We start from the raw sequence: 69,898 nt of genomic DNA on the forward strand, positions 1-69,898 counted from the left end.
CCACTCGTCAATGACATCATGTGTCAACAGGCCTGTTTGTTAGGCATTAAAGGCTGATCTCCAAATCTCCAATACATCTGCAAGTTACACCTACAAAATAAAGCAGTATTTGGCAAGCATATAGTGCTGTAATGTAGTGTTTTTGTAAAACAAACACAAAAAGTAACTGTATTTGTATGCTAATTAATGATAAATGTGTCTGCTACAGAACAAGTTCAAGTTACCACAACAACAACAAAAAAAAACACAAGTTGAGATGCTCTTAGCAATTGGGAAGTGAAAGTGAAAAGTGAATAACAGCCTATTACCATTTTTAGGAAACAATGGGAAGTTAAAGTTGAACTGAAACTGTGTAGATCACATCCTAATAAACTGATGCACTGGGGCAAAAACACTGACAGTGCAGTACGTTCATATGTATGTGTGAACAGTATAAGCCTATAATTCCAAGTGTTCCCATAGTATTAAGCCCGGGACCCCCTCTGGCCTGAAGAACAAATGTGATTCCAGAACAGCATGTTTTATCTGTATGAAACAAACCTTTGCTTGATTTAAAAGCACATTTTTTATTTCAGTGTTCAACAAAAACACATCATTCACAAAATAATTTCTTATAAAAAAAACTTTCTTCATTTCTAAAACCCAGGTCCATAAGTATTATCCTAAGCAGTGCACCATCCGGATCTTGACAGACTAAAAAAATTCTCCTTTGAACAAAGCACAAATGAAATGTAAACAATTAGGAAAAAATGCATTTCAGGAGCCTTTTATCACCCTTCTTTGTACTTTTTGGAACAGCCTGAGACAAAGGCTCATCTGCTTCTCCTTAAAAGAATTGTTTTAATAACAGCAGCAGAGTCTTCTGAGTCTTTGTGCTGATCTACGATCAGTTTTTTAGCTTTCAACAGAGAAACAATTACTCATCAGCTCTCATGATCCGCGAAGCACAGAAAAAAACTTTACATCCTTTTCCTTGATCAACATCGATACTGCACGTGCAGAATTTGAGAGAAGGATCACGTGAAGAATTTCCGATTAGTTACATATCCAGAGGTTAAACGGCTGTCCCTGAGCTTAAAGTGATTTCATTACTTGGAATATATATTGCCTTTTAAGATAACACATTGTAGAGCTAATCACTGGCACTTCGTGGTTAAGCAGAGAAATATGTACGGTGTACATGTGAGGTCATGTCAGTTAACACTTCATCAGGAGCCACTGCACTGAGGCAGACACAGTGATTATTATGTTCAATCAGTCAGTGATCAGAGGAAGACACGGGGCATGGCGTTTTCATCATCATATCCAGACCCCTGGAGTCTGCCACCTTTGTAGAACTGGTGATGGTTCAGTTTGGCGGGCGCAGACACATACCACATGACCACACCTGTGGGGTTCACGGACACCACGAAGCTGGTGGAGTCTTTCAGCACCATGGTCTTCTCAGTAAAGACATCGTAGATCTGAGGGAATTAAAAGGACAAAAAGTGATTCTCCAGCATATGTACGCACATTTGGTTAGCAAACTCCACGTTTATAACTGGTATTATTAAACCTTATGCAATCATATTTGTTTTTAATAAAAAAAGTGCCTTAAACCTGCATTCTATCTATCTGGGCGACATGTGCGGTTGCAAAAGGAGTTCGGATTCTGTAGAAGTCTATGAGAAAGTGACCCACTTCTCACTTGATTTATTACGTCGGTCGGTAAACATTTTCATAATGAGTTTATGGTCTCAATCGCTAGTTTTATGTCTTCTGCAACACAGAATTTTAAAATCGGCGATAAAGCAGGGGGTGTTTGGGCCGAGGTTGATGCTCACTTCAGGGCTAACCCCTTTCACTTCACCCCGCAGTTGGGAATCAAGACAGAGGAACTTTACTTGAGGCTTGAGGAGCTGCAGCATTTATTCATGGGCAAACTGAAAGCTACACTGTACATTTACTAACACGACACAACTCTACTTCTCTCCCTCCCTCGCTACACACTGAGCTATTCCTTCACACGAAATTGATACGTGAGCTAGTGAAGTTGATACAGAAATGAGTGAGCATGACGGGTGCTAATTTTGGATCAGGGTGCCATTTAAAGGTTTAATAGGTTTAATAGCACATAGTCACACAGAGTAGTGGAACTGGAGAATACTGTGTACTGTTCAGGTGTATTCCATGATTCAAGTGATAAAAGGTGGTGAAAGTATCAACAAATGGAATGCCAAGGGTAGTACAGTATCCTTTTGGCCAGATGTATAATTGGCGTACATACTGTAGCTGAATTTAATATCTTTAAAGCTATAGTGCCAAGTTTCTGTCTCCCCCATGAGGAATTCTAAGTAATGACAACATCACTGTTGTTGCATCCACATGATACAAGCCTTCAGTAATCGCGCACACGCCCCCAGCCCTCCTCCACACACAGGACACGGAGGTTTAAAAAAACAGGACTCTTTAGAAGAGGTAGTTATCGTCACTCAAGTTTCTGCGCGCAAAAGTTGCCGGACGACACCTCTTTCTAAACATAGCCATACTGAGAAATAGAGAGAGAGTTTTGTGAGTCTACAAGTCTTAATTAGCTTTGTATCAACTCATTTGGCAATGGCTTGAATGTAACGGACGTTCATTAATATAAAAAAAGTTACGCACTGAAGCTTTAAACTGAGAAGCCGGGAGTGGACCAGAGATAATACATTGCCTGTCCGAGTCTAGAAAACCTTAAAAGACATACCTTGTAGCTGCCGGTGGTGTAGTTGAGTTTGCTGAGGGTAGTCTGGTAGCGGTAGGGCATGTCATTACGACGACTGAAGAAGACCAATGCACTGGCATTGTTTGACAGGGGGCGCCAGAACACCTGAATTTGACTCTTCTCCTGGCAGAAAGAAAAGGGACAAGAAATTGTGAATAATGACACAAAGAATGAAAAGACATGTATATCGCAGGGTTCAAAATGAGCACAATCTACCAGCCAAATGCTGGTAAAATATACAAGTGGCTGGTAGATTTGCTTCACTCAGCAGCCAAAAAAAACCAACAATGGTAATATATTGAGTGGCTTGTAAAATTTGAACATTCACTAGCCATTTGGCTGGTGGACAAAAAGTTTATTTTGAACCCCATGTATGTGAACAACAGAGGATACAAAAAGAATTAAACACAAAAGTCAAAACTCTAACCAGCTAATTTCTTGCAAGAAGCAGCAAGATCCATGCAAAAGTGGGGCGGCCTCTAGCTCACCCAGTAAGAGTGTTCGCCCCATGTTGGCTGAGTCCTGCAGCGGCGCGGGTTAGAATCCGACCTGCTGCCCTTTGCTGTGTGTAATTCCCCCATCTCTCGCCCCCTTTCATATCTATCCACTTTCTAATAAAGGGAGAAGCCCCAAAAAAAAGAAATCTTAAAAAAAAAAAAAAAAAGATCCATGCAAAAGTGTGTCACCTTTAGAATGCGCCTTCCTTGGATGCCCATGGCGTCCTGGTTGATGCTGATGGCCATTTTGTTCTGCAGGATGCTGCGGGCCCCGCTGCTGATGGTACGCAGGTCATTGGACATGAAAAGAGGAGCAGCCATAATGGCCCACAGAGCCATCTGAGCCCGAGACTGCTCCATGCTGAGGCCGAAGTCGCCAGCAATCAGCTGTGGAGGTCAACGTCACACAATCAAGGAAGATGAAATAAGATTTTATACTTTTAGCGCTTTTTTTTTTTTTACGTGTACCATTGGTGCTTTCTAACCTCATTGACAGACCATACAGTAAATAGTAAGCAGTAAATATGTAAAAAATAATGCCAGTTATCACATCAGTTGAACAGACCATATCAGGGTCATTCCACTGTCCAGGACCAGCTGCAGGTATCAAGACATCCTGGTTTTCAAAGAACCAGTCAATAATGTTCAGGACACTGTCCCAAGAGTCCTGGATGTCGCCATAGTTACGCCACAGGTTGCAGATCTCGCCCAGCTGAGTGTAGTTTACCTGAAAACATATATCAGTTTCACAAAAATTTTAAAATATAAACTGTGGATTTAAAGTATTAGAACATAGTCCTGACTAGAGCTGAAGATCTTTGCCCGAACCCGACGGGACCCGACGGGACCCAACGGGTTCGGTCTTAATTTCTATTATTTTACACGGGCTCTGGCCGGGCTCGGGCTTGCGCTTCGGGTTGCATGGTAAATGAGCGCTCAGCTGATGCATTTCGATTAGCGTGAAAATGGATCCTGAGGAGGTGAAACGGAGGCTGGTCTCTGGAGGACTAACGGTTTCTTTGTTCCAACTTCCAAATGGCCTATAGCCTCCGTTAGTCATGAATAAATGATGTTAAAACATGTATAAATGACTCATTTTTTACGAAAGACAAAAAGGAGCTGTGTGCGTGCGGCGTTTCCAGTCGCAGTTCCGCATGAATTCACTGTGACTGGAAAAGAAAGATGATGGCTGCTGCTGCTGGCGAACAGCGGTCTTTCCAATCGACTTTGGCCGCGACTCTGGAAGACTTGGAGTTAATCGCTGAAGTCATTCTTAAAAAAGGAAGATGTGTTCGGAGTTTTGCCGACCGGATACGGCAAAAGGTTTAATCCATCAACTAATGTTGCTCTGGTTGGCTATGAGTGCAGAGGGAATTTGAAAGACAACAGTTTGAGCCCTGCCAATGGCGAGTTCCCAGACCCAACTCCTTGATGTGGGTCTGGCTTGTCAGGCTAATAAACTTTGACACATCCTGATTATACCTGAGGTGGCAGGCCACCCTGGTAGGCAGGCCAACTGCAGGAATAGCCAATGGGACGGCCAGTAGCATTTAAAGCCTTTGACATGAGCGGGTAACCTGTTCAAGAGAGGAACAAGAGTCAAATCAAGTCAGCAACATCTCAGTAACCACAGTGTAAAAGTCCCATCCTCCTTTCTTACCCTTCTCTTGCTCTGTGGCATTAGAATAACAGCCGTCAAACTTAAACATATCCACCTCCCAGTCAGCGAATGTCTGAGCGTCTATCTTGATCTTGTCCAGTGTTGTGCCGGGGTAGCCCCCACAGGTGTGTGTGCCCATGTCCCCGTAGAGGCCCAGCTTGAGACCCCTGTCATGCATGTAGCGTGCCAGTTTGTGGATGCCTCCTGGGAATCTGAGGCAGAGTGAGGAAGAAGGGCAGTTGTAATGTAATACCAATTCAGAAGACATTCAATTCAGTCACGAGCACCCCTTTTCTGCTGTATTCAAAAAACATCAACCAAACGTATAAAATCTTACTAAAAACCTTGTACATATTTACTGATACATATACCATATATATATGCACTCAAATAGTGAAGCTCTGAATCGGAAAAGTATACAGTGTTTCTTTAAAGGGCCAATGACATGGTGCTCTTTGGATGCTTTTATATAGGCCTTAGTGGTCCCCTAATACTGTATCTGAAGTCTCTTTCCCGAAATTCAGCCTTGGTGCAGAATTACAGCCACTAGAGCCAGTCCCACAATGAGCTTTCCTTAGGATGCGCCATTTCTGTGTCTGTAGCTATTGAGGAGGAGAGAGAGGGGGGGGGGGGGCAAGGTGGAGGGTGGGGGTGTGGCTTTGACCAACTGCCATGTTGCTCGTTTGAAAGCCATGATGTCTCTCTCTCATGGGTGGGCCAAATTCTCTGGGCGGGCAAAGCAGAGAAAGGGGAGGTAACCTCGCTTGTTATGACCTCATAAGGAGCAAGACTCCAGAACGGCTCATCTGAGCTTTCATTTCCTCAAAGGCAGAGCCGGATACCCAGGGCTCGGTTTACACCTATCACCATTTCAAGCCAATTGGGGACCATAGGCAGGCTGGGGGAACTCATATTAATGTTAAAAAACCTCATGAAGTGAAATTTTCATGCCATGGGACCTTTAAGATGAGGAGGAGTAGTGAGACTTTTTTTTGTGTGTGTTTTGTATTTTCACTTCCACCTCCCAGCAACATAAAGGTGAAGATAAAGGGGAAACCATTGCATGTATCATGTTTATGCTGATGCTGCATACATAGAGTATACACCGCACACAAGTTAAAAGTACCTACTACTAATGTTCTTAGTTAGTCACATGATTGCATGACTGTCACATTATTATCACCTTGTTTAACTGTTTTATTGACTTACAGGCTTCAAAGTTACAGATTAATGTTTGCAATGAGGAGCAACTGCTTCTCTCTCTGTGTGTGTGTGTGTGTGTGTGTGTGTGTGTGTGTGTGTGTGTGTGTGTGTGTGTGTGTGTGTGTGTTGTGTGTGTGTGTGTGTGTGTGTGTGTGTGTGTGTGTGTGTGTGTGTGTGTGTGTGTGTGTGTGTGCGCATACAGTACACACTGCACCATTACCTTTTAGGGTCAGCCTGCAGCCGTCCATTCTCGTCTCTCTTCATGGAGGACCAGCAGTCATCTATGTTCACATAGACGTAGCCAAGTTCCCTCCAGCCGTCCTCTGACAGTCTGTCTGCCATGTCCATGAACAGATTCTCACTGGAGGGAAGACAGAAATGTCTCATTAGAAGGTGGAATAGAGCCTATAAAGCTCTGTAAAGCTGAGGGGCGCTGCATATTCAGGGGATATATCTCCATGGGTCTTAATGATTTCAAATCCACACCTATACTAAAACAGGATGTTATTAGTTCATTACACCTGTAGCATTACCCTGAATGGCTGGCAGTATTGTTGGCCCACACCCTTTATTTCAAAATGATACCACAAATATAGTAATATAATAGTATACAGGGGCCAGTTCAGGGTGGTTTATTCAAATGGAGCAATTCCATCATTTGAAAAAGTTGGTGACAGTGAAAAAACACCTGCTTCTAAAGAGAAGCTCAAGTGAGATCCCAATGATATATGCATATTAAGTTGGCTTGCCTGATGCAGTTCTTGGGGTCGTGTTCACAGTCAATGTCACAGCGGAATCGTTCCCATGCCAACCAGCCCATTGGAGGGGTCCTCATCTCTCCATTGTCGAGGGCGAAGGTGGCCACAAAGAGCGCCGACGCAAACAGAAGCACCGCCAAATGCATTCCTGCAGAGGAAACAAACATGAAGGTGAATCCGATGTCTGTGCCGTATTCTGGGTGACATCTTCAGATTAAGGTGTTCTGACTGTACACAAATGTCTTTAATGTACAATGTTGTAGCGGTTTCTGTGTAATTTGTTTTTTTTTTACTTTTATTGAACATTTAAAAAATATTACAAACATAAGCATACAAATTCTCGTAGAGGATTCAATTAAATATTAATGAAAGAATATAACATTCAACCTTAAAGACAAGAAAATAGGTAAACACAAACAAGTAACTGAAAAAGGGATTAGGAGGGGTTAATGTACAAATAAAATTAAATATCTGATCAAACATAATCATAAATAAAAACCCAAGCACATAAAAATCTGGAAAATAACGGAGCAAGGACCTTATGATCCAAACCAAAATTCAAAACAGCAATACCTTTTTGCATTTTTCTTAGTGAACAGAAAATCAACTTAGTCGATTATTAACCAATTAAAGGAGGGCTTACTATTTCTCCATTTACTACAGTGAAGATATTTACCCAATAGTAGAATAATATGTATAATGTCAGAAACAGTTGTATTTAGATTATCCATATAATAGAGAATATGAGGGATATCAAACATTGGAATGTCATCAATCTTCAGCAACAACCAATGTCTTACCTCACACCAAAGTCTTTAGGAAGTTTCTATATATTTACGTACTGCATGACCTGCAGCAAAAATCCCCCTAACCATATGCTTTGTTAGAGCATTTTCACTAAAGCTGCTTTTTAATACAGCCACCCCATGAATACTGTCAAGTAACTGACGGGTTATCTCTTACACACCATATACACCTCCTGAGTCTCACCTGACTGGGTGTAACTGTGGCAGAAAGCAGCAACAACCTGCCAGGTGACTTCTCCCACTGACACACAGTCCTAATTAAACCGACTAAAGAACATACAGGTCTTACAACATGGCAGATAGAATACATGTTGAAATAAACCTGCTTAACATAAATTATGATTTCTGTAACATTCAATGTACATGGCACTAAACTATAACGCATAAAGTAACTTGGTGCCCAAATGTTGATAAAATAGATTAATTCAAGTTGTTATATAAGAAAAAATATATACAATGTTTGCTAGCATACATAATTTAATTAACATCGTGAAAAGTTAAACGTAGCGGTACTCACCTAAATTGAGGGACTTACTCTCAGTAACAGGGGAAGGACGTAAGATGGAGGAGGATGTGCTAAAGCTTCCTCAAATCTCTGCTTTTATCGTGTTCTTCCTCCTCCTCTTCTTCCTCTACTCCCCCTCCTACGTCTTCAGTTGTTTCTTCTGCTCTCTTAGCTTTACTTCGCTCATACTTTTAAACAAACCCCGTGATAAACAACCTCTCTGGCCGAGTTTTTTAAGAAAGCAAGTCAGCCGCTCCAATGGGAAAGGAAGCGACAGGCACGTGACAGCGGTTCAGTCAGCTGACTCCAGAGCAGGAAGTTGGAGGGGGGCGCGTCCCATTAATTATTTTACTCGCCTCGATTCCTTCCCTTCAATCGGTCCTTTCCCTACTTTGTCCTTGCAAATAACTTTCCATTACAACAATGAGTGACAGAGAGCTACATTCGCGTTTTTTCATGGTCTTGGATATGTCATTATTAGCCTATTACAGACATTGTGGTGCCACTTTCCGAAGGCATTTGTTTTTGTTTATTTTTGTTTAGTTGGTTTGTTCTTTCTTTTCCTCAAGACCGCGAAGGGTAGGGGGTGGGAGAGGGTGGTTGTTCCTGTTCAAGTGGGTTTGTTTGTTCTGGTGTTTAAAATTAAAAAAAATTTATCTTGTATCTGGGTTTATAAACTGAATGGCTTTATTAAATCATTTACTAATGCTTTATAGATCTGTTATAAGCCATTAATAAGAACACTCGAGTTTTCAGGTTGTGGAAAATCCACGTTGGGCATGAGTTGTTTTACAACTTTTACACTTTTACATTATAACAGCAACAATGCCAGAAATAGGACAGATTTACAGAAAATTTAAATTAAAACGAAATTAAAATTGACAACTACAGTCCACTGAAAAAGTCACACTGGTACATGGTAGGCTGATAAAGTGATCCAGGAAGGGTTGTCATGTCTTGTAGCCATAGAGCCCTGATAACGATATCTTAACTCCTCTAATTTTTAATGAGCTACTACTTCTCTGATCCACCGGGCATATGAGGGCAGAGCCCGATCCTTCCATTTAAAAAGAATGAGCCGAGGGGTCAGGAAGGAAGCAAGTGCAAGGGAGTTAGATTGGTAAATTGAAAGGGATATTCCCTCTGGAGCCACTCCAAACACCGCAGTTATAAGATTAGGTGGAATACTACAGGAATACATCCAGCATGCCACTAAACCATTAATTAAAGCTTATAGACCCTTTATAAATGTTGCCTTACTATGAAGTGGTACCACAATGTTTTTACTTTGATCTGGATTAAAAATATACCCAGCTAATTGCTGATAATACAATGCATATTTTTGTACAACAATGCACAGTGCAAATGAGTCTTACATAAAAGCTGAAGTAGGCCGATGTGCACTTACAAAACACTTTAAACTACATGAAGCGCAGTGAAAGCAAAATCCAGTCACATTGTTTCTGTGTGACTCACGATTTTCATGGATATGTCAACTTTGTCATCAGTGTGTGTGTGTGTGTGTGTGTGTGTGTGTGTGTGTGTGTGTGTGTTATTTCAACTATTCCAAATGAATTCCAAACTCTTTTCATATTATCACCTGAATTCTGTTTTTTTTTTCTCACTAACAAACAATAACAACAACAAAACAATTTTGCATTCATGCATTACAATGTGTTTACTGGTTTATATTTGATTGTGAAAACTGTATGTGATATGTGAGCTGCTAGTTAAGCCTCTGTAACACCTGCAAAGATGATGAGGGGTTAGGACGGTTTAGTCCAAACTTTTATATTTTGAAAGGAAATCTCTTTATCACTGCATTTATTTCAAATTGTGTTGAATATGCTGTACAGAACAGGCCAATACACTACTGGCTTTTCTGGTTGGTTCTGCCCTCTGTAGGTGAAAAGTGGCATCAAATAAAGAGGTGGAGCCTAATCCTGTGCCTAAGATAGATGCACACAGGCAGCCACAGGGAGCCATGGCAGAAACAAGCCTGGGTAAGATGACTTCAGAAATACACTGTAACCTACATGTGTTAAGCTTGAGATATTTAAGGCTCTATCAGGTATCCATACAGCTGATTAAATTTGCTGGATAGATGACTCAGATTTGATGTCTGAACAGAATCTAAAAGGTGCAGCCATGTCACAGAGTTGCTGATGTGATACCTAAAATGAACCAGAGTACAGACAGAGCATATATTCTGGGTTTTTTTGTGCAGGGAATCGGCCGCCCTGACGCAGGTGTGTAGGTAGTAAGATGGTCTGTTGAAATGTTTGTTGTATTTTCGTAGTTCAGACAGACTTCCTGGTTTTAAGTTTCAGGCATGGACTGATTCAAGTGGTTTCACTTTCCTCTTAAAGTGACAGGAGCGGTTCATAACATGTGGAGAACAGTCTGTAATAGATCTGCAATACCACAACATAAAAGTACTCCATTACACGTGAAAGCCCTGCATTTAAAATGTAGTTAATACAAGTACACATTTATATATATATATATATATATATATATATATATATATATATATATATATACATATATAATTGGATTGTTACAGATTGGTTAATATATAAAGCAACAGTTTAATGCGGCAGGTGGAGCTCATTTTAAATACTTTATAGTTGGGTAGTTTGATCCATAACAAGGCATCACAGTTTATAATTTGATCAAAAGTTTTCTTTGAAAATTCTAAGTAACTAATACCTATATAGCTGTCAGATAAATGTAGCAGGGGTAACAAGTACAATATTTAAATCTTAAATGAAAACACTTTTAGTTGTATGCTATATAATAATATAATATGATAATAATCATGATTATTTATATAGCACTTTGTGAATACATAGTGCTTTACAAAGGCCAGGCATAAAGAAGAGACTTCAAGTGAAAAATGTGAAAAAGTTGATCAAAAAAAGTAAATACAAAATAAAATAAATACATAAATAATTAAATAATAATGATAATAAACACTGTAGATTTAGCCCCAAAAACCCAGTATCCTACATTTCCCATTATGCTATCCTATCTTTTGATACACTTGCCACAGTAATGCAGGATTTCTGTTAAAAATGTAAAAAAGTACCAATGATATCATCAGGATTATTTTCTCAGGTTTTAGAAAGCTCGCTCCAGAAGCAGACATTATACTATATATCTCAAAATTGATGTTGGTATTGAAGTAACTGTACTTAGTTACTTTCAACCAGTAGTGACTCATAGAGAATATTTTTTACATCATTCAACAAATCCTTGTGTCCAGGTGTTTTTGGCATTGTGAAGACAGTCCTACAAAGTGCAGCAGCAGGTTTTGCTTTTGGAGAAGCTGCGTTATTTGCAGTTGAGCCCTCACTGACTGAAGATGGCGTCCTGCTGACTGCTGCGACTCTGGCTGCTGGGCGAGCCGGTTCCACAGGCGTCGGGGTGGTGACGGCATGCCTCGTGTTCACCTCAGTGCTCATTTCTCTGGGATGTGGTTTCCTCCTCGCTGCCATGGTGATGAAGCTGCTGACCAACGTTGGAGTGACGTTGCCGTGGTTAGTGGAGGCCACAACAGGAGCCTCTGTTGTGGTGGGAGCCGTCACTACAGGAGTGTTAGCGGGCATCCTTCCACCATGGATCTACATCGCAGCCCAAGGCATTCTGGTCCTTGTAGTCTACTCTTACTCCAATATTAATGACATGACCACAGCTCTGTTAATCATCTTCACCACTCTGTACCTCAGTGTCCTATACGGCAGAATGGGTATCATGGTTGGACTCTTCGTCGTGGGATTGACCATCTCTGTGCTTTGTGCCCTACGAAAGGCTCTGACAGAGAGGATGACACAAAGAACAAAATCTAAAACCGGGTGCAAACTTTTAGAGAGGATATTCTTCTACTCTGTTTTTGTGGGGATACTGGGATTTTCAGTAGGTTTGGGTGCAGGTGAAGCAGGAGAAGGGTCTGAAGCAGAGGTGGTTTTGATGCTGCAGTCGGTCCTCTGGATGGCGTTTCTGTCTGCAGGGCTGCTAGGTGCTGGCCTGGGAACTGTGGCCATGGTCGGGCTGGGGCCAGAGGTGGCTGGAAAGATCGCTGTGGGAGCTGCTATAATATCATCAGTTTCCCTGAGAGCCATTCTGCAATCAAGCTCTTCTCTGGGGACCCGAAGCAGCATAGGTGGAACGTTAGGAGCTGCTACAGCTGCAGGGGTGTCACTTGGAGCTGCAAGTGTTGCAGCAAAACAAGCGTTCGGGTCTAGAAACTCAACTTTAGCAACTTTAGGTTCAGTTGTTGTTGGTGCAATTCTGGCAATGCAAGGTGTAGCACTGAAAGTGACTCTCCTGACAACATCAGAACTTCTCACAATCACCCTTGTTGCAGTGGGGGCATTTGTTCTTGGTGCACCAAAGAGCCCATTCCACACTCAGGTGAATCTCCAAAGAGGCCTTCTCTCGGGGCCAGAGCTAATTAAAGGAATCGGCATGGAGACGGTCACCGCAGCAGCAGCACCTATCGGAGCCGGGGCACTCGGGGCTGCAGCATTGGGTACCGCAGCCCTGGGGAGACTGGGTACTGTGGGAGTTCTGGTGGCTATATTGTTGGCGTTGGGAAGTGCTCTTAGTGGCATGATAGGAAAATCACCGCCGACAACAAGCACACACAGAGAGTGATTGAAGCCTGGGTTTAGATCTCTGTCTCTGCATGCCTGAATACAAGGCCAGACACTAAAAAAAGAGTGCATACAGTATTTGTGCATGTTAACTAGATTGATGTGTTTGCATTATTGCACGTCTACACTGGCATACAAGTTATAACAACTTTCAAATTTAGCTTATTTGAATCTGATTTTTAAATTCAAAAGCGCATTTGCTTATTGATCAAATCTGACAATTGTCATAAACATGTTTTATTGTGGCTACCAGTGTTGAATAAAATAGATGATAAAAGTTATCCAAGCATGTGTTTTTGTATTTATTGACTAAAATATGAATATCTTAGTACTGATTACTGTAAGACACTGGGGGGTCAAACAAGTTGAATGCCAAAATAGCTGTAATGATCCCTTTTGCTCACCTCTTCACACCAGCATTGCCACATTTCCCAAGAGGTGATTGCAAGTTGCCAGTTACTTTGGTTTCATCTTAGCAACAGTAACAGAGGACTAGAAAAAGGAGGGGGAGTGGGAGGAGAGAGAAGCAAAGACTAACAGAAGACTGAAGAGCATCTTTGAGTAGAGTCTGTTGTGCAGACGATTAAGACAAATATAGACTCACACATCAAAATAACATTTTCTGCCTATATATATTCATATTACCCTTACTGAAAATATTATATGTTGCATGCGAATGGATATCCACCTGTGGCTCAGGGTTTTGTTGGTCTACCATGGCAGCACAAAGGACTGCAGCATCATGAACAAAGAAGTTTTTCCCACTGAAACAGCCTGGGGACAGAGCAGCAGCTCCAAGACTGTGAGACGCTCTCAGAATCTAAAATACTTCTAAGGAATTGTATGGCACCATAAAATGAAGAAACATGGTAATCGTTTTGAAAGGTAAGCACATTTCTATGGTGGATAAAGCCAATGGTGAAAGTCATTGGAACACTCTGGGATGTAATTAGTTTCTGCACTGCCATGTTTTTCATTGAGTTGGATTGAATTTTGCAACAACAAAAATGAAAAGTTTGACAATGTAATTATCTCCTAAAGTAGAACAAAGATGGGCTGCATCCCAACTTTTCCATGGATTTTGGCATTCTGCGCACTTCAGGATTAATGTAGGCCTACAACAGTATTACTCCATGAACCTTAAGAGAAGTAGGCTACCTTAATAGAAGCAACATGTCTCTTAACCGGGTCCATACAACAGACACGGAGCAGTCTGCAGAGTACTCAGTGGAGTATTCAGTTCGGGTTCCCAGTGATCCGGGTCATGGAGCGGGTCGGACGCGTGAAGTGGCCGTGCTCCAGTCGAGCTGCTGCCGCTGCCTGCCGCGCGCAATGCGCCTCACTTTTGCGCCAGAATCACTGGAGAGAATTTACCAGAACTACTTCTGCCGACAGAGACAAGAGAACATGCTCGTGCTGGTGATGTTTGCTGCTCTTTTCAACAGCTTCATCATCATCATGTGCGCGGTGGTGTACACTCAGGACAAACTGGCGATGGTGGTGGTCGCAGCTGTGGCTCTGGCTGCGGACATGGTGCTCTACGTGCTGTCCTGGCGACAGAAGCTCCCTGCGTCGCCAGTCTCACGCGCAGCAGTGCCGTACATACTGTGGCTGATGATCACCGTCCACGTTTTATGTTACATTTTTCTGAATTTCCAGCGTTTCCCCCATGCCAGTGACTCTGTGGGCTGGCAGGTCTTTTTCAGTTTCTCCAGCTTTCTGACACTCCCGCTGAACATGGTGCCGCTGCTCCTGCTCACAGCCCTCTCCTGTGGGATATACACCCTGGTACTGGGGCTGACCGTGGCTCAAACTTTACAGGACAACCTGCAGGGGCCCATGCTGGCGAGACAGGTAAATTTGGCTCTCAGTTAAGGGATAAATGACAAAGCACCCGTAACTTAGAGGTGTGCAGGTGTGTGCAGAGTGTCCACGCTGTAGGGCAATGGTCACAAGCCAAAGATGTTGGGAACCATTGTTTAAGGGAATACTACTACTACCCAGGTGATGTGTTGGCCTTGTCTCAGATTTGCCTGCGAAAAATGCAGTTGTTTGATTCTGTTTACACAATGTGTTTTGCGCATAACTTCTTTTTAGTGCCACACAATTCAGTAGGCTCTTATCACGATATGTGGAAGTGAAATTAGTCATATTTTCACATTCATTTGTAATAGTAATTTAATTACACTATAATTATAAAAAAAATAGAACATTTTGATAGCCAAATAAGTCACTGCTTGTGTTGCTTGACCCATCTCCAGGATGTGAATTATATATCATTATAACAAAGAATTTACACTTGTATCAGCCTGCACCTGTTTTTTCTCTGGAAAATGTGCCATCTTTTCCAGAAATTGTCTTCCCTAGAACAGTTGACTAAATCTGTTGCTATAAATGTTTGAGGCAATACATATACAGTCTCTGAATCCAGCGGATGAATCTGGAAACTCTAATACACAATTTAAAAGTTGATGTGCAAAATCTGAGAATAACAAACAGTGGTTACAAAGAGATAGTGTGAGGAAACTAACCACCACACATATAGTATATACAAATGCTTATCCTCTGTCCCTCTCTTAAGCTCCTAGCCAACGTGATGCTGTACCTGTGCGCAGCCACAGTGGGTGTGATGTCTTACTACATGGCGGACAGGAAGTACAGGACAGCTTTTTTGGAGGCCCGTCAGTCACTAGAGGTCAAACTCACGCTGGAGGAGCAGAGCACCCAGCAGGTAAGTGGGGGCACACACACACACACACACACACACACACACACACACACACACACACACACACACACACACACACACACACACAAACAATCAAATGTATACTTTTCTTAATGAGATAATGTATTTCCTTATTTGGGGCATACACACTCACACTCACACACACACACACACATGCACGCATGCACATGCACGCGCATGCACACACAATCAAATATATACTTTTCTTAATGAGATAATGCATTTCCTTATTTGGGGCATACACACTAACACTCACTCACTCTCTAACACACACACACACACACACACATACACATGCACACACACACATGCACAAACACACCTGTGAGGTAGAACACCCTGTGCTGCCTAATTACAGTGTGTTTTGCTCAGCTCTGGGCTAATAGGTTGATTAGAGAGACTTGTTTTCACCAGCGCAGCCACCGTCAGGGACCAGACACAATAAGGTCAGCTTGAGTTGTGGAAAGACATGATTTGATATTTTTAAAGCATGTTTATTGTATTTGATTATTGTCCTTAGTTTCCCTTTGTGTTAAGCATCCATTTCTGTTTTCTCTATTGTACTCCTTTTGCAGCTACGCTGCTCTTTCTCTATAATGAGAATGTTGTTTATGGTCCATTTGATTAAGTTAATTGTCTATTTGAGAATGTAGGCTTTCATTTGTCTCTCCCAAATATTAAGGTGAAGTGAAGGAGTGGCATGAATGAACGTTTGAAGTGTGAGCCAGTGTGAGCTCTAGTCATGGATAGATGTGATTTATTTTCAGTGCAATCAAATTGTGAATAAACTGGCAATGATACAGCGTTTCTTCACAGACATTTTAAGCTATTATGTATTTCTTCTCATGCCACAAGGCTGCCAGTATTTGAGAGTTGTTGCTAATCCATAGCCTTCAAAGAAAATGTAACATATGTCTCCAACCTTGATTTTAATCATTTCATTTTTCTATTTGATCCACTCTCACTTTCTTCACATTTCTTTCTGTGATTCTGACTGGGACAATTTGTGGAAAAAGACAAAGCAGACCTGTGAGAGTTGTATAAAGAGGGGGTGGAATAATGGTGGCTATGTAGATGAGGATAGAGAGACAGAGATAGAGAGAATCTACTTTCAAAAAGAGAGTAGATTCAATTCCCAAAGTGTTTTTGCTCTGGGGGGGCTTGGTAGAAGACAAGAAGACCGAGCCAACCAGAACATGTTACACCGGTTGACGGGATCTCGTGAGAATTCCTTTACTTCCTCAGTCATGCTATGCACACACACACACACACACACACACACACACACACACACACACACACACACACACACACACACACACACACACACACACACACACACACACACACACACACACACACATATAATGGGACGTATTCTTTCTGTCAGTACTAAACATGACAAAACTCATTGTTCTTCAACTGTGTCTCCCTGTAGGAGGAACTATTACTGTCCATCCTGCCAAAACACATCGCTGACGAGATGCTGCAGGGCATGAAGAACCAGGCCGATCAGAATGAGGGACAGCACCAGCAGTTCAACACCATGTACATGTACCGCCATGAAAACGTCAGGTCGGGATCACAAAATCAGCTTTTTCGATGATCAATGTTACGGGGTGTTTTTTTTTTTTTTTTCACAGCTTGTTAAATGTTACATTGCAACCTCTTTACTTGTGTTCCAGTATCCTGTTTGCTGACATTGTGGGCTTCACCCAGCTGTCCTCAGCCTGTAGCGCCCAGGAGCTTGTAAAGCTGCTTAATGAACTGTTCGCCCGCTTTGATAAACTGGCAGAAGTGAGTGTTTGTTTTTCTGTGTCTCCATTGTAGTTTACTGTACTGATTTGATCAAGACAATCTACTGCTCGGGATGTTATTGGTAGGGAGTACTGGTAATGTTTTACACATAGATTGTTCTATATCTATGGTTTTACACAGCTGAGATGTCATTTTCCATTGTTTAACTGTTGTGAAACAATCCGATCACGATGCTTCTGTGGTTTGTATCCTATCATCTACTGGCCTCTGTGAGTTGATTCGGAAATCAGTTACGAGATCTGGAAGAACAAAGTGACACAAAGCAGGGTTCAGCTCACAATGTATTAAAGGTTTAACGAGACACACAAGAATAAATACATTTTCTTACAATCGCTCTATTCACTTAGATGACGTGAGATATAAGAAAGAGGCTCCATAGGAGAGGAGCATTGGTTGAAGATAGGTTCATGCAGATACATCTTCAGAAAGGAAAACAGTGTTACAATGTATGCTACAAATGTATAATACCAATTTAAACAGATGAGAGAGGCTTTGTCCAGAGTTTTTACAGAATGGAATGTAACATATTCACAACATTTGCATTGATATTTCTTTCTTCCTATGCCAAATTTAGCTTTTTCTACACTTATTTTAGCCTAAATATGCACAACACTCTCTATTCTCTTGCTCTCTTGCAGGAACATCACCAGCTGAGGATAAAGATCCTCGGAGACTGTTACTATTGCATCTGTGGTCTTCCTGACTTCAGAGATGACCACGCTGCCTGCTCCATAATGATGGGCCTAGCGATGGTAGACGCCATATCGTAAGTAGTGATTTTATTTTGATTAAATAATATGACATAAACACGACAAAAGACATAAAACAGAGTAATCGTGGTCAGTTTATTTATATAAAGAGAATCACAACAAAAAATGAAAATTTTAAATGTAAATAAATGTTTAAATAAACACAGTAGGAGAAGAGATAGGAGAGAAAAATTGTATGAATATAAAAAAAAAAAAATTTAATCTACTATATGAATATGGAAGAATACTTTAAAGAATGACTTTGAAGATACAACAGAGACTCTCCACTTTTCCTCTTGCCTCAGGTACGTGCGAGAGAAGACTAAAACTGACGTGGACATGCGTGTGGGCGTTCACACGGGCACCGTGCTGGGAGGAGTGCTCGGGCAGAAGAGGTGGCAGTTTGACGTTTGGTCCACAGATGTCACTGTAGCCAATAAGATGGAATCTGGGGGGATTCCTGGGTGAGAGAAAAATACTTTGTTTCACTCTCAGGATGATCAATCAAATTCTTTCATGCATTTTATTCCAGGAAGTTTGTGTGCTACACAGGAGAGTGCATATTTCCCAGACCACCAAGGACAGTCTGCATGGAGAATTTGAGCTGGAGCCAGGGGACGGCGGGGAAAGGTGCGAGTACCTGCTGGAGAAAGGCATCGACACTTACTTGGTTCTAGTGTCTAAACAGGTGGCGAATGGGCACAGTGAAAATGTGAGTGACTTTATGAAAAACATTGCTTCTTCGTGATTATTAACTCACAAACCTAGATGTAGCTTGAATCAAAAACAAAGTAACGTTACGGTAATACTTTTCAAACACTACATTAAATGTAGTTTGTTGTTTTTATTTGTATCACATTAACAGATGTTTTTCCTGCTTCTCTGCCCTCAGAAACCAGGCACATTGTCCAACAGAAATTCAGACAAGTTGATCAGCACTACAGAAACCAATTGCAATGCAGCATCACCCCAATCCACACCCACTGAGTCTAAACAGGAGGTAAATTATGATGAATATCTTTATTCATTGTCAACCATAACCTCAGGTTTTCACACCAGCACATATGGGTAAAAAGTATATTGGTACCCATGCATAGAAACACACACATAATTCTGAATGCAAAGACATTCTTTGAAGAAGAGCTTGATAATCTTGCCTATATGATCTTCCTTTTCTTTGCTTCCATCATCAGAGGAATAAGATGGTCGAGGAACAAGTGATCAACAGTCGTCTGCAGCAGGAGCTGCTGGAGAGAGAAACTCAGCAAATGTGAGAACATGAGACAATTAGAAGAAAGAAAACAAAAGCCGAAGACGGAGAGGGATAACATCTCTGTGTGTTCCTTACAGAATAAAGGATCATCAGATCAACCCTGTGTCGTTGTGTTTTGTGGATGGAAAGTTGGAGGAGCACTACTCCTCAGAGAAGGAGAAGCGAAGCGGAGCGGCCTTCTGCTGCTGCATCATAGTGCTCTTCTTCATCACAGCAATGGAGGTGTTTATAGACCCACTGTGAGTTCACATACTGTACATTACTTTGTCTTAAATCTCATAAAAAGCATTACACACAAGAAATTGACTGAAGATGTGTGTTCTTGTTCTAGTTTGGCTGTCAACTATGTGACCTTTGCAATAGGAGAGGTGTTGTTGCTTATCCTCGCAGTGTGCTCCCTGGCTGCCATCTTCCCCAGGGTGAGAAAACAAAATTAGTATCCATGGTTGTGGTGATGTGCAGCACTTTTCAAACTTTTTTGGCTCGAGAACAACATTTTTAACCACTTCTGATGCAGATGTACATGATCAAAGAGGGCACACTAACACAGAGACATTTTTTCTTTTTTGATTTTCAATGAGCCTGAATTCTCTGAAAAAAATCCGCTCAAAGGCAATACTACAAACATTAATTTGTAAAAATGAAATTTGACTGACAAGACTGATGGAATCTTCTGACGTATAGAGGGACAATACATTACTGTACATTACCTGTGTTTGTTTGTCACAGATGTTCTCCAAAAGGTTGGTGTCTTTCTCAGTGTGGATTGATCGCACACGGTGGGCCAGAAACACATGGGCCATGGCGGCCATATTTGTTCTCACCATGGCTGTGATCGCTGACATGGTACGACTGCAGGACAATTTGATGTATCTTTAATACATTGTGTTTGTGTGTGTGTGTGTGTGTGTGTGTGTGTGTGTGTGTGTGTGTGTGTGTGTGTGTGTGTGTGTGTGTGTGTGTGTGTGTGTGTGTTAGGAGTGGATAATATGACTAATGTTTTGGCTAATCCAGTAAATTACTGTAAATGCCTGAAAATCAATATACATCATAATGCAAAAATCCTGTTAATCGAATGCTACCATTACGGTACATATCGTCATATCATCCAACCCTAGTGTATGCGCACGTCTTTCCATTTGTGTGTTTCCACTTTGTCCTCATCAAACTATCACTGCCTTTTATGTGTCTGACTACATGTTCCCAGTGGGGTCCATTAGCTGTCTGTCTCGCTGCCTGCTGGCTCATTTGTCACGGCCCACTGGGCCTGACAGGAATAGGGGATGCTAAAGTGAACATTAATTTCTCTGTCTTAGCTGTCATGTGGAGGTGATAGTCACAGTTGGACAAAAATGCTTGGAGAAAAAAAAAAGTAAATGTGTTTTACTTTTCCTCTTGTTGATGTTGTAACAGGGTTATCCTGAACATATAGTTTATACCGTTTATGTAATGTAGCTACAGTATATTAGTTATACTGTAAGTGCCAGCTGAAATTATATTTTCAGTGTGACTCTGCCAGGTTCAAACACTGAAATTAATAAATGATTGTCCCCCCAAGTTACGTGAAAAGTCACAAATCTAGGCTACGTAACAAGTGTTAACTGAAAAAGACTCATGCCCTTCATCTCTTATATTGCAGCTGAGCTGTGTTCCACCTTCCCTTCAAGTCATCAACAGCACCTCCGGCCCCGTGCTGGAGTCACTTGGTGACCGAGGCTGTGCAGAGAATCCAAAGCACTACAGCTTCATGGCTGTGATGTCACTCATCGCCACCGCCATGTTGGTACAGGTCAGCCACCTGATTAAGCTGGGCCTCATGATGCTGGTCGTCACAGCAACTGGAGCTGTTAATATCTACAGCTGGAGGGACATTTATGACCTGTATGACTATATACAGTATGCCTCATACAGGTGAGAAATGGATAAAACAGATGAATGGTGTGTTGTTGTGTCATGCTATTGATAATACGTAAATAAATAAGCCAATAGAAAAAGTAAACATACATACAATTTACAATACACATACAATAAAGTACACTTGTTATAAGTAATACTGAAATAACACTATAGGAAATGCAGAATGAGTGTATTTCATTTTAGTACATTGAAGTTAAACTTAATTACATCTATTTTAAAGTACACTTTTTAAAATGATGTTAAATATACTTTAAATTAAGGACAAAAAGTAAAAGTATACTTGTAATAACTTTATTATACTAATATATTTCTAATACACCAAAGTATACTACTTTTTCACCTGTGTTATTCTGCCTCTATCTTGTGTCCAGAACATCCATAGTGCCATCCAAGTACCTCATGACCATGATGATCATTGTCATGATGATTGGATTCTACTTCTTTGCCCGCCATGTGAGTCACTGTACACCCAAACTGTATCATACTTTGCTGACCCACAGCCTGTCTGCCAGTGTTGGGAAAGTTCACTTTCTACATGAACTAGTTCAAAGTTCAGTTCACAAATTTTAAAATGAACTAAGTTCACAGTTCCAAAAATGAACTACTTCATAGTTCTTTTTTTCCATATGTTGCTTCAGTTCAATGTGCTGTTTCAGGTTTGCTGTGGATGTGACTGAAGTGCGGATTTTCTTTTTGAAAGCCAGCGGGCAAAGTTTGCACAGAAATGTAAGATTTTTCCCATCCTCACCGACCTTGTCATAAAACTTGTTTAAATGATCATACGACGCCTCCTTGCTGCTTCGTCGCCTACATGCATAGACAGTATAGGAGAAGCCTACATGCTGCATTTTGTTTTGATGACGCATGCGGCGGTGCGACACTGGTGGCTGGTGTTGCCAGATTGAGTGTTTTTTCCGCTACATATTAAGGCCTGTTTACGGTGTGTTTTAGCCGAGTTTTCGCCTGGAAGGCTCTATAGAAATCTGGCACCCTATTGAACGAAGTTAAACCGAGACAGCGTGCCTTTCACAGACACCAGAATGAACAAGTTCACAGTAACGTTCATCAGGCAGTAATACAGTACGTTCAGTTCACATTTACCCAAAATATGAACGATAGTTCATGAACTATCGTTCATGAACTATCGTTCAATGAATGCGTTCAGGCACAACACTGCTGTCTGCTACATACAGTCAGCACTTTAAAGTCAGTCCATACAGAGGAAAGCTTCCTGTAACGGGGCAAAACAATTATCAACTTTCTATAATGGTGTATTTTTCTCTCCATATAATTTACTTACTTAATCTTAACATTGTATGGTTATCATTCCTGCTGTGATGTGTGTAGTTGGAGCACCAGTCCAGGAAGCTGTTCCTGTGGAAGATCGGTGTGCATGACCAGAAGGAGAGGGTGTTTGAGATGAGACGCTGGAACGAAGCGCTGGTCACCAACATGCTGCCGGAGCATGTGGCCAAACACTTTCTGGGCACTAAGAAGAGAGATGAGGTGCATATGAGCATGTGCCAAGTTATAATATGATCTAGAAATGTGAGAAAAAGAAAAAGGGCATGAGTGAGGAATGTTAGGAAGTAAGAGGAAGGTCATGATTCTATTTAAAAGACATTACACTTTACACCTTCATCAGGGGCAACGGAAATACCTGTTCAAAAGCACCTTTATATACTAATGTTAATTGCATCATTAAATTAATGAAGGTACTGTACAGGATGTGAGGCCTTCACAACATTGCAATGAAATTCATTGCATATCAGTGCCATCTTGTGGTCCATTTCATAACAACATATTAAAGATTTCCTCTGGTGTATTCTAATAGTCAGTGATAATGATCTTTTTGATAAAGAAAAGTTTGATCAAAAATGAAAAATCTGGAGAGAAAAAACTAACACCATGTCATATGTCGTTTGTAGGAGCTGTACAGCCAGTCTTACAATGAAATAGGTGTGATGTTTGCTTCCATCCCCAACTTTTCTGATTTCTACACTGAAGAGAACATCAACAACGGCGGCATTGAGTGTCTCAGGATTCTCAATGAGATCATCTCCGACTTTGACAGTGTGAGTCCCAGCTGCGTTTGTACAGCTGGTTGTACATATTGAGAACTATTGGTACAACTCCCCTTGACTAACTGATTTGCGCTTTCTCCTCCAGTTACTGGACAGGGATGAGTTCCGCTGCATCACTAAGATCAAGACAATAGGAAGCACCTACATGGCTGCATCAGGACTCACCCCAGAGAGCAACACGAATGGATACAGCAACCGCAAGGTTCACAGCTTATATCTTACAAATATACATGTTTAAGTATAACAATATGTTGTACCATTGTATCTTGACTGGTGTTGCACATGGTGATGATAGTAAACGGGTGTACTGTTGTTCCACAGCCAGAGGACCAGTCACTGATCGAGCGCTGGCAGCACCTCGCTGACCTGGCTGACTTTGCCTTGGCCATGAAAGTCACCCTCAACAACCTCAACAAACAGTCCTTCAACAACTTCATGCTCCGAATCGGTTAGTGTAGGCTACTGTATGTGGCTGTGCGTGTTTAATTCTGTCTGTGTGCCCATTTGCAAGTGTGTATGTCCATGTTTTCATGTTGATCCCCTTCAGGTCTGAATAAGGGGGGAGTTTTGGCTGGAGTGATTGGAGCTCGTAAACCTCACTATGATATCTGGGGCAACACAGTCAATGTAGCCAGTAGAATGGAGTCCACCGGAGTGATGGGAAACATCCAGGTAGCACAAACACAAAAGCAGACATACTTATTACTCTTAGATTAGATATACTTATTTCATGCTCATTTTCAACTTTTGTTTTGTTTTCTGATTTTGTACTCCTACTTTAAATGCTGTGCGCTGCTCTGCCCTCAGGTAGTGGAGGACTGCTATGACATTCTAAAGGAGTATGGCTTCCGCTTTATCCGAAGAGGGCCCATAATTGTCAAAGGCAAAGGGGAGCTGCTTACCTTCTTCATGAAAGGAAAAGACAAACCCAGCAGCAATGGTGGTCCAGTGACCACTGCCCTTCCACACCAAGTTGGGGACATTTGAATATTCTATCCTGGTGAAAATCCGTTAACATAAGGATAAGCTGAATTATCCACTCTGTTCAATTTCTTTCATATACACAGGTTACCTACATAGATCTTTTTCATAAGCTCTGTAGAAATGTAAAGCATATGGAAGTAGACCAACACAACAAAATAATACTATTGTGAGCATTACAACTGTGAAATAGCATTCCGCAACAAAGGAATTTTATAACAGAAACTGTTTCTGTATAGTTGTACATAATTCAGGAATACAGTTGACGAGACGGAGCTCCTGCATTAAAGATTTAGATCATTTTGCACTTGATTCAGAGTGCTATGAAAATTATAAGCTTGGAACAGATATATAAATTCACTTCCTTTGTTGTTTTACCTTGAGTTCAGGTTTTGTAAAATAATGTAGCTTAATCACACTGTAAATACTGTGTTAATAAAACAAGTTTGCACTATATTTTTGAGATTAATTTGTGGATCATGCACTCTTGAGAATAATTCTAATCAGGCAAAATTAGTGAAAATACAAGTGTGTGGTGGCGGGGTGTTCTAATTGCAAATCTACAAATTTCAAATAAAGAGGAAAAAATCGAATTGATATATTACGTGATGATGTCAGCATTACTTATAAAATTTGCACTTTGATGTGTACTAAAATATAAGAATTAATAACCTATGCCAAATGTGACATGCTAAATGTTAGCATTACCATGCTAAATGTATAGGTATAACTGTGACAAGACAAAGGTAGGTTAACAGTGCTGCACTAGTGATCTAATGATAAATACAGTTGTTGTCTCTGCCACTTCATTATTCATTCATTCATTGATGAATTTATTTATTTACAGATGTGGTAGCAAAAAGACCTTGATCAGACTTTGTCAGCTAGTCTTCCTGTAAGGAACAGAACAGTACAGGCACAATCTGTGATCTAAATGTCTACAAGAGCATGGCCACACTAAAAAAAAAATCCCAACAGTTGAAACATGACTCTTATTGTGCAAGCTGGCTCACTGACTTACAAGGACATTTAATGAAGCAGAGCCATCAATAATGTTATTTGTTACACCTATGCTTTTCCTGTGGAAAGTGTCTATTTGTGTTAAGTCTTTAATTAATAAGTTGCCCACTGAAAATAATCATATATTAGGAATTGAATAACATTATTAATGATTATTGAAAAGTGACTGAACTGAATGTGTAGATTAAGGTGATATATACCAATGTGTTAACTGATGTGTGACCCCTTTTTTATGGTAAGGAGGACCACCCTTACTCTTTATGATAACCTATATTTAAATATGGACTGCAAGAGCAATTTATGCTTTTATTCTGTTTACATAGCCGTGTGATAATGGTCAAGTCAACTTTTAGCCAAAATCGAAAACCCTCTACCTATATTGTATGCAGGCCTATTCTTGGAGATAACTAATTTGGCTAACATGATTTATTGAGTTGTGAGCGGTTTAGTTAGAAATGTAAAAGCTGCACACCTGTGGAAAGTCAATACGAGGTTAACACATTATTACATATTTGAAATTCCGGATATATTAAAGGCAGGTCTCTAGAGACAGTCAAATGAATTTTAATGTATTGTTTTATTGTTGTCAGTTTATTATTATGCTAACTAGCATCTCATGCGCCCCCATGGATTATAGTTCTACCCGGAAACTTGGTAGTGTAGGAATTTCCGGTTACGTCAGGGCGTCAGGACTCCATTAGAGCTGCAGCTGTTTGGAGAGAAACAACAACAAAAACGGGCTAACTGACAGCGCTCCCATATTGACAGTCCGGTCTGAGCCCAACAACAAGGCCTCAAATCTGGAAGCTTAACCTTGATTTCCCACCCGGAGCTCCGCCGGCTTCTAACCACGGCCGCTCTCGGTGAGGAAACTCTGGCCTCCGCTTCCTCCTCCTCCGACTCGGACACCGGCGGAGCGTCGCCGCCCCCGCGGAAGAAGCACCGAGCCTCGGCGGCGGAGGGAGCAGGAGAGCCCGGGGCTTCAGCGGTTGTAACAGGCCTGTCGGGAATTGTATTAGGACTTGCTACTCACTCTCCACACTCTCAAGCCACCTCTGCCATCCACTTTAACCGAAGTGTTGTCAACAATCTTAGCAGCAGCATGCAGGCAAACGGGGCAGGACAGGGACAAGAATCTCCAGAGCTCTCCTGCCTTAACAGCGCACAAAACGGGGAGTCATCCTCGGCTGGCGGAACCCACTCCAATGGGCTTCTCTCCAGCACAGACAACGGGAATAGTGTCGGTACCAGTAACGGTGCTTCAGCCGGGCCCGGTTCGGGGACTTCGGCTGCCTCTACGGCCTCGGGCTCGGAGGTCGGTTCTCTGAAAAAGAAAAAACGGCTATCGCAGGCGGAGGAAGATGTCATACGATTAATAGGGCAACATCTCCACGGACTAGGGCTGAAGTAAGTTTATTCAAAGTCGATGAAAAACCTAGCTACAAACGTATATAATGTAACAGTTGAACACGACATGTAATCGACATTACTGGTGTTTCGTGTGAAACTGCTACATAGCAGATGGTAAAAGCGCTATTAGTGCGCTTGACAGACACAAACATGGGGGATGGGGTAACGTCAGCTAACGTTAGTTAGCTTGGCTGTTGGTAGAAAGAAGGGGTCCATCTTGCACAATAACAGTTCGCTTGATAGCTAACAGCACTAGCCTGCGCTGAGGTGCTAGCTATGTCCTGACATTAAACCTTCACACAAACGTAAAACACCGTCTAAAATATGTCTGCTTAACAGATTTAGAATTAGCTGAAATATGTTTCATATGCCATTAGCGCAACAATGCGTTAATTAAGATTATATATTTCGCACTGAATCAAAGGCATTACATCATCTAGCTAGTAACGTTTATTCAGAGATCCACTGACTTGTTATGGTTTGCAAAGCATAAAATGAATGTCACGCGAATGGATAACACTTGATTTAGCTTCTTACACAAGCAGGATTATCGAGTTTGCAGTGTACATTGGTGCGTTTCAATGCTATTGCAAAAAAAATATGCGGAGGAAATGTTAGTGCGGGTTGTGAATGTCGGTTTTCGCCTGGCTGTTGGTTGGTGGGTTTCTTCATTTTCCATCTTGGTTGCCTCGGGAAGAATATGTTTTTTTTTGCAAGACCGTTTGGGTGGGTAGGTTGGCCACACTGTAATAACTAGCATGGTTATGAAAACTGCCCTGGTTATTTTAGTATTCCGAGTGCGCCGTTTGCACGTCCTGGGCTGTCATTTTGTCCATGTCTTTATTATATCAAATTAATCACCATATGCAGCTATCTACCGAACATGATAATTTTATTTCTAGGTGAATGTTCTTTATTTTTCTGTCGCTGTCACTGTGTTAGAGCAATGTGTCAACAGTCAGTCACAAACCGTAACACGCATGTATCGGGGCATGTATGTATTTAAAGACAGCAGTCGTCGATACAGTGGCCGACAGTTGGTCCTGGATTGAACAGAATCTGTTGGTTTCATGGCGTCTGAAGAATGCGCTTTCTATCAGCTGTTTTAGATGGAAGCGCTGTGTTTGAATCTAATTATAGCATAGTGGGGGTTTCAAGAAATGTATGTCTAGCCCTCTGGCTCGGGTAGCCACTGTTGGATAGCTAGACATCCGCAGATATCTGGTCTCCAGCTGAGAAAGTGTAGCTGCCATTACAAGGCATTATAAAAGACAGCCTTACATCGCTATGTTTACAAAGGGGGAGGGGGGGGGATTTCTGGTATGAGACAGAGCTCTTACATTTCAGCTGGGGAATATGCAAGAGAAATCAGTGTAGCAGCCTGCTGGATGAAAGGCTCAACACAGAGCTGCTGCGCCACTCCATTGATACCTGAAAATGATGTCATCATGCTGAAGGTGTCAGCCACCCCCATCCCAAACCCCAACCCACTTATCTCTCTCTCACACACACACATACACACATATCAGCAGACTTGTTTGTGGTGGGGGAGTGTGTTTAGCAGAGAGGTGGTGTTTGGACAGATGGTTATGGTTCATGGTTTACAGGCTGAGAGGATGATCTCAACTGCAGTGGAAGCTCTCTTCATTTTAGTGAACCTCCTACTGTCCACAAATAATGCTCTGGTGACACAACTGTGTTAGGCTGGCTTCCTTCCGACATTGTTGGCCATGAAATTGCCTTCATCGTATTGTCAGCCAATGACGTTATTATTGTCCCAGTGTTAAAATTATTGTTGCAGATCTCCCACTCACCTATTTGCTATCATTGTGACCATGATACAGTCACAGTGGTGAAATAGGTGATTAGATAAACAAGAAAAGTTGAGTAATCTGCCTCGAAATGGCACATTATATAATCAATAATCATGAGCTAACTTTTCAAGTCCTAACTGGGCTCTGAAATATTATCTTTGCACTTGATTCTTAAGATTGATTTATAATGCATGTTAAAGCTTTCCTCTACTTTCTTTTATTTCACCTGTATTGTGTCTGTCAGCTAACTCTCTCTCTCTCTCTCTCTCTCTCTCTCTCTCTCTCTCTCTCTCTCTCTCTCTCTCTCTCTCTCTCTCTCTCTCTCTCTCTCTGTGTGTTTCTGCAGTCAGACAGTGGACCTGCTGATGCAGGAATCAGGCTGCAGACTGGAACACTCCTCAGCTACCAAGTTCCGCAACCATGTCATGGAGGGGGAGTGGGACAAGGTTGGTCTTGGGTTACCATGGTTACATAATAGCATGCACTACGATAGGCAGGGAATTGGTGACCTTCCTGGTGATCTATTGTCTGTATTGTACTGTAATATGACTTATCGACAAAAGCGAGTATGATTCCTGTTAGGAAGTGGTAAAGGAAGCTCGGGAAAGCATAAGCAAAGTACTTAAAGTGGTCTGCATTTGAGCCACTCATAAACGTTCCTGACAAATACCAATGGAACTCTTTTCTTGGCTAACAGAGCTTACTGTTAAAGTGCTATTTGATGTTGGAACTGGCAGTTTTGGGCGCATAGCTTTATTTAAAGTCTGTAACCATTAAGCACATGATTCATGTTGTGACATTCAATGTCATGGATTGTATTTAAAAGAACAAAATTTAATCTGGTTCAAATTATTATCATTGAGAGCTCGGGGAAAAATCTGACTTCTGGTGGTTGAAAAGAATGTTTGGTTGGTCAACAGGTCTTGAATTATTGAAGGGCGAGTATAAAGTGCTCATTATTACTATTATGCCTACTCTAGTGAACCATTTTTTATCATTTTGTATAACAAAATAACAAGGCACCATTCCCCAATATGTGTCCATTATTATGTTAAAAGATCAAAAAAAAATTGTTAATCAGAACACCCAAAACATAGCAGAGTGGTACTGCAGGATGTTGTGAGGACTCCATCAGGCCGGTAATGTGGGATTTGAAAACATTAGGTTTGTATTGGCACACTTTAGGACATTTTTCTCTAATTGGCTTTGAAATCAACACTCTCGGCTGTATTACCCTGTTCTTGCAGCAGAATTATTCTCGTTCCAACATTTTAGAGCTGAGGCTTATGAAAGCACACATCTTATTAAATATGGCCTTGTGAATCTTCTAGAATAATGACCCTATGTTTGAACTGCAGGATGGGAAAATAACACCAGCCTTGACCCAAATAGTGATACATTTTTGGATGTGGCGAGTATGGTTGTACTCTCCACAAACCAATCGTAAACCAGACACTGTTTTAATTCCCAAAATCTAGTTTTTCTACTGCGTAAATAACACAAGAGACCAGTATGTTTTTTGACCAAAATATCTCTATTACTGCTGGTGTGATACGTTTTGTTTCTCCATGCATGGAAACTGCTGAGCTAACCATTTCTCTCTTTCTGTCTCTCCCCTCCATCACCCTCCCTTTGTTTTGATCTAGGCTGAGAATGATCTCAATGAGCTGAGAGCACTGATGCATTCTCCCAATGCCATTGTGGTAAGCTCCCCTTGAACTGAATGACAGCCAGTTAGAAGGCACAACTGGAGGTTCTAGAATGGTTCCACTAAAATGCAGGGCTGCAGGTTCTTGTTGTGGGACACTGAAAGCCAAAACGTTCTGGATGACGCCTCGGAAAGTATAGCCGCAGAAATGGACACCTCATTAGATTTAGGGAATGAATGCGTGATTCTGTCGTTTTTAAGCAAAATGTGGTTCGGTTTTTTGCTAGCTTGTCCCAACATTGATTAAAACTAATAGACTCAAAATAGGCACTTTTCTATTGATTATATACATATATTAGGGCTGTCAAGATTAACCGATTAACGCGTTCTGTGATGTGGGCCTCGGGCCACTCCATCCTTCTCTTAACACATCCATGATGGCTAGCAGTTGGCTAGCACCAACTGTGTGCAGAAATGGATATAGAAAATGGTAATTTTGAATTGCAAGTGCAGTTTCAAAGCCCTTCCAGATGGGTATCTTGACAAGACTAAAGTTTATTTGCATGTACTGTCGATGTGAGTTGAGTTACCACCGGAGTACGTCGAGTCTCAAATACCACTTGCTGGCTAAGCATACGGCTGATGCAGAGAACCCTCGCCAAAGGCAGGCCGCGCTGGATAGTTTGCAACGGAGACGTAAGAGGTGTAAGAAGTACAAAGAAGTACAAGTGTAAAGTGGGACACTACATTGTGTTAGTATTACCAAGTAATGTAACATTTAGGTCAATATGCCCATCTGTTGTTGCTTGATGGGCTTACGTTTGCCATATTATGCTTTCAGCATATTTTGTGAGCATACAGTACCTTTTTGAGGTTATTCTGGAGAATATTCTAGACAATATTTGTCATTGTTTTGGATTGTTGCAATAATAATAAACATTTGCATAAAGCAAACATATTTGTCTGCTCCCATGTTTATAAGAGCATTAAAAACTTGAATAATATACCTTTTGAAGTACATTTAGAACAGATAAAAATGTATTTGCGTTTAATCGCAAGTTAACTACGGACATGCTAATAATTAATAACAATTAAATATTTTTATCGATTGACAGCCCTATATATATATATATATATATATATATATATATATATATATATATAATCTTAGCCTGCTGCAGATTTATTGTGAATATTGCAGTAGATCTATAACAAGAAATAGCATTACAGAAATGCCAAAGATATGTCTGAAATGGTCAGTTCTCAGAGATTACTGACAAGTTTATCAAATTTAACATATCTTGTTTAGTACATATTATTGTCACAATTAGGTTTAATAAAACAAATGAAGGGACACTTGTTCATGTGTTATGTGTTTATGTCAAATGACTGTAAGCCAATACATTGTTATCAGAATTGTTAAAAGCTCAAATATCAATGTCAGCTTTAAAAATTATTTTCATTCATAACGGCAAGAGTACAACCATAGCTGTATCCCAATTCCACACTGCATAGTCATTTTAACGAGACGTATGTAGTGCATCCAAATTGAGAAGTAATGAAAATTAAGTGTACTCACTACTCAGAGATTTTAGTACTAGGTATACCAAATTTGCTTGATTTTCAAGTGTGGCGTTGAACTACACTGGTGTCCCCAATGTATTTCACACTGGAAATAAAGGAGATCTACTCACAGCTGGGAAAAAATTAAAATAACTGGATGGTGGAAAAAGGGCGTAAGGACATTTTTTGGAGAAAAAAAAAGTAAATTACATTTTTAGAAAAAACTGTTTGTAAATTTGGCATTTTGATTGACATATGTAAGTCTACTTGTATTATTTGTTGTTAATACAAAATTATAAAAGTACATGTATTGTATACTAACATTTTATACTGTGAAGATTTGTGAGGCTTAGCTCTGGCTAATTAGCCCCAGCTAGCATGCTAATTAGCAGACAAGATGAGCTTTAAAAATGGTCCCATGTGTCTCAGTCAAGTGCCTGCTGCTCCGTGTCAGAAGTCTCTCTAACTGCCATCACCATTTGGGTTATTTAAAGAACGGCTGCTGTAGCTGTTGATTTTCAGCTGTATGTACAGCGTGGGTAGCCATTTTAGGTTTGTGTTGTCATTGTCAACATGACTTTAACTGCAGTTCTGGTAGGCAGTTTACTCATATCACAGGCCTAGTTGGAGAGTTGGGAGATGTGTTCTTGCACTCTTTATTTGTAGACCTGTGTGGGTGGATGTTTTCTTGAATTTATGTGCTTGCACCCGTTGTCAGGGCTGCAGTTCCTACTGCATACCTTAGATAAGACAGAGACTCTTGATACCACAAATGTGAACACTGACCAGCATCAGCGACTGGTAAAAACACTTGCCAATGGTCTTCTCAGTATGAAGAAAGTAGGCTATTGGCATGACCATATGTCTTGGTTACATCTATAAATATGTTCTGATAATGAAAACATGTTGCCCTGCAATATGCTGCCATCATTTCAAGCATTTATGGCAAATCAAATATACATTTTATATTGTGAATATTTTTATTTTTTTGTTGCTATACACAGCTGTACCTAAAAAGCTTTCTATGTCCTTCTATAGCCATGCAGAGCAGCTGTTGTTGGATCAGTGGTTGAAATTGCTTCTTATCAAAGGGAAACCGGATGCAGTAGTATAAGCTTACTTGTCATTCTTTTCTTCCTTCCTTTACTTTTCAGTTTAATATAAAATCTCTTCTCTGTACCTTTTGTCTCTCTTCTTCTCAGCGTATGAAGTTCCTGCTGCTGCAGCAGAAGTACCTAGAATATCTGGAGGATGGCAAAGTCCTGGAGGCTCTGCAGGTTCTCCGGGGAGAGCTGACGCCACTCAAGTACAACACAGATCGCATCCATGTACTTAGCGGGTACGGTTAAAAGTTTGATATTTCATCTGTCTCATAGTCATCAGACGGTCTACACAAATACACACCTGCAAACTTAGATAACTCTGTAATCACTAATAATACAGCTCCCACCACTGAGCCAACTATAGAGCCAGAGAGACTTTTTAATGGAGGCTGGTTAGTCATTGGAATGGAATATATCTCTCAAGCACCAGGGCAGTTTTTAACCAGTCAAATCCATCCTGAAAATGACATTGTAGATAAGTATTTTCAATTTTGTCACACAGCTATTGTTCATCAAGTTACACAATACATTGTAGGGTAGGATGCTTCTTTTTGGTAGAGATGTGTATTTATCTTTCAAGTCAGGGAAAGCGTGACAATTGACAATAAACATGTGGCCTTTAAAAAATAGTTTCTTTGAATAGTTTTTGCTAAACTGCGCTAATTTTGATTGCTTTTACAGCATGTTTAAATCAATGGCTTAGATCAATATCTCTCATGATCTTTCGCTTGGTCGTAATTTGGTTGTCCAATATGCATACTATACTAACACTGATCCTCTGAGATTCACTATAATGGTATCAGTAGCTCCATGATCCTCTATCTATCTAATCCATGGTCTGATCAATGTTCAATTCAATTATTATTATTTATAGTATCAAATCATAACAAGAGTTATCTCAAAACACTATACAGATAGAGTAGGTCTAGACCACACTTTATAATTTACAAAGACCCAACAATTCCAGTAATTCCCCCAAGAGCAAGCATTTAGTGCAACAGTGGCGAGGAAAAACTTCCTTTTAGGGAGAAACCTCCGACAGACCCAGGCTCTTGGTAGGCGGTTTCTGACAGTGCCGGTTGTGGGTGTGATAATAATAGTCACAATAAAGATAATGGAACTATGACTAGAAATAGTAGTTGTAGTAGTTCATGGCGTAGCAGGGCACTACAGGGCGTTACAGGATGTAGCAGGGCACTGCAGGGCGTAGCAGGGCACTGCAGGGCACTGCAGGGCATAGCAGGCCGTAGTAGAACGTAGCAGGGCATAGCAGGGTGTAGTAGGACGTAGCAGGGCACTGCAGAGCGTAGCAGGGCATAGCAGGGTGCAGAGCAGGACCACGGCAACAGCTGCAACCATGATTTAGGTGCCACCCTAATCCAGGAAAACTGCTGGGCGAAAAAACATAAGGACTCCGGGGAAAAAGCTCCCCAGAGCTAAATTAGTAAAAAGCATTTCTGGGACAGGGATGCACACAGATGGAAAGAGAGAGGAGAGAGGGGCTCAGTGTAAAAGGCAGTCTAAAACTATAACAGCATAATTAAGAGCTGGTGCAAGGCAAACCTTAGCCAGTTCTATAAGGGTTGGTAGATGAATCTGACAACTATGAAGAGAAGCAGAGAAGAGAAGGGGTGCCGTGTATAGACCCTTCCCGCCAGTCTAGGCGAACGCTGTAACTCCTCACTCCCTAACTATAAGCTTTATCAAAGAGGAGAGTTTTAAGTTTACTCTTAAATGTGCTGACGGTGTCTGCCTCCCGAACCCAGACTGGGAGCTGGTTCCACAGGAGAGGAGCCTGATAGCTGAAGGCTCTGGCTCCCATTCTACTTTTAGAGACTCTAGGAACCACAAGTAACTCTGCATTCTGAGTGCGCAGTGTTTGTTTTTCTTTGTATTACATCTGTATTTGGTGTAGTATTAGTAAGAAATGTTCACCCTATTATCACAGATTCTCACCATACTAATCACTATTTTGTGCTCCTGCTGGCAACTTGTCAACATTCAACTATTTTTGTTGTGATAATATTACTGTGTATGTTATAATTTTTCCTGTGTACTGTACATTGTTATTTTTCTGATCTGTGCTGCTTGTGTCTTCCTGCAGGTACCTAATGTGCAGCCATGCTGAGGACCTGAAGGCCAAGGCAGAGTGGGAGGGCAAGGGCACTGCCTCACGCTGCCGACTGCTGGACAAATTACAGAGTGAGGAGACCTGTCTCTACGCTAACTCTGTAGATCTAATACACATATTACATGACTACAACACTACTAAATACATAACCAATATGTCTGTCTTTTATCTCTCCTCGTAGCATACCTGCCACCCTCTGTGATGCTGCCCCCTCGGCGGCTGCAGACCCTGCTGCGGCAAGCAGTAGAGCTGCAGAGGGACCGCTGCCTCTATCACAACACAAAGCTGGACAGTAGTCTGGACTCAGTCTCTCTCCTCCTCGATCATGTCTGCAGCAGGTTGGTACAACACAGCTTGCATGCTGCTCAGGCCCATAAAGAACCTTAGTGTTAAACTATCCTGCTGCAGGATCTGATATGTATGCATCAGTTGACCACCTGTTGTTATAAAACTAAAAAGTTGATGCATATGGACTGAAAGCCTTGCTTTGTATTTTTCTCCTGTGTCAGAAGTCTTAACTCCTTTCACCTCTCTTTGATGTCCTTCCCCTAGCATCTTACTACTGTATTATGGCTGCAGTACGCTGTTGTTTCATAAGTTTAGCCTTTATCATTTTCTCATCATTTTTTCTATCCTTGCCCTATGTTTTATGATTTTCTGATTGCAACATGTTAAGACATAGACAACATAATCAAAGAAGACCTTCTATTGCTGACTTAAATTCTTCTTTCTCCGCATCCCAGGAAGCAGTTCCCCTGTTACACTCAACAGATTCTGACAGAGCACTGTAATGAGGTGTGGTTCTGCAAGTTCTCAAATGACGGCACCAAACTAGCCACTGGCTCCAAAGACACTACGGTCATAATTTGGCAAGTAGACCCGGTAAGCGTGAAAAATGCCTATTAACACACTGCCTTTTTTTATGATTTAGTCCACAGCTAAAATTACCCTCCAAGAATGTCGTGGGCAGGGCTTTTTTACATTTGCAGGCAGTTTTCTTTTTGGCATTTTAAAATATGTATCTAACAGTAATGTACTTTGTTAGAATTCCCCATGATAACCGTTACGTGCATATAAAACATTCTTTGAAGCACTTTTATTTTCTGTCTTAGATTATGAGACATTATCTATAGAAATACATAAGTTCCACTTGTTAGCCCTTTGGTGAAGTCTGTCATTTGTCTCAGATATGTTACTGAGAATTAATATGGTACTCTTCATTGCATCCTTAACTTCTGAATTTGGTTGGTCCTCTGGTGTCTGTTTTTATATAAAGTAGAAAGGCGGTTTACTTTCTATCTACTAAATAAGAACCCTGAAACAAATGACGTACATTCACAGAAGTGGCTTGTCGTCAAGGTTCTTTTATGTTGGTTCAGACTTAAGAATTGGTTTGACTGGTTTGAATTTTGTGCACCATTGCCATGGAATGATGAAAATAAATTTGTCATGAAGACTGAACTTTGTAGCATGAATTCTTCATTTAATGTCATGGAACTTCTTCTTCCAATGTGCACTCTGACTTCAGTTTGAAAACTTGGAACCCTAGTGCCTCTGCAAAAGAGGGCCCCCCTCAGTGTGTCAGAATTAATTTTATTATAATCCCTTTCGTCTTATCTTTGTGTAGGAGAGCCACCAGTTGAAGCTGCTGCGAACCCTGGAGGGTCATGCATACGGCGTCTCCTACTTAGCTTGGAGTCCCGATGACACCTACCTGATCGCCTGTGGACCTGACGACTGCTCTGAGCTGTGGCTCTGGAATGTTCAGGTAATGTTTCAGGCCCCACTGTACATACACTAAACCTATACTTGTGATACCTCTTAATTGGCATGTTTCCAAATGCCAGCCCTGTTTTACACGTGAACGTGAGTTTACAAAAGCATAGATCGGTGATGTCAAAGACTTGAGCTGTCTATTTCAAATTCAGTAAACAAGCACATAAGGAAAACAGGCCTTTCAGCCTCCCATAGATACTCTGTAGGCTGTGTGTACTCAATGACCTCTCCCTTCCCCTCCCCTCCCCTTTTGTTTCCTTTTGTTTTCCTTTTATCCACCCCTCCCCTCTTACTTAATGTTTGTTCTTGCTGTCTCCCTTCCCCCCCATTTATCTCTTCTCTTGTTTTTCAACTGTCTCTGCCAATCCCCTTGATGAGCAGACGGGGGAGCTGCGGACCAAAATGTCCCAGTCCCATGAAGACAGTCTGACCAGTGTGGCATGGAACCCTGATGGCAAACGCTTTGTCACCGGAGGACAGAGGGGACAGTTTTATCAGTGTGTAAGTGGATGGATACATTTTTTTCCCCGAACAGGATTGCTTATTGGGATGTGTTTGAACCAGTAAATGCCTCCAATATTTATAGTCCATTTCTCTCTCAAGAATTATGGATCTTCTCTGTAGTCAATCAATGCTGAATGCCTGTTGCATTTTAAAGGCAGGTGAGGGCGCTAAAACAGGGAAGACACTGTATGTGAGTCATATACAGCTTTTAAACATCTGCTCAAATGTTGCTTTGACCTTAAACAGACCACTTCGAGATAATTGGATCTGCCGGTCTATTGATTTTCTAGCCATGAACCCGATGAACCCATACGGATGATTTTTTTTAGATTTTTTTTTTTTATCTCATATCTTTGGGAATATGGTTTATGTGTGTATCTATGCTTGTTGTGCGTGACCAGGTCTCTGTGTAGTTAAGATAAAAAATAAGATAAACCTTTATTGATCCCCAGAGGGGAAAATTGAGGTTGATAATGATTCAGTTGATAATGTCTATAAATGTGTGTAAGCTTGAAATGAACATTTGAACTTATATCTCACACATTTAAAAAACAAAACTGTCAAACTGCAGAAATGTGTGATTTAATAAGTAAAGTAGAAATGCCCAAATGTACAGCTATTTCATTGGTGTTGTCTGACAAATCAGTGACATGTTGTTAAGTGGAAGGAAAGTACATTATATTTTTTTAAATTTTTTTTGTCTGATGGTTGCACTGTGTTGGTGCCTGAGCAGAAACAAAGTTCATCTAACCGGTCCTCTTGGTAAATAATTTTGCCATAATATGCTTTGTCCATGTCTTCATTCCCCTGTGAAGACTGAGAAATGAGGTGTCTGTCTTTTTGTTGTCAGGACCTGGACGGTAACTTGTTGGACTCCTGGGAGGGCGTTAGAGTGCAGTGCCTGTGGTGCCTGGGTGATGGCAGGGCCGTGCTGGCCTCAGACACACACCAACGTATCCGGGGGTACAACTTCGAGGACCTTACAGACAGAAACATGTATGTGTCAGCCCTAGTAATCCCTGTACTGTAGTATATCTAGAGTATGGTTCAATTATTATTGAAAATACAACATATTTTGCTCATGAATGCCAGCCAATGGACATGGATATTTAAAGCCCCCACCTAATCATTCTCCACCCACTCTGAAGTTTTGTATATTTGCATTATCCAGTACAGTGCCTGACTGCCTGTGTCTTGTTTACATGTCCTTTACAGAGTTCAGGAGGACCACCCTATCATGTCTTTTACGGTTTCAAAGAACGGGAGATTAGCTTTGTTAAATGTAGCAACTCAGGTGAGCTATATCTCCACCTTTTTATTAATATCACTTTATTTGCTTCTAAAGCACAGTTTGTGTTGATAAGACACTATGCAGGACGCTTCAGCAGTTATAGGCTACTCTTCCACAACCTTTTGTAGGGAGTGCACCTGTGGGACCTCCAGGACCGTGTGCTGGTGAGGAAATACCAAGGTGTGACCCAGGGCTTCTACACCATCCACTCCTGCTTTGGAGGCCACAACGAAGACTTTATTGCCAGTGGCAGCGAAGGTACAGTCCAAGAGTACTGCAGGGCAAAATATTGACCGGGATAACACCGTGGCTCTTTGTAACAAACTGTAGTACTTAGGCGGCCCCTGCTGACACATTTTTATCTCATTCTGTGGACTTTGTGGGAGACTAGAATCTTGCTGTGTTTGGTTTGTGTTAAGAAAAAAATCTTATGTGGGATATGGTGCCGTTTCTTACTGGATCCTTGCTGATTAGTGCTGTAGTATTGACTCGTATCATCAGACTTGACATAAATTTAATTTAATAATTTAATTTATTGTCATATCTTTTCTCAATTTCTAAACTATTAAAAAAACTATTAACCATGCATTGTCATATTTCATACCGTTTACTGACTATCTTTACTTCCACCTGTTGTGTTGCGTTCATCATTCCTTCTCTACAGACCACAAAGTGTACATCTGGCACAGGCGTGGTGAACTTCCCATTGCTGAGCTAACAGGCCACACACGCACCGTTAACTGTGTGAGCTGGAACCCGGCCATCCCGGGACTCATGGCTTCCGCCTCCGATGACGGCACAGTGCGTGTCTGGGGTCCTGCACCTTTCCTCGACTCACAAGAGGCGGACGCACTCAACGGTAACTGCCAAATCAGTTTTTTTACCATAGTGCATGGAAGTGTTGTTAGCAAAAGAATCATGAGGTGTTACATCTCTTTATTCACCTGATCTTTTTATTTATTTATTTTATTCTCTGCAGAAAACTGCAGTAACATGGACAGTTGATGGTCACTTATGGAGCAGATGACATCTCTCTTTAACAACAATCCAAGATTCCCACAATAAAATGAGATCTCAACGGGCGAATCAAATCCAACACCAACCTAAAGCAAGACAAGAAAAACAAACAACAAAAAGCCACCAAGACAAAAAGAGAAAACAAAAGTGAGAAAAATGTGTCTTCTGACTGACCTAAAGAAAATGGTGGAGGTGATGAAGGACACTCTAAATATTCAGGTCCTCGTCCAAAACCTGATCCCGACCCAGAGGAAACCCAGTCAATGCCCAGCGGGAAACGACCGCCATCCACTGGTGAGATGTAACGGCTGTTCTCCTCCAACTGACCCTTCTTCCCCCCCATCTGGCTGCATGGCCACCAGCCATGCCAGGTCCTCACACAGTTTCCCAGGAAACCCGTCTCCACCTTGAGCTTGGAGCACATCAAGTCCCCCCCCCCCCTGTGATTCCTCCAGACAGACACAGCAGACCAGCCGTCTACCATTTGTCTGCCTGTTTGTCTCACATTACCTGTATAATGTCTCCAAGGACATGGGTGGGGTGTTGTTGGGGGAGGATGGTGCATATAGCAACTCTTCTGTATGTATGTTTTCCTCTTCCCCACTCTCTTGCTCTATTCTTCGCATTCGATCTGTTGGACAAAGGCTGCAAATCCACCATAAAAACACTGACTGACCATCTGACAAAGAACACACACAAAAAAAAAAAAAAGAGGCTATGCTAAATGTTGGATTTTTTTTTATGATAGTCATAGCGTAATTCTCATTTAAGAGGTGAATCTTAGCTCAAGTAGTGCCCGTGGAAAGCTTTAGCGTGAAGATTCCACTTTGTGTTTCTCGACATTAGGAAAACAAACTTTTTATTCCTTAATTTAACTTCTAACATGGACGGTCGCTGTAGTGTTTCCAGCTGACAGCCGCCCCAACCCCCTCTGTTGAACTAGCTACCGCACAACTCCCATTACATCTGCCTAAGAGGAGATGGACAGAGGGATTCACAGGTCACATATCAACGGTGAGGGGGTCAGACGTTGGTGGTGAGGTGGGGTTTCCACTGTCAGGACACATACTCTGACCTTTCTCAAAAGACACACTTTCAGATGTGAAAAGAGTTCAAGTGCAACTTGGATTGCATACCAGTGACTGCTGTCCCTCCTCTGTGTGTGAGAGAGTGAGCGAGAGCAATTATGCATGCACACATTAGTGGGAGAGTTGACATTTGTGGGTGCAGGTTTAATTGGCGCGTGTTTTTGTATGTGTGTTCAATTCACACCAGCAGAAGATTCACACCCCCTCCTCCCCCCTCCCTCCCCTATGCTCCTAATCCCATAGTAAAATTGTAAGGAGGATTTTAAACCAATTCTAAGTTATCCAAAGCCCCATAGGGACCTCTATCTGTGGAACAAAGAATACTTGAGAGCCATTTTGTAAAAGAAAAACTTTTCTTTAATCTGGGGCTTTAATTTTACATTACAATTTTTTTCTTCTTCTCCTTACCACGTGGCATTCAAACGGCACTGAGTTTATTGCCAATACATCGTCTCTGTTGGGGGGGGGAAAAGAAAAGGAAGATTTCAAAATAGCATTTTGAGTGAGGCATGTTTCAAAAAGCTGTAAAACTGTTGTGTTCTTAGCAAAGGGTCATTTCATATGAGAAGTTATTGTTTGTAATTATTGAACGAGTAGTAAAGCACGGCCCGAGAGAGAAGAGGCACCAATAACCAGAACCACTCTCTGAGCCCACAGTGTTGTTGCAATCCTAAAACACACACACACATACACACACACACACACACACACACACACACACACACACACACACACACACACACACACTGCCTTCCCTTCCTATTCATACAGTTGCACACAAACCTTCAGTATGTATGACACCCCCACCACTGCACTTTGCGTGGTCTTTCTGCTCAATCTCACCTACTGCAATGGCATCAATCCATAAGCTTCTCATAATCTTAAGGTCACTGCACTTGCCATTCTGATGGCTTAAAAGGTCGCATTGGCAAAGACTCCAAACCTAACCGGAGATTGCTAAAGGAATTGAACCCTCACTATGCCTCTATGCACCCAAAAGCAGTGACTAATCATCTTGTCGACATTATAAAACGGAACCTCGTGTATATAAGGCACAGCAGCCTCATCTCGAGGTATACCACTGTTGGATCTTAGAGAGAATTCAGAATCTCTTCCCCGCCCCTCCCCCCTTTTGCTCTCCAACCAAGTTATTCAGTGGTCAGTGCGCCATTCAAAGCTTTCGTCCTCCCTTTTTTAGGGTATGTAATGACTATTTGCTACAGACTGATATACAGTAAAACATGTTTAAAATAGTGCTTTTCTGTCTGTTTTTATTGAACTTTTTTTGTTACTTAAATTTTTTTGTTCACATTATATCATTTTTGGTTGACCTCTATCCCTGTATGATCATATTAAAATATAACCAGACATTTGGACTCCTCATTTCTTTTGTACTCTTTATAACCCCCTGTTATCTTTCTTTTATAATTTCTTTTGTTTCTTTGTGTTCAATTGCATTTTATCTACCACTACTATTACAAATGAATATGCACAGTACCACCCATGTCACTTGGAGTGGGGATAGTTTTTAGCAAATGTGTTACCTACAATCAAATCAGGTTTGAACTTATCCACCCCTCGCCTTTAAAGAGTTTCCTTCATGTGAAAATCTACTTTACCGCATGTCTGTGTAATTGACCGAAATCTCTCTCTCTCTCTTGGTGTGCCATTGTTGATTGATCTGATCTTTCTCAAAGCCAAATCGGCACACTTGGTGTTTTCTGTAGGTTAACGTGTGTCATGGTCTGATATTCACACTTTGGGAACCTTTATCTCAACTCTTGGATGCAGAATGGATTCCTCCTCCACACCCTACGTTATTTCAGAAGACTTGAGGCAAATCACACACACTTAAACCCTAACAAGAGTTTCAAGCCTATCATTCAATTCACAAATGCTATGTCTGTATGCAACCTGGTGTCCATTCTTCTTTTGTCTGAGTTTACCAAGGGAGTTGTTTCAGATTTAACTATGTCTTATTTCTCTCTCAGAGGTGGTGGTGGTGGGAAGGGCCTGGGTGGGGAATATCAAGTGCTACTGTAGCATCTCTAAGTTCCTTGGGCTATGGCGGGAAGGGGTGATGTGTGGCTTTGCGTTTAATGTGTTATTTACAAAAGTGATTGTACTGTTTTGTATTGTTGTGTAGGAAAAGTGTTATGTATGCATATTTTCAATAAAGCATTCAGGGTTTTGAAAACACAAAAAGGCCAGTGGAGGTTTGATGGGGCAAGAAATTGTGAAGGCCCCGAGAACAAAGCTTCAAATCCCCAGAAAACCTATTTCTCCCACCTCGTAAAACACAGAAAGGGGGTCCAGGTTGGCCCTGAATCACTGCTTTGGGCATAGCATGTGTCAAAGGGTCACTTACAGTTTAAAACACTGGGTTGAATTTCTTTCTACTTCGTATTCAGTAATTTTTTCAAAATGTCTTGAAAGCAATTACTGGAGCTAGAACATATAGTAAGAGGTTATCTTTGATGCTATTAGGAACATTATATTGAGTAAGCCCTGTTGTCGGCCCTACGTTTCTATACAAAACTTGCCATTTACCGGTACTTTAGGTAGTTGCACAAGGCATGGGTGCTGGTAAAATGTGAAATGTGAAAGTATCTTTTTTTTTGGGGGGGACCCAAAGTGTTCATTATTAAGGACTATAAATAAGAAATGATGAAGTAGAACGTGAATAAAACCATGGAATTGTGAAATAATCCAATACATTTTTTTTTCAACTTTGGTTGTTGCTTTGCAGACAGCATACTTGATTGACAGATAACGGCTTTGCAATGAAAAGTGGTATTATGCAATAAAAAAGGCCATTGGGGGAAAATGTCATCATGAAATAAAAACGAAATTGGAAAAAAGACCTTTTCAAATAAAAACTGTTGGACTGAAATAAATCAAAATGACCTGCAATAAACTCTGTTATTGTCAAATGAATGGCATAATGAAACAACATTGCATAATAATGAGATGAGATTTTAAATGTACTGGATTATTTCACTATTTGTGGTTGTATTAAATATTGTGTGTGTATTCATTTATTTTATGTAATTTATTTAATATAAACCACTGTGGGGCTCCATTAATCTGCAATATCGGACTCAGTGCTCCACCTGGTGGTGTCTAAGTAAAAACAAAGTTCACAGCAGCAGAACACAACATGGTGGGGACAGAATCCTATATGGGGAGTGGAATTAAACCAGGAGCTGATCATGGACCCCTGTGACAGCAGATGCATACCTAACTTGATGAATTACTTTAGTTGAAGAACTTTTTAATTATTTTTCATATATGTAAACCTGATGGCTCATTGTGTGCAAGTGGCTGTCAAGCCTTCTGTTATGGTACAAATAGAGTTTGGTTTGGATGTCTGATGTAGCAGCTGTCACAAAGTGGCACAGTGACATGTTTTTTAACAGATGCAAATAAAATCAAAAAGACACATAAAGCTGCTCCCCATAAACTGTACACACTGTAGTAAGATAATAATAAGCATTGTTTGACATACAGCACAGTACTAGCGAGCAAGGAGGTTTTGTATTTGGTCCTGTTTGTCTGTCTGTTGGTTACTGTATCTCTAAACAGACTTCACTGACATTTAGTGCAAAGTAATCCAGGGAGCAAGTGATTAGTTTTCTATGTGGATAGCACCACCATTTGGCCTGCATGAAGCACTTTATATTTTGGCTGATAAAAACTAAAACATTAGGTCTAAAATCAAACTTCCTTGGTTTATAATAAATCGGTACTGGCCACAAGTGTTTCTGCACAAACATTTCATTTCAAACTGTCATTTTAAATGGTTAATTTTGTGTGGCATCTTTCAAATTATACTGATGGCTTAAATTTTGGAATAACACTTTCTGACAGGAACAACAACAAAAAAAACATACACCCATATAAAAGCTGCAAAATCTTCATAGTAAAATTCATAGTAAAAACAAACAACATTCTGCCTTACATGTATTAAAAGTTTTATTTTGAAAGGTAGGCCTTCTTTGATGGAAAGTATTCATAAAGACAGGAAAATGAAGCAACGAAGAAGAAAACAAAGGAAAACAAGCTGAACAAAATATACAGTATGTAGATTGTTTAAGTTAAAGCAGCAAACTCAAGTGAAAGTCCTGTATTCAAAACCTTATGTAAATGTGGGTGAGTATTATCAGTATCAAAAGAAAAAAAAAGGTCTCTGTCAGTGTTTTACGATCAAATTGTTATTCATCTTGTAAGTAGGAGTAATTTTCTCACTCTATAAAGGAACACTTCAGTTTAGCAGAAAATTCATAAAGCTGTCAGAACATTAGTAAAAAATCCCCCTTCAATATTTACCTGTGAGATGAAGTGGAGTAGATAAGGCTGCATAAGATGGAAATACTCAAATAAAGTAGGCTACTTGAGTAAATCTACTTAGTTACTTTGCACCCATTATGATAGACTTATAAGTCTATGAGCAAAACATGTAATGGTCTTTTTTTATCAGGCTCTAGGCTGTTTTGAATTGAAGAGCCTCGAGAGAGACACTCCTGATTTAGCAAAGCAATGAGTTTGCCTTTACTGCAGAAGTGATGCAAGATGTATGGGCTGCTTTTCTAAACTGCATTTATAAATATAGCCTATTAGAGTGCAGATCCGTTTTGAGTGACAGCGTTAAGGCTTATATAAACAGCATAGCAATCAGATCCATTATAGAAACCATAAATGGAAACCCAGCTGACATGGGTTTGTTTTGCTCCATCTGAAAGGGAGGGGCGTCCAAACTGACGTCACAGTGGTCCGCCCCCCCCCCTCTCTCTCTCTCTCTCCCGCCTCCCCGTCTAGTCCAGTGTCTAGAAGCCGAGAACAGAGCACCATCGAGGGGTCTAACTGGCTGTCAACAGAGCTCCTACGGCAGTCATGGCGGCGCCGTTAGCCCACTTCGATGAGGACTGGCAGGATTTTAACGAGTTCAAGCCGTCCTCGGCGTCGGCCGACCAGCTGGACCAGCTGAACTCAAACGTAAGCGATCCTTCGTCGGGCCTAGACGATTTCTCAGACCTGGACAACAGTTTCTCCGGGGAGATCTGCAGCTTCAAATCGATGGAGGACCTCGTCCACGACTTCGACGAGAAGCTGACAGTGTGTTTCCGAAACTACAACAGCACGACAGAAAACATAGCCCCCATTAAACCCATCACAGAGGATAGTTACTTGAAAGACGACGAGTGAGTGTGAATTTCATGGGTGTTTTATTTACGCTAGCTAACTTTTAATCTCTTAGCTAGCTAGCTAGCCGCGTTAGCCTCACCAGGCTAACCAAACGTTGATGATGCTGCAATCAGTGCCGTCCAAAGTTTAGCCAAGTAGCTAGTGCATGTTTGCGAAGCAAACACTTTCAGTCGTATTACAACAAAATGTGTTTCATCATGTGGCTAACGTAACGTTAGCTAGTTGACTTTCACAACTGTAGAAGCAACAATACGCGCAATGTTACAAATGACAAATACAAAGTGTCAACATATTTTGACTGTTGGGTCCTTGAAGGGATGAATCAAGAGTTTGTTTTTGTGTGTGCGCGCAGCGAAGGAGAGGGGAGGGCTCATGCCACGTTACCAGTACTTCATTCCATGCTAAATTGGTTGATGTTCGCTATTAAATCACTGATCCATAAAGTGTATATTGAGAGTAACGTTAAGTAATTGGCTGTTGCTCCCTGCACACTTGCTGCTGCTCCTTTTGATATTTGAGACAAAACCTGTTTGACTTGGCTTTTAGGAGCCCTGCTGTTCATCTTACAGCAAACAAACCCAACATGTCGTGTTTCATACATGCGATCGTTACTTTCTGAAAGGTTACACTGTGAGCATCGGTTCTGCAACCACTTTAGCAGCCCTTGCTATCTCAGTCGGAGGTCTTCAGCAGTTGTTAGATACACTCAAATGTCACAACTACACATTCACATGCCAACACGCTGCTATTACTTCCCAGCAGTTAGTCACATTAATCCCACACAAATCATGGACGTCACTGTAACTGCATGGTTGTGTGGGCTGCGTAAATCACCCTCCTCTTGCCTTCTGCTTTCTTCTGCATGTGAAATTGCAACATGGTGACATTGTTAGATCTAATCACATAATGGATGTAAGCTTCCCCTTCTCTACCAAGTTAGTCATGTCCATTCAAAAGTGCTTTACTTGAATATTGGACCTGGGACTCCATCACCGAAGACTACCATCATGTACTGAGATCTTTTGTTTATGTAACCTTTACTGGGATGAAGAAGAGTAGCGCCGAGTCTATAATGTTTGACAGCATTATGATGGCAGAATCCCCCTAAAATGTCACACACGCTTAAAAAGCATTGGTTTAGAGTTGCAATGAATGATCTTTATTTTTTTTAATCAGCTACAGAGCAACATTTAGTCAATACATTGATTATTCAATAGACAGAAAATGAATAGCCATTCATTGATTCAGTCATTTATCTATCAAAAATGGCTTGCTCCTAAAATTCAGCATCTCAAATTGCTGTTTTTCTCTGTTTATAGCTTTTATTGCTTCATATATCATTTTTAAATGAATATCTTTGGGGTTTTGACTGTTGATGAGACAAAACAAGACACTCGTAGACGTCATCTTGGACTCGGAGCTGGTTACTTGGACATGAGAATGAGGACCTTGGGTTTCTAACTGGAGATTTTGTTACTAAAACTTGGACATGTACACTTAACTGTCATAAATACAGTAGTTGAGAGCTTGTGACAGTTACAAAAACAGTAACGGTCTCACAGTTAATGGTGCTCTAAATGTTTAGGGGGATGCAAGAGGGTTGGTGAGACAGGGAGAGAAGCGTCTATAGTTGTTGTAGGTAAAGAAACAGAGGAAGGAGGGAATAGAATAATTGGATGTCAGCCTGGTTAAGCCCAAAGAGCAGCGCCAAGCTCAGTGAGAGTCTTTTCTGGATGACTGCACTTTTGCAGGACGTGCCCAGCCGCTTAACTAGTTCTCCAGGAAGAGCATGGCTGAGGCGAACAACGGGGACAACAAGGAGGAAATGGGTGCATGTGCATGTGTGGGTGTGAATTGAGAAATAAAAATGTGTTTGTGTTAAAGCCAACTCGTGCATGTGGATTATATGTGTGCGAAATGAAGCAGCATCCACATAAATATATTCAAGCAAGTAAATTTAAACAAATTGGCAGTGTCGAGGTAGAAACAGGAAGATTGGTCCCTTGAAATCTAGACCGGCCTCGTTTTTAGAATGTAAATGTTCTCAGTGAAGCTAATCGTGCATTTTGGCATGCACCCACGTGCCCAACACAGTGTCATTGCTTGAGGCACAAAAAATGCATCCTGCCAGCCGTTGCCCTATTTAGAACAATTCCTCAGCCCCCCACTCCCAAAGCTGTGCACGAGCATTCAGGGGAAACATGCCAGTTATGTAAACACTTGTCTGTGTGAGTGTGTGTGTGTGTGTGTGTGTGTGTGTGTGTGTGTGTGTGTGTGTGTGAGAGAGAGGATATGACGATGCATAGCCACTCTGACACATGGGGTCACAGCATCCATCCTCGCTCGCAGCAGTCACCAGGAATAAGTACAGTGACTTGCACATGCACTTGGATTAATTTAATATTCTGCACAGACCAGATTTCCTGTCAGTGTTTGAAAACATGCCCAATGCCTACAATTGTTAGTTTTGTTTTCAACATGAAGGGGTAGTTTACTATATTGTTAAGATTTATAAAATGGCACATATCCTTTTAATTAATCCATCAGGATATATTAAATCATCCTGAACCATACTCTTCTAATAACTACCCACTATAAAATAATTCAGATATATATATATATATATATATATATATATATATATATATATATATATATATATAAATTGCATGAGCTGTGATGTCTTCTCTGCCATCATGCATGCTGCAGAGTATTGCAAACATTCAACAGTCTGTTATTGTAATGATGCCACTGTTTCTAAATCAGCCAATATTATCAGCAAACTTCCAAAAAGACTCTAATGATCTAAACGCACGGTTCCTACAGAAATGAATTGCGTATGTGTTACCAAAACGTTGCAGACCATTGCTTTAAGGTTGGAGCTACCGCATATGCGTCAATGTTTCTCACCAGAGAATGTTTACTGAAAAAAAAAAATGCCATGTGATTAAGGAGTTGTTAAGGAACACTGAAGTGGTGAGTGGTTGGTCAGAGAGCAGGACATTAATCTCTGCAGAGTAATGCTGTGTCACAGTACAAAGAGAAGGAAACGGGCTGTCTTTTCTGCTGTGGGTTGAAAACGCTTCACTTATCATTTTGTCCATTATTCACAACTTTATTATGTCTCTCGTACCATTGTGTTATTCTCCAAACCTAAAAAAAATATATAAAGAATTCATGAACCCCTCTTGCTTTACTCCAGAGTGTGGAACGCTCTGACAGATAATTATGGCAACGTGATGGCTGTGGACTGGAAGACATCGCACACTCGCTCCCTACACCTGCCCACCCTCAACATCACTGAGCATGAGGTACCATAGAGACACGCACACATACACACACACAATCCTTTAGTGTAATATTTTAAGCACACAGTAAACGCACAAGCTACATTTCAATAATCCCACCCTGTTTTTGAACCTTGCAGCAGAAGAGCCAAGAAACAAATGTAAGCAGTTTGCCCCTCAATCTGCTTAACCACCTGTTTGTTGTCCCATCCAAGTTGTCTCTCTCTTTCTGTCTCTCCCTCTTAAATCTCTCCCCTCCTTCCCCGATGGACAGAAGTTGGATAACCAATCTCTGGATCTGTCTGACGACGAGGAGCTCAGGGAGCAGATGGATATGCACTCAATCATCGTCTCCTGCATCAACGACGAGCCGCTCTTCACAGCCGAACAGGTAGGCTTTCACACGCACAGCGGCATGTGTTGCATTCACTTGGTTGTTTTGGAAACTGTCATTCATAAAAACACAGGGCTGGGAGCTTTTTAGGATTCTTAAGGAGGCGGCAAGTAAAGTGAATGTGAAATGTAAATACATTTGCACTGCAAATTGCATATTTTACTGGAAGCTACTTAAGTTCCTGTGTTTGGGGCCTTTCATATATGCCACATACTTGCATAATTTGCAAATTCCTGGTTCACACTAAAACAGATGTGACAAAGAGAGAACTGCTGGGGCGGCCTCTAGCTCACCCAGTAAGATGGTTCGCCCCGTGTCAGCTGAGTCCTGCAGCGGCGCGGGTTTGAATCTGACCTGCTGCCCTTTGCTGCGTGTCACCCATCTCTCTCCCACTTTCATCCACTGTCACTACTTAATAAAGGGAAAAGCCCCAAAAAATAATCTTAAAAAAAAAAGAGAGAGAAAACTGCTTCTTTTTCTCCTCTTCTTTACTAACTAGCCTAAGCTTAGCCAAGTAATTGTGCTAAAGTCCATCCTGTTTGTTCAGTAATGTGTTTTTTAGCACATCTTAATGTTTACAGCATGTTCAGGTTTTTGGCTTCATGCATTGCACACACGTACACAAATGTCAAGGTTCTGGTTGGAATATGTCTTCCTGGGAAGCTTTTGTTAACCCTTTCTATCTAAAATAGTTGTCACAGGGGCAAACTACAAACAGACTGAACTCAGTAGAACCAAAATAGCAACCTTGAAAAATGAACTTATTGCTCACTGTTTGCTGGTTACATTCCGGTGAAGGTAATTGAGACTGTTGTATCTCTAAACATCTAATGATGTCACTACTCACAACAGACTAGTGTGATGATGTGACACATACATTTGGTTTGAGTGTATCCATCCCCGATGCTCGTCATGTGTCTTACACAAACATCAGCTCTGGTGAGATAAGGCCTGTCGCAATATGCAATAAATCAATTAATCGCATGATAAATAAAAATGAGCTCGATCATTTTTAAATGGAAATTATCGAGGCGGGAAAAATTTCCATTTTATTTATTGTTTTTGGTTGTGTTTGGTTTTTATTCCAGTGCATTTTTTGTTAACAGAGACTAAGAGTCCAGTTTATGTATTGTTTTTGTTTTTAGTTTTTTCATTTATTGTGGATATTTAAAATGTCTTCCAGTTCCAGTATTAAATATTCTTTAGAAATAAAAGTTGATGGATCTTTGAAAAGGTGTATCTGCGTTATTATGCCATTATCATTATATTAGATGAAAATGGTACCAGAACCGCAATATTATCGTTTATCGCAATCATTTCTGGGACAACTTATCGTCCAGCAAAATTTGTTATTGTGACAGGCCTAGGTGAGATATGTATGTCAGACTGGAACAGTCTTAATCTTGTCAAACTTTATTTTCTCTGACAGGGCAGCTGCAAAATGACAAACCTCATCTCAATGACAATAAATCCAACACAGAAAACACTGTCACATAGTTCCAAACACACTTACTTAAACCTATAAAAAACAAATTCACAACATGTAGAAATTAAAAAAGCAGTACCATACACATGTGAACGTATGTGCGTGTGTGGTTGGTGTTTTTTTTTTTTTAGGTGATCGAGGAGATAGAGGAGATGATGCAGGAATCTCCAGACCCAGAGGACGATGAGAGTCCCTCACAGTCCGACCTGTCCATGCTCTCTCAGGACCTCCACGCCCTGAAACGCTCCGGCTCCAACACCAGCTACGAGGACCGTGAGTACCGCTGCCGTCGTGTACGTTTACAAGCAGAGAATAAAACTTTTAATGTCGTTTGTGCTCTCTCCCTTGTGAGACAGCAGTGTTGTCTCACACTCTAATGCCATTTGACAGTTATCTAAATCACTCAATGAAGTGTAATGGGTCGCGCTGTCTGGAACATGAAGAAACGGCCACACAAATGCAATAACATTCTTACATAATGTGTAACAAATACAAACGGACAGCACTTACGTTGTTCCTACATGTTATATAATCAACAGCATATATTTGGCTTGGACACAATTTTTTTTAGTGCCAGGCTGGTGTAGACTGAGCATTTGCACCGTGTTTGCCTCAAGGCTATAGATTCTGTTTCAGATATCTGCATGCAGTATATTAACTACAATATGTTGTGTGTTTAACATATTAGACAGCGCATAATGAGTGTCATTAAGTGTACACACAATATTTACACTGTGCTCGGCGTGATTACAGTGTAAGATGAGACACCAGACTTTCTCCTGAAATTCTCATAACTTCCACCTTTGATCCATCTCTTTTAAAGGGAGATTTTCACACATGCCTTAAGTGTCTTCATTGCAGTTATGATAAGGTTGTTTGTTGAGAGCATGTGATATTTAACTGATGGTAGTATTGGAAGCCACTACATAAAAGTGCCCATTAGTATTGGACATTCTAATTTTGCGTGCTCCATTCAAAGTAATTCACCTTCAAACAGCCATCCGGTCATGCTGAGTACTCATCAAACATACAGTGCTTTCACACAAACCCATACACAACAATAACTTAAATATACTACTTCTTCCTGATCTGTCTACACACCATCCTCAGGGCTGCGTCAGCTGTCTGTGTCTGAACTAACCGAGACTCTGGAGGAAGTGGAGACGGCCATCCGCCGCTACAGCGAAGAGCTGATCCAGGCTCTGGCCCTGCGAGACGAACTCGACTATGAAAAGGAGGTAGATTGTTATTTTATCTTCTTAACTGTGTCGCCTCATCGTTACCACAACATGAACCGCATCTGTGTCTGCTGAGTTTGTGAAAAGCTGAAAAAAAAAAAAACAGTCCAAAAATGACCAAATTATTAACAGCACTCGGCCAACTTTAAAGTCCCAATCGGCCAGACCATTCCACAGTAATGCTTGGTTGTAAAGACTATTTTAAATGTTAGTTTTGATGTGAAGAAAGCACGGGCGTTTGAACATCTGTTGTGTCGTGGGAACAGACCGCAGTGCTCCCAGCGTTGTGTAGGCTGGTCAGAGGTCAGTGAATCGCTGGCAGCTGTTTCACAATGTAATTTGCTTTTCAATGTCATGACAGTCACTGTGCAAAAAAAAAATTGATTTCTCTAAGAGCATTACATGTACAAAGAAGAAAAATCGAAAAGTTCAAATGCAGTTTGATCCTAAAAACTAGCATGAATAATGTTGTCTTAAAATAGGTGAAGAACAGCTTCATCTCGCTGTTGATCGACGTGCAGAACAGACAGAAGGAGCACCGCGAGCTGCTGCGGAAGAAGAAGAAAATCCGAAGTACGACTACAATCGGGCCCAACGGCCAGAGGACCGCCAGCACGCACATACCAGGCACGGTGAGTCATGTGGTGGCACGGCGTGGGAGGCATAGACAAAGATGAAAACATATGCCCTGAATGCATGATTATAGTGACGATCAGTGAAATAGAGACACACGTGCACAGCCACACACTTCTTCAAAGTAGATGCATGGCCTGACAGTTTGCGTGGGGGAGCTGCTTTCACTTCAGCATGAACGGTTTGTGCCAAACCTTTTTTCTCCCTTAATATAGGAGCCTCCCTATCTCTCTTCACTCTCTTTTTTTTCCTCCTTTCTCTCGCTCCTTTTAGCTCCTCACTCTGGAGGGACTCTCCAATGTCATTCAAAATGGCCTCCGTCAAACTTTTGGCAACACAGGAGGGGACAAACAGGTGCCCCTGCTCTTCCTTTCGACTCGCATGTTTATTCTTTGCCGATATGCCTCTGTGCTTTTCTTTTCCTTTTTACCACTGGCATGTTTTCTTCTCTACAGCTACTGCTGGCGTTTGGTGTCATATGTTCAGTCATTTCTTTCATCAGATTTCTCTTTGTGGTTGATTTTAATGTCTTTATCCTTTTTTTTTTTTTTTTTTTATAACTTAATTTCTGTCTGTCACTTGTCTTTTTATGTATTCCTTTGTTTTAAGCCAAGAAGACACGGTTGCATATAGAGCTGCAAAGATTAATCGATTAGTTGTCAACTCTTAAATGAATCGCCAACTATTTTGATAATCGATTAGTCGGTTTGAGTAATTTTTTAAGATAAAAGTAAAAATTCTTTGATTCCAGCTTCTTAAATGTGAATATTTTCTAGTTTCTTCTTTCCTCTGTGATAGCAAACTGAATATCTTTGAGTTGTGGACAAAACAAGACATTTGAGGATGTCATCTTGGGCTTTTGGGGAACACTGATCCACATTTTTCACCATTTTCTGACATTTTATAGACCAAACAACTAATCAAATAATCGCAAAAAAAATCAACAGATGAATCGAGTATGGAAATAATCGTTAGTTGCAGCCCTAGTTGCATAATCATTGCTTTCTTTAGCTTGCATCAGTAAACATTTACTCTATTAGGTCTCTTAAATGTTAAAACCAACTACCAGTCCCATACAAGCCTGTTGTTTATCATATGTTCACATGTTGACCTTCATGACATCATATTTTATCACTCTTTTACAGCATGTTTAAGATTAAAATAGAAGAGTGTACAAAGGAAATATTGTCCACCTGCATGTGTAACCGCATTCATTCACTGTGTCTTACATGATCTTTTTTTTTTTTTTCCAGTACCTAACCACAGTAATCCCTTATGAGAAGAAAGCTGGCTCCCCGGTGGTAGAAGACCTCCAGATCCTCACAAAGAGTAAGTGTATCGGCACCCTCACCGAATCACACACACCAGAGGTCACGTTAACCCAATATTTTCTGTCATTGACTAAATATCTTTAGCTAGCAGCACAGAGTAGCAGGAGTCAGGAGAGCTTACCTAAAGCACCTATTTGGCAAATATTTTGGATTTAGACTTCATTGTCCCCAAGGGGAAATTCTTTGTCCCAACGCTGTATGTTATAGCACACTTACAAAAACGAGGCGTGCCAGGCGAGGTCGGTGAGTGCTGTTGCAGCAGAGCATGCGCTAAGAGTCACTCTGAACAACTTTCTGGTGTCAGTTTTTTCCAGCTGACTCCCAACGCTAATAGGGAACCTGATAACTTGAATGAGGCAATCTGTAAACTGTAACTGCGCCTAGGGCTGGGCCATATATCGATATCGTGATTTGAGACTATATATCGTCCTAGATTTTGGATATCGTAAAATCGTGATATGACTTAAATGTTGTCTTTTCCTGGTTTTAAAGGCTGCATTACAGTAAAGTAATCTACTTTTCTAAAACTCACCAGACTGTTCTAGCTGTTCTATTATTTGCCTTTTCCCCACTTTGATGATTATTTATCTAAAATCTAAGTTTGAACATATTTTGTTAAAGCACCAATTGTCAACCCTAGAATATCACCGTAATATCGATATCGAGGTATTTGATCAAGAATATCGTGAGATCTGATTTTCTCTATATCGCCCAGCCCTAACTGCGCCCACTCTGCAGTGGAAGGTCGACCAGAGAGGCCAGAGATCAACAAATGTTGCTGATATCACGGCAGATGAGTGTCCAAAGTTTCTTTAAAATGCCCCAAAATTGTCATGTCACAATGGCTGCAGTGTTTTTAGTGGCTTCCGCTGTCGCTGCAGAAAATGAAAGTCCTATATCTGCTTTGTTTGGTGTTGACATGAAGAGTGACTGCACGGTCGGCGTCTCTGTTCATCTTTTCTGTCCATGCCTTTATACATGCATAATCTATCAGCTTGTTCTGTATATTAACTATTTAAAAAAAAATTAAATGAAAGGGTAATAATATATTATTCTGGAATCTTTACAACCCTGTCCGTTAGAATAAGGGACAATTAGAAAGTCTAACGCAACCTCTGACACACACACACACACACACACACACACACACACACACACACACATATACACTAACTGGACCATAATGACAAAATTAGATTTAGTAGTCTCTGCAGGTTTGTTTTCAAGTTTTTTTTGTGTTTTTTAATTCTTCGTTTTGCCTCAATGCATGTTTTTATGTTTTCAAAATGCAATGTGCTTTCTCCTCGATAGTCCTCCACGCCATGAGGGATGACAGTGAGAAGGTTCCTGCCCTGCTAACAGACTACATTCTCAAAGGTAAACACACAGCCGTCGACCATTTTTAACTGCTTCTCCATAATGTTTGATATCAGTGAGCGGGGTGAAAATCGGAGCAACTACAGTCATGTCAAGTTGGTTCATAGCAGTAATGTAAAAAAAAAAACCTCAAAGCCTTGAAAACTTTCCTAAAAGTGACTTATATTCAGAGGTCTGTGTCACAGCCAGTTGACTCTAGTTTGTCGGTTCCAGCTGACATTTAGACGTCTTGCCCCCTGGTGTTTGAAAGAGGCACAAAATTCTTTATTTTCAGGGAAGCAGACGGTAGAAAACATCAAACAGGATGCCACAGAGAAAAGTAGCACTCAACACAGATTAGACACATTACTTAGAGGGAGGGGGAAAAAAAGCTTCTTTTTTTTTTGCCACCCTTCATTGTTGACCTGTACCTTCCTTGTCTTTCGTCTGCTGCATTGTCCTCTGGGTAGCTCTGGTATGAGAGCAGTGGAAACTGAGGTTTGTGAGGCACTGATACATTAACACAGACTCTTCACCTGCAGCCTTCTATTCAGAGCCCTGTCAAACGCCATTTTTTTCTTTTTCTCTCTCTCTCTCAGTACGTAGTTTCACTTTCCTTCCCTTTTTAAAGCAGCAGTCTTCCCTCACTCGCTCTTCGCTGTAGTGCCTATTGTGCTGTGCAGTGCTTCTGGCTGCACTACCCCTACCCTGAAACATATGAATATGCACATAATTCCCCTTTTACTGCGAGCTTGTAGTAGCAGCTGTTCATCTCACCAGTCTCTTCTCTTTTCTCACCCCAAATTCTTTCCCCCGTGGTAGTTGCTCTTCCATAATTCCCAGCTCTCCTTCATCTGCCACAATGGGCATCAAAGGCACCATTGATCATACGCTGTTCTCTGTTCTCTTCACAGTGCTTTGTCCCACGTAAAGCCAAAGGAAAGCCTCCTGTTTCCAGAACCATTCATTGGACCATCAGAAGAGGGTTCTGGTAATCTGGAAGAACCCAGATAATGGATTCAAAATCTTCCTTTCTCCTTCTTTCTTTTTTTTTCTTTCTTTCAAACCATAGACTTTCTTTCCTTGTGGCTTTTTTTTTTTTTTATCTGCCACTGTTGTTGTTCTTACAGTTTTAACTCTAAATATAACCTCCTTGGTCTGTATAGTTCTTTTCATATGTAATGTTTTAACTTTTTAATGCCTGAGTGATACAAACCGGTAACTCCTGACTGCATGATGACTTGTCTGTGGATGCCAGTAATCAGTATTAGTCTGAACACCTCACTTCCTGATTAGCCAGTGGCTCTTGAATTGACAAGGGCCAGGGGTATATTTTAATTCCATGGGCTTCATCAGCAGGCCTGTGTGAGGGGAATACGCAGTCCAGTTTTGTAAATCGAATGCATTTGCATCAGTGTAGCTCAAGCCTGACGGGGGGGAAAAACAAATCCTGGGGGAATCCAGGCCAGGCTGGTCGTGGTATTGAGCATAAATCCTGTGTTTCCTGTATGAAAACCTTCGCTTTAATGGCATTTGCTGATTGATTGCATATAATGTCTCGGGGGTTGAAAACTCTGCCTGCTAAAGATTAAAGAGCAAACCCTTTAACTTTGAAATCGTAGGTTTACCCGTCTTTGCATGTTGGTTTTGGGTTTATGCTCAATTTTGGCTGATAGTTGAATGTTAAAATGAAATATTTTGTATACGAATAAGAGAAATTGCACAGTTTTTGGATCTTTTTACTTTTTGAAAAAGGGAAGAAAAAAAAAGTTCAAATGACTTAAGAAGGTAATAGCTGGATGAACAAACATATAAAGCATATTTTCAGAGAAGGAATTGTTTGTAGTGAGATTAGGGATTTACCAGTAGCCACCTTTTGTGACCACACTGCAACATCATTTTGTAAATGCTGTCCATTGACCTCTGAGCCCTCAAATAGTGACCGCCGACCCCAACAACTTTATCACTTCCCCAGGAGTCGTCATTACATGAGTCTGAAAATACCTCGCATAACATATTTGCATTAGTAGAAAATGACCCAGCTGGTCGTGTCATTAGGATAAATAATGTCAATAAGATTATGATAGGTTTTTAAATTGTGTAGTTAAGCTTCTGTTATAAGTTGTTGGGTTTTCTCTATCTGTTAACCCTTAAACTGTTGTGGAAATGTTGTGGTAGCACTTTAGTCTGTCTGTGATCTGGTCATGTAGTAGTGGAATATGTGGTTGATACTTAAGAGTACGTCTCACTAGATTAGTGTTAGATGAGGCTTATAAGCTTTAGCTAGTGGTGCCAAAACATGTCCGCATGAGGAATTGTTGTCATGCATCCATCTATTAACCTTATTAATCATCGTGAGCATGATAACTTAAACCACCTTTAAGGGGTACTCCACTGATTTTACACATTACATTCAGTTTACACATCATACAGATTACTGCTCAGCCTGTAAAACGGTTGTATAATGCCGTCTGCAGCTCTGGAGGAGTTTTGTCAAAGTTGAGAAGTTGACCCTGATGATGTCATGATGATGTCATAAGGGTCATCTCGGCTTGGACTTGAGACTACAAATTTATAACTGAAAGCCTTTGTTAAAAACTCAGTGCGTGGAGTTTTGAAAAGATGTGGGTCAAATGAGAAATACACTATCGAGTTGCATTATGGGAATTGTAGGATCCAGTGTATTTGGAGCTTGCCCCATACTAGAGACTAAAACTTAGAATATCTCAGCCTCTGCCTAATCAATTTTGATCGCCTCTTGCGAGTCTCCACACATCATGGTAGTGCAATACTAAATCACTGGAGCACCCCTTTAAAAGCCCATACCACCGGTCTAGCACTGCAGGTCAGTTGGTACACTAAAGGTTCAGATCACCAGCTGCTACAGGTGCACCACACACTGTCAGATCAGGTCTAGTCTAGCTCTCAGGTACGATCATCAGTGTTAGTAGTTTAAAATCCTGTTCTGAAAGGTACTGACATTCCTGAGTCTTTGTATGTTTCTGGTAACCTTTGTATTAGCTAGACTTCAACTTTGCTGCACTTTTTTCTTTTAACAAATTTCTCTAAATACCTGGACGAGCCAGTGGAGGCAATCACGGTAGCCTCTTGACTAAACCAGGGTAGCATTACAGATGTTGATTTATGTCGTGATTTGTTGAAACACAATATAATGCTTAAAGTTCTAGACTCTGATTAGTAGTGTAGTTAGCAATTAAACGGCACAGTAGCATCCGCTTGGTGTAGCAGTCTTGTGACGATAGCGTAGATGCAGTTGTAACATCTACCGGCTTTGATTTATTAAAAAATGCGTTAATATGGAGGAGAAGGTGAAACTCTGAAAAGGCAATCTACTTTTACTGGTTAAACTTTTTAGGCATGTTTCACAGAAGATAAGGGCATAGGAAGATGCCGAAGGGGTGTGATAAAGTTCATGGATGTTGGGTAAGATTGCACAAAGGGTTGCTTAAATTTGAGGGGTCCATTTTATTCTTTTTTAAAGGAGACAAAAGCTTATAGCTCTATATTTACTATTTATATGTAACTGTTGTTTCTACTGTTGCCAGCTTTGCAAACATTCACAACCTAGCATGTGCTACATGCACTTTACTGCTGCAAACACATTTCTAATAATGATTAATTTGTTGTTTACAGACATATTAATATCACACTAAAAGGGACAAGTGCATGTCGCAGTAGAATGCAGAAAAACGCAAAGCAAATAAGCATTACATTTAAACTGTTAAGAAGATATCAAAAAGGGCAAAGTTAAACATCAGAAGTTGTGTGTCCGTGAAACACACAAGTCACTTAGAGAAAAACATCCCTCGATTTGATCCTGATCTTACAAAAGCTTAAATCATCTTTTTAGTTTTATAATGAAATGGCGGTCAGCTTGGAAGTAGGAGGATCTGGATCCCGTCTCAGGCCAGAACCCCTTGTCCTGGTCTCTTATTAGCGACATATCAGTGTAACGACAATTTAGAGATTTATATTTATATACGTACAACAAAACAAGCAACAGAAAAAGAGGCTGCCTTTGTAAATGCCTGAAATATTTTGTACATTAAACCAACTCCTTTTTGTTTTTAATGCAATATAATTCCTCAGTTTGGGGTTTTATGTTTACTGTCTCATGTGGTACTGCAGTATATTAATTTATTATGTAAATGTTCGGTTTTGTAACCATGTTATTGACTGTAATGGTGCAAGTATTTGTGCCCACATTGCATTGCAACTCATTTCAAATAAATTAATATGTAAAGATGTGTGTGGTTTTGGCTCAGTGTGTGTGCCTGTATGCACGTGTGTGTGTGAGACACATAATGTTATCACAATTTTATTAGATCCATTCTGTAGCCACAAACTGTCAATGCTGTCCTCTGAAAACCATGTATCTCCCAAACATAAACTGTCTGATTATAGCTTTGTGACAGTCTCAAATAATGGATTTATTTTTCTTAGAAAGTATTTTCTCAACCTGTAAAGGAATACTTAGTCCTAGTTTGTCAGAAACAAAATCACCAAATTTGGAGATAAGTGGTTTTTACCGAACATTGACAGGTAGGCCTACTGTTATTTAAATTAAAGAAAAAATATTGTTATATTTTTTATCCTACACCAAATTTCCACATACCTGAAGAGAACCTGAAAAGTGAATTTGATGATTTGATTGATCATAAATGCCACTCCTCGATCATAACTAAAATACAGTGCCTTGCGAAAGTATTCGGCCCCCTTGAACTTTTCGACCTTTTGCCACATTTCAGGCCTCAAACATAAATTTTTTGTGAAGAATCAACAACAAGTGGGACACAATCATGAAGTGGAACGAAATTCATTGGCTATTTCAAACCTTTTAAACAAATAAAAAACTGAAATATTGGGCGTGCAAAATTATTCAGCCTCCTTAAGTTAATACTTTGTAGCGCCACCTTTTGCTGCGATTACAGCTGTAAGTCGCTTGGGGTATGTCTCTATCAGTTTTGCACATCGAGAGACTGACATTTTTGCCCATTCCTCCTTGCAAAACAGCTCGAGCTCAGTGAGGTTGGATGGAGAGCGTTTGTGAACAGCAGTTTTCAGTTCTTTCCAAAGATTCTCGATTGGATTCAGGTCTGGACTTTGACTTGGCCATTCTAACACCTGGATATGTTTATTTGTGAACCATTCCATTGTAGATTTTGCTTTATGTTTTGGATCATTGTCTTGTTTGAAGACAAATCTCCGTCCCAGTCTCAGGTCTTTTGCAGACTCCATCAGGTTTTCTTCCAGAATGGTCCTGTATTTGGCTCCATCCATCTTCCCATCAATTTTAACCATCTTCCCTGTCCCTGCTGAAGAAAAGCAGGCCCAAACCATGATGCTGCCACCACCATGTTTGACAGTGGGGATGGTGTGTTCAGGGTGATGAGCTGTGTTGCTTTTACGCCAAACATAACGTTTTGCATTGTTGCCAAAAAGTTCGATTTTGGTTTCATCTGACCACAGCACCTTCTTCCACGTTTGGTGTGTCTCCCAGGTGGCTTTTGGCAAACAAACTTTAAACGCCACTTTTATGGATATCTTTAAGAAATGGCTTTCTTCTTGCCACTCTTCCATAAAGGCCAGATTTGTGCAGTATACAACTGATTGTTGTCCTATGGACAGAGTCTCCCACCTCAGCTGTAGATCTCTGCAGTTCATCCAGAGTGATCATGGGCCTCTTGGCTGCATCTCTGATCAGTCTTCTCCTTGTATGAGCTGAAAGTTTAGAGGACGGCCGGGTCTTCGTAGATTTGTAGTGGTCTGATACTCCTTCCATTTCAATATTATCGCTTGCACAGTGCTCCTTGGGATGTTTAAAGCTTGGGAAATCTTTTTGTATCCAAATCCGGCTTTAAACTTCTCCACAACAGTATCTCGGACCTGCCTGGTGTGTTCCTTGTTCTTCATGATGCTCTCTGCGCTTTACACGGACCTCTGAGACTATCACAGAGCAGGTGCATTTATACGGAGACTTGATTACACACAGCTGGATTCTATTTATCATCATTAGTCATTTAGGTCAACATTGGATCATTCAGAGATCCTCACTGAACTTCTGGAGAGAGTTTGCTGCACTGAAAGTAAAGGGGCTGAATAATTTTGCACGCCCACTTTTTCAGTTTTTTATTTGTTAAAAAAGTTTGAAATAGCCAATGAATTTCGTTCCACTTCATGATTGTGTCCCACTTGTTGTTGATTCTTCACAAAAAATTACAGTTTTATATCTTTATGTTTGAGGCCTGAAATGTGGCAAAAGGTCGAAACGTTCAAGGGGGCCGAATACTTTCGCAAGGCACTGTACATTAAAATGAAAAGGTGTCTCCATAATTTATGTATTCACAAGACTTTTTGCTTGAATGTTGAGGTAAAACTTACACAATAAGGACGATGAGGCCTGAAGCTAGTTGTGTAAATTATTTGCTGTATTTAATGGAAACTATGCACCAGTTCCAGTCCCCTATTTCATTTTTTCTATTTTCATATCAAATGGTACAAATCAGTATTGAAATCAATCAGGTTTTTGTGTAAAAGTTGCCCAGTTGGATATCACCATCCAAATAGACTGTAATTCAGTCACTGTAATGTGTTAACCTCATTATTCAGCCTCTGGCAAAATGTCTTAAAATACACGGAGTACTGAGGGTGAGGAAAAGAAAAAGAGGAGGAAAGAGTCTGTTTTGTGCATGGTCCTCTCAGTTACTGCTCGATAAGTTAATGGCACTTGCCAGCTGCATCCACCGGTTTGATTCAAGTTTTGTTGGACTCACCAGACAGTGCAAGTTCACAACAGGTTTAGCAATTCCATTACCAAAAGGCATCCAAAGATATGTCAAGATGACAAAAGTCCCCAGGCATGGAGAGCTGATTGAAAATAAATGTGTCTGTAAAATAAAAATAAAAGTATGTATGCCTCTTACAAAATTTACCGGAGAAAAGAGGAAAAAAAACTAAAATAGATAACTTTCTGCTGCATCACCATACAGTATCCTTGATTTGTCTTTTACTCACTGTGTGCTCTGAGTCTATATTCAATGATATCATTTGAGACTTCCTCCTTCCCACTCGAAAAGAATATACATTTGAATGTCACATTGTCACTTCCTTTCTCCTCCTGGTTGCTACGGGTACTCCAGCGATCCTGTCATAAGTCATGTTTTCATCGTTTTCATTGTAAAGAGGGAAGGGACTTCACCTCGGCTGTGTCTGACCTCTTTAGAACTCTTAACCAGCCACAGTGACAGTTTAAGTGGCCACAGCTTCATACCAACAGAAGTGGATTTTATGTGAGCGGGTGGCCTCGCTTTTCAACATCCTGGGCCGGTGTCCCATCAGGTTCAAAGGTCATCCTCAGGTCACAGGTTGGTGTCAGTGAACATGGTGTGCTCCTTCCTCACTGTGCTGAAACCTTTGACGGTGTCGACAAATTCCTCATCGTCCATAAACTGTAAGGGAAAAAGGCAGAGCTTGCTTAAACTGGACTCAGGGCCTGATTTCAAGCCACTTTCAAGTGTTTTTTGGGCTTGTTTAAATAGGTCTCTCGGCATCTGTGTGAATTTTCTAGAGTATTAATGTCCAATTGTTTCCCTATGTTTGTCCCAATATTTGTATTTTGGTGCAATAGAAATGTGAAAATGTGTGCAAGACCAGCAGTATTATAACATCACACAGTTCATCTCTGTAATGTGACTGTGGTTTCTCACCATCCCACTGTCATGGCCTGAAATGTTTGGGTCCCACGCTTCGTTGTCTCCCGCAAGGGACTTCCCGTCCATCATCTGGCTGACGCTGCGCCTCAGGGCGTTCACACTCAGGATCCCCAGCTCACCCTGTGGTGGGACCTCATCAATGGGCTCACATACCTCATCAATGGGCTCACATTTAGCTTCAAACACTTCCTGATGGGAGTGGAGGGCGAGATATTTATGGTATGCAAATGTGCAGCTACATGTTTCTGTGTGTGCGTGTGTGTGTGTGTGTGTGTATGTGTGGTTTTTACCTCTATCTTCATGGTGAAGCCCTTGAGTGTTACACTGTTGGAGATGCCTGTTGTGTCATGCACAGTGTCAAACTGAAAAGGAGAAGGCCAGACTTTAGCAAAAGGGGTGTACAATAATTTACACTCTATAAGTCGATTCTGTCTCACTGTTACTTTGGCATTATGACCGTTTCAACAGTTTTGTTTGCTCAAATTGAATTGTTCCTTGCTTGATAATAATTTCTCTATACAAAATGAAATTATTGTGCTAGCAAAAAGTTGTTTTTTTCTGTGCTCAAAATTTCCTATTGTGTCCCAAGAATTTTCGTATAGATTTTTTTTATTGGGGTATTCCTAGAGATTAGAAATCTGCTTAATGGTACACAGCATATAACACACAAATTCAGCAGAATTAATACCAATAAAAATAAAACAGAAAAAGTCAACCAGTGGGACACAAATCTAGCTTAATGCTAAAAAATGTACATGACATAAAGTCATAGTATAGTATGTCATGAAAAAGTCATAATAAAGTCATAAAAAAGTCATAAAACAAGAAATAATAAGTCATGAAAAAGTCAGAATAGTATATATATATATACTATTCTGACTTTTTCTATGTTAAAAAATATATATATATATATATATATATATATATATATATATATAGCAGTATTAATTTAAAAAACATGAAGAAAAAGTCAATGGATGGCAAGAAAATCCAGCTTAATACTAAAAATAATGTACATAACATAAAAAACTCATGGTATAGTATGTCATGAAAATGTCATATTTCACTGTGTAATTAGTAAATGAATGTCCCCTCACCAAAACAGAGTTGCTGGCTGGATAAACAGCCATGGGGCTCCTCTTCTTCATGGGCAGGGCCACCAGCGGGGGTCTCTCTCTGGTGAAGGGGGGTTTGTTCAGGGCCTGGTGTGGGGTCATGGAAGGAAAATAGACACTGGCCTGTGCTGCTGGGCTCATTCCTTTGGCATACCATAATATAAAATGTTATATAGTATATAAATAACTGTCTCTTACCTTAGTGAGCATGACAGCTAGCAGGATGGCCAGGAGCAGCAGGGCGATGGCTGCCATCACTACCATGAACCACAGCTCCCGGACGAGTGGCTGGTCTCCCTGTCCTCCCTCTGCCCGCTGACCTCCTCCTCCTCCTCCTTCTAGCGGAGGAGTGAGGCTCGGTGAATCTGGAGGGAAAAACAACATTTTCAAGTTTTTGAGTTTTTATAGTCATTACTCATTATATTTCTAACACCCAGAATAAATCTCCTTACATCATCCAAGTAGCCAATAAGACGTTGTTTTGTGTTGTTTTAAAAAAATGATATAAGCAACATCCTTTTCCTGGGTCCTCAGGAGAATGATCATTAACTGAAGTTTTGTCAGACGAAATATGTAAGATAATTTGTACATTGTCATATAATAAAAAAACAAGGCTTATATCTGAGTCATATAACATATAACCTGCTCATCTAAATGTCTCCCTGGTTGCTCCATTTTCTGTCTAAACCTCTCACCTCTCACCTCTGTGAGATAGAAAGACGATCACACGTGCTGTAGAAGAGATAACACTGTAACTGGAGACATATTCGTTCTCGTGGCCTAGTTTCTATTCTGCAGATAGCACCACACTCATTAATCAGCCACTTTCAATCAATTCATTTAGACTTCTGTACTCCTAAATATGTCAAGTTATTAATTGGTACTTTATACATTTCATTGGTAGGCCCTAAAGGCAACATTATGCTGTTAAATTGAGAATAAGAATGCTATTATGTCTTTCTTTTCCAGCATGTTCCAGGAAAAGCTGCCGTGTGTCCAAACAGCACACCAACCTGTGCCGTGTGTACAGTACAAATTCTTGCTTTTAAACTGACAGTAAGAGAAATTGAAGCCTGAGTTTAGACCCTGGATGGGCTGATGGAAAAAAAAAAGTGTCCATCCAGAGACTCACCAGTACTGAGGTCCGTGGTTCGGCCTTTGGCGGGGGTGCTGGCAGCCCCTCGCTGTGTGATACATCGATCAGAAGGGCAAAGACCTGCCGGGTTGTTAGGAGAAAACCTGTCGCCCCATCAATATTTTACACCTGATACTTTTACTTGCTGACTCCTCAGCAGCACACCGATCAGGAGACAAATGTCCCCATGTCTTGTTCCCTTGCCCTGAGGCTAATGTTTCCTAGAGAGCACAAGGTAGAAACATAGTATCAGGGCTAAAGAGAGCCTCACACAAACTGCATGTGTGGTTCTCTGACGCTCTAAAACTCCTATCAAGGTTTTTCTCCAGCAGTGCCATGGTAACAGCCAGGTGTCAAGTTTCAGTTTAGCTGAAGAGGCATGGTAGCAGCCATATGACCCTCCGGATCCTCAGGTGATCTGTTTGTATGTCTTTCTCATAAGAATATACTATATATTTATTAAATATAACATTGCATATCACATTCCCAGAGTCATGTTGCAGCATAAAAAATACAAAGGATGAAACACATAAAACTGGGATTTTGTGGTGTTATAATAAGAATTGAAGCCATCCTTTACCCAACAATTTGAGTTCACTGGTTGTCTTCAATGTTGTTCCCCTCCAAAGTTAAGTGTGAAAGTTTATTGTGTGAATGCTGATTTAGCAGCATACACAGTATTGTTATCCGATTCTTCCGTACGATTTTCGGTCATCTACTACTTCTGCATACTTTCAGCTACACAAACCATTGAAATATCAAAATGTTCGGCTCTTTAAAGACATTTGTGCTTGTATTAAACTTTTCTCCACCATTTATACTTTTTAAAATATTAAGCTTTTTTCTTTTTAAATTGAAAGTCAATGGCGCAATCTTTAAATCCTCTTCAGGCTTCTTCCACTTCTACATGCTACTCCTCCCACATACTTTGACCTTAGAGACGTCATTCAAACTTTAGACTGTTCACGAAACCGTCATATATTACAGTGGGATTCAGCTTTTCAATATCTTTTACAGTTATGTTATCACTGTTTAAGTTTAGTGCTTTTTTTTTGGCTTTTTCTGCGTTTATAATGTCTGTGTATTGTGTGACTATACTATGACATGCTTTATTTGTTGGCATGGTAGCTCAGTGGTTAGCACTGTTCTAACTAGCATCAGCACTGCAGACTCTCACCCTTCGTTGATTCCCAGTATGGGCTCGGCCTTTTTGTGTGGAGTTTGCATCTTCTTCCAGACTTTCTTTGACATACTATACTATGACTTTTTTATCACTATTTTTTACATACAATACTATGACTTTTTAATAACCTTTTTTGAATACTATACTACAGTATGACATTTTTTTTATGTACTATTCTATGACTTTTTTCAACATATACCATGATTCTTTATCACTTTTTTCGACATACTATGACTATTTTTGACATAAAATACTATGACTTTTTTATGACTTTTTCAACATACCATACAATTACTTTTTTTGACATACTATACTAAGAAGTTGTTTGATATGACATACTATACATTTTGTATAACTTTTTTCGACTATGACTTTTGTGATACACTATACTATGATTTTTTTAACATTCTATACTGTGACTTTTTTCAGCATACTATACCAGAACTTCTTTATCACTTTTTTCGACATACTATACTATGACTATTTTTGACATACTTTACTATAACTTTTTTATCACTTTTTTCGTCATACTATACTATGACTTTTTTCAACATACATATGAATTTTTTCAACATGCTATACTCTGAATTTTTCTATTTTTTTCAACATACTATACTATGACTTCTTTTATCACTTTTTTGACATACTATACTATGACTTCTTTTATCACTTTTTTGACATACTATGACTTTTTTCAACATACTATACTATGACTTTTTATCACTTTTTTCGACATACTATAATATTAATTTTTTATTACTTTTTATACTATGACTTTTTCAACATACTATACTATGACTTCTTTTATCACTTTTTTTGACATACTATACTATGACTTATTTTATCGCTGTATTGACATACTATGACTTTTTTCAACATACTATACTATATGTTTTTTGTCACCATTTTCGAGATGCTATACTATGACTTATTTTATAATTCTTTTTATATGCTATACTATGACTTTTTTCGACATGCTATATTATGACTTTTTCATCACTATTTTTGATATAACTTTTTTAAATACTTTTTCTACATACTATACTATGACTTTTTTTGTCACCTTTTGCGACATGGTATACTATGACTTTTTCGACATATTATACTATGAACTTGAGAAATGAGATGAGAATTTTAGGGTGAATGCTCCTTTTAAAAGCCCTCTCTGTAACTTGCAAAGACCTTTATACATAACATGGGCTTTAACTGTTTTTGGAATAAAATGTCCTCATTCTTAAAGCAGATTGGTGTTCCTTGCAATGAGCTGTACAACCACATGATGGCGCTCAGCAGCAGCTGCTGTGTCCAGTACAATGAGTCAAAAGCAGCAGAGAAGAAACCCAATATGCAAGTACAGTTGCAATGTATCTTATCCTAAGTCCCAGCTGTGCATGTGCATGCATGTTCAAAAATACATTAACTAAACACTCTTTTTGTCTTCCCTATCAGGATAAAGCAGCGCAGTTGGGCTGAAGGCCCCGATGTGCAAAAAAATCACTTTCTTTCTGCGTCGTCCTCAAGTGATCTCTAACTGTACAGATACTGTTGTCCATCTGCTGTGGAGGAATGATTGAGAGGACAGGCAAGAGGTGCAGTAGCAGATTTAGTAACAGTTTGTCAGGGTGTACATGGTAGTGCTGCAGGACACCATAAAACTTTCAAACATGTGAGCAACTTAGGGGTGGAATCCTGGGATGCAGTCTTGTTTTCTTCTTCTACCTCAAAACTCCTAAATTAAACATTAACTCTATGGTGAACTGGACAACAGAGCTCCCAGACATATTTTATTATAACATATAAAGCCCCCTTTCCCTAAAAAATGTTTTCTCTTTGTCACTTCATTTGACCCTCACTGTGCAGAACAATGTATGTAGAGTTTAACACCAGAAGGCTGTGCTCACTTGTAATGAGAATTTACAGTTTTTGCCCATTGCTTACACACTAAAAACGAATGCTTAGACCAAAGCCTCAATACCTAAACTTCTTGTAGCATTCCTTAAACACAGTGTAACCATAGCTTTAAACACATTGTCAAATTTGCACTTTGTTTGCAATTCTTTAACACACTTATTGCGAAACACTACACACGTTTTCTTACATTAGACACCTCCTGTAGTCATTGGGAAAACACTCTGTTCAAAATGCAAAACTCATCTGGCAATTATAGGCACTTACATACAGACCTGAAAACACTCGCGCAGAAAACAGAACACCAATCGGTCTGACCCTTAGCACTACAAATAGGCCTTAGGTAAGCCATTTAGAGAACTTTGCAAGCATGGAGGCAATGAGAGTCAGAGTAAGAGGAGGACAAAGAGAGAGAGAGAGAGAGGAGTCGGACGTGGAAGAGACATCGCCTGTGATGTTGACGAGGTCTTGTGGCCAGATCCCTACCACACACACACACACACACACAAAACAAGTATATGTTTTTTTCCCAATAGCAATTGACAGTATCCAGTAATATTTTTTTTTACTTTTGTTTTGTTGCTAAATTTGATGATTTGTGATTCTGTAAGAATGTTTGTTTTTTGTAAAAACTCTTGTTTGATTACTGCAGAATTTCTACTTTTGAGTTTTACAGAAGACTGAGTCTGAGAAAATGACAATAAAAATAGAAACACAAAGACTGCAGTGTTTTATATAAAGTCCATCAGTGTGTTGCTGGTGATATGAAAGAGTAATTCAAATGGTGCTTGTGTGTATGATTTTGTTGCAAGAATTTCATTTAGAAAGGAGTGTTAAGTTTTGATTGCAGTGTTTCATTTTGGCATAGATGTGAGTTGTTAATCTCCAAGTGCTATGTCTGATTGGCTTGTGTGTAGAGTTTTGACGTAATGAGCCAAATTCTGCAAAAAGTGCGTAAGCAATAGGCAAAAACTCTAAGACGCGTTCGTGCAAGCAGGATCTGTGACATCACAGTCTGGAAGTCAATTATGGTTCAATAAGCAAACAAGCAGAACACTTTTGAAAATATTGAATATACGCATTTTCATAGATGCTGGCTTTTTCAGTGAGGGACTTTTTTAGTTAATC

At 40.5% G+C, this 69,898-nt stretch overlaps 5 protein-coding genes across 16 annotated transcripts; 3 read left to right on the forward strand and 2 right to left on the reverse strand.

The window, feature by feature from the left end:
- Positions 1-550: 550 nt before the first annotated feature.
- Positions 551-8,464, reverse strand: naga (N-acetylgalactosaminidase, alpha). Of its 5 annotated transcripts, XM_039781959.1 has the most exons (11): positions 8,185-8,464; positions 7,852-7,934; positions 7,685-7,687; positions 6,853-7,018; positions 6,324-6,464; positions 4,901-5,112; positions 4,723-4,817; positions 3,806-3,967; positions 3,430-3,627; positions 2,726-2,866; positions 1,266-1,463 (listed from the first exon to the last, which is right to left on the reverse strand). In XM_039781959.1, exons 4-11 carry the CDS (start codon positions 7,005-7,007, stop codon positions 1,266-1,268), a joined length of 1,302 nt encoding a protein of 433 aa, XP_039637893.1. In that variant the 5' UTR covers positions 7,008-7,018; positions 7,685-7,687; positions 7,852-7,934; positions 8,185-8,464. The 5 variants fall into 5 exon arrangements, with proteins under 5 accessions (XP_039637890.1, XP_039637893.1, XP_039637892.1 ...); XM_039781958.1 differs by lacking the exon at positions 7,685-7,687 and having other exon boundaries at positions 6,853-7,009; XM_039781960.1 differs by lacking the exons at positions 7,685-7,687; positions 7,852-7,934 and adding an exon at positions 8,010-8,012.
- A 1,625-nt stretch (positions 8,465-10,089) lies between these two features.
- On the forward strand, positions 10,090-24,857 carry LOC120546775 (adenylate cyclase type 3-like). Of its 3 annotated transcripts, XM_039781962.1 has the most exons (21): positions 10,115-10,175; positions 11,441-14,684; positions 15,412-15,561; positions 17,018-17,154; positions 17,265-17,376; positions 18,036-18,163; positions 18,452-18,610; positions 18,699-18,858; positions 19,039-19,146; positions 19,340-19,416; positions 19,497-19,658; positions 19,751-19,838; positions 20,149-20,265; positions 21,059-21,330; positions 21,708-21,789; positions 22,684-22,842; positions 23,265-23,411; positions 23,506-23,622; positions 23,742-23,868; positions 23,968-24,092; positions 24,228-24,407. In XM_039781962.1, the coding sequence occupies exons 2-21, from the start codon at positions 14,004-14,006 to the stop codon at positions 24,405-24,407; spliced, it is 3,288 nt and encodes a 1,095-aa protein (XP_039637896.1). In that variant the 5' UTR covers positions 10,115-10,175; positions 11,441-14,003. The 3 variants fall into 3 exon arrangements, with proteins under 3 accessions (XP_039637898.1, XP_039637896.1, XP_039637897.1); XM_039781964.1 differs by lacking the exon at positions 11,441-14,684 and having other exon boundaries at positions 10,090-10,175; positions 24,228-24,857; XM_039781963.1 differs by lacking the exon at positions 10,115-10,175 and having other exon boundaries at positions 14,004-14,684; positions 24,228-24,857.
- Positions 24,858-26,199: 1,342 nt separating this feature from the next.
- wdr26b (WD repeat domain 26b) lies at positions 26,200-43,471 on the forward strand. Its single transcript, XM_039781814.1, has 14 exons — positions 26,200-26,828; positions 28,992-29,091; positions 30,292-30,348; positions 33,059-33,195; positions 35,064-35,161; positions 35,272-35,428; positions 35,834-35,972; positions 36,718-36,858; positions 37,248-37,367; positions 38,221-38,366; positions 38,586-38,664; positions 38,790-38,919; positions 39,326-39,520; positions 39,641-43,471. Exons 1-14 carry the CDS (start codon positions 26,524-26,526, stop codon positions 39,664-39,666), a joined length of 1,830 nt encoding a protein of 609 aa, XP_039637748.1. The 5' UTR covers positions 26,200-26,523; the 3' UTR covers positions 39,667-43,471.
- Positions 43,472-45,571: 2,100 nt separating this feature from the next.
- On the forward strand, positions 45,572-59,962 carry si:ch211-57i17.1 (uncharacterized protein LOC565010 homolog). Of its 6 annotated transcripts, none has more exons than XR_005636928.1 (12): positions 45,572-45,967; positions 49,174-49,282; positions 49,399-49,419; positions 49,533-49,649; positions 51,270-51,411; positions 52,249-52,376; positions 52,859-53,008; positions 53,283-53,363; positions 54,263-54,338; positions 55,652-55,717; positions 56,167-56,294; positions 56,611-56,628. XR_005636928.1 is itself a non-coding variant. In XM_039781862.1 (12 exons), exons 1-11 carry the CDS (start codon positions 45,660-45,662, stop codon positions 56,175-56,177), a joined length of 1,209 nt encoding a protein of 402 aa, XP_039637796.1. In that variant the 5' UTR covers positions 45,572-45,659; the 3' UTR covers positions 56,178-56,194; positions 56,611-59,962. The 6 variants fall into 6 exon arrangements, 5 of the variants coding, with proteins under 5 accessions (XP_039637796.1, XP_039637795.1, XP_039637798.1 ...); XM_039781862.1 differs by having other exon boundaries at positions 56,167-56,194; positions 56,611-59,962; XM_039781861.1 differs by lacking the exon at positions 56,167-56,294 and having other exon boundaries at positions 56,611-59,962.
- A 3,113-nt stretch (positions 59,963-63,075) lies between these two features.
- Positions 63,076-64,928, reverse strand: si:ch211-57i17.5 (usherin). Its single transcript, XM_039781335.1, has 5 exons — positions 64,743-64,928; positions 64,527-64,631; positions 63,720-63,791; positions 63,424-63,618; positions 63,076-63,165 (listed from the first exon to the last, which is right to left on the reverse strand). Exons 1-5 carry the CDS (start codon positions 64,926-64,928, stop codon positions 63,076-63,078), a joined length of 648 nt encoding a protein of 215 aa, XP_039637269.1.
- Between the last annotated feature and the right edge of the window lie 4,970 nt (positions 64,929-69,898).

Source organism: Perca fluviatilis, chromosome 18 (genome assembly GCF_010015445.1).
Source record: "Perca fluviatilis chromosome 18, GENO_Pfluv_1.0, whole genome shotgun sequence".
NCBI lineage: Eukaryota > Metazoa > Chordata > Actinopteri > Perciformes > Percidae > Perca > Perca fluviatilis.

What these genes read in the sequence shown, in the direction of transcription:
- naga (XM_039781956.1), bottom strand. Translation starts at nt 7,007, where the DNA reads ATGCATTTGGCGGTGCTTCTGTTTGCGTCGGCGCTCTTTGTGGCCACC. An exon ending in GACCCCAAGAACTGCATCAG is followed by an intron (nt 6,465 to 6,852) that starts GCAAGCCAACTT and finishes TCTTCCCTCCAG; the next exon opens with TGAGAATCTGTTCATGGACA. An exon ending in AAGGAAGGCGCATTCTAAAG is followed by an intron (nt 2,867 to 3,429) that starts GTGACACACTTT and finishes TCTTTCTGCCAG; the next exon opens with GAGAAGAGTCAAATTCAGGT.
- LOC120546775 (XM_039781962.1), top strand. Translation starts at nt 14,004, where the DNA reads ATGTCTCTTAACCGGGTCCATACAACAGACACGGAGCAGTCTGCAGAG. An exon ending in TCTACTTCTTTGCCCGCCAT is followed by an intron (nt 21,790 to 22,683) that starts GTGAGTCACTGT and finishes TGATGTGTGTAG; the next exon opens with TTGGAGCACCAGTCCAGGAA. An exon ending in CAACTTCATGCTCCGAATCG is followed by an intron (nt 23,869 to 23,967) that starts GTTAGTGTAGGC and finishes GATCCCCTTCAG; the next exon opens with GTCTGAATAAGGGGGGAGTT.
- wdr26b (XM_039781814.1), top strand. Translation starts at nt 26,524, where the DNA reads ATGCAGGCAAACGGGGCAGGACAGGGACAAGAATCTCCAGAGCTCTCC. An exon ending in TGTTAAATGTAGCAACTCAG is followed by an intron (nt 38,665 to 38,789) that starts GTGAGCTATATC and finishes AACCTTTTGTAG; the next exon opens with GGAGTGCACCTGTGGGACCT. An exon ending in AGAGGCGGACGCACTCAACG is followed by an intron (nt 39,521 to 39,640) that starts GTAACTGCCAAA and finishes TATTCTCTGCAG; the next exon opens with AAAACTGCAGTAACATGGAC.
- si:ch211-57i17.1 (XM_039781861.1), top strand. Translation starts at nt 45,660, where the DNA reads ATGGCGGCGCCGTTAGCCCACTTCGATGAGGACTGGCAGGATTTTAAC. An exon ending in CGCTCTTCACAGCCGAACAG is followed by an intron (nt 49,650 to 51,269) that starts GTAGGCTTTCAC and finishes TTTTTTTTTTAG; the next exon opens with GTGATCGAGGAGATAGAGGA. An exon ending in ACACAGGAGGGGACAAACAG is followed by an intron (nt 53,364 to 54,262) that starts GTGCCCCTGCTC and finishes TTTTTTTTCCAG; the next exon opens with TACCTAACCACAGTAATCCC.
- si:ch211-57i17.5 (XM_039781335.1), bottom strand. Translation starts at nt 64,928, where the DNA reads ATGTTGTTTTTCCCTCCAGATTCACCGAGCCTCACTCCTCCGCTAGAA. An exon ending in GCTTCACCATGAAGATAGAG is followed by an intron (nt 63,619 to 63,719) that starts GTAAAAACCACA and finishes CACTCCCATCAG; the next exon opens with GAAGTGTTTGAAGCTAAATG. An exon ending in CAGGCCATGACAGTGGGATG is followed by an intron (nt 63,166 to 63,423) that starts GTGAGAAACCAC and finishes TTTCCCTTACAG; the next exon opens with TTTATGGACGATGAGGAATT.